Source organism: Centruroides sculpturatus, unplaced genomic scaffold (genome assembly GCF_000671375.1).
Source record: "Centruroides sculpturatus isolate CEXI.00-Female unplaced genomic scaffold, Cexi_2.0 scaffold249, whole genome shotgun sequence".
In the NCBI taxonomy this organism is placed as follows: domain Eukaryota; kingdom Metazoa; phylum Arthropoda; class Arachnida; order Scorpiones; family Buthidae; genus Centruroides; species Centruroides sculpturatus.
Window position 1 is genome coordinate 730,603 of NW_019384482.1, and position 65,154 is coordinate 795,756.

At 29.5% G+C, this 65,154-nt stretch overlaps 6 protein-coding genes across 6 annotated transcripts; 2 read left to right on the forward strand and 4 right to left on the reverse strand.

Annotated features, from left to right (window-relative positions):
* Positions 1–1,585: 1,585 nt before the first annotated feature.
* Positions 1,586–28,109, reverse strand: LOC111621489 (caspase-like). The gene is made up of 8 exons (XM_023363645.1): positions 27,960–28,109; positions 26,263–26,306; positions 22,302–22,410; positions 21,911–22,058; positions 19,643–19,818; positions 14,319–14,448; positions 2,134–2,371; positions 1,586–1,825 (listed from the first exon to the last, which is right to left on the reverse strand). Exons 2-8 carry the CDS (start codon positions 26,304–26,306, stop codon positions 1,783–1,785), a joined length of 888 nt encoding a protein of 295 aa, XP_023219413.1. The 5' UTR covers positions 27,960–28,109; the 3' UTR covers positions 1,586–1,782.
* A 7,393-nt stretch (positions 28,110–35,502) lies between these two features.
* LOC111621501 (caspase-7-like) lies at positions 35,503–38,891 on the forward strand. Its single transcript, XM_023363657.1, has 5 exons — positions 35,503–35,509; positions 36,804–36,914; positions 37,471–37,646; positions 37,992–38,112; positions 38,617–38,891. Exons 1-5 carry the CDS (start codon positions 35,503–35,505, stop codon positions 38,622–38,624), a joined length of 423 nt encoding a protein of 140 aa, XP_023219425.1. The 3' UTR covers positions 38,625–38,891.
* Positions 38,892–39,728: 837 nt separating this feature from the next.
* On the reverse strand, positions 39,729–42,294 carry LOC111621502 (dimethylaniline monooxygenase [N-oxide-forming] 5-like). The gene is made up of 2 exons (XM_023363658.1): positions 41,657–42,294; positions 39,729–40,616 (listed from the first exon to the last, which is right to left on the reverse strand). The coding sequence occupies exons 1-2, from the start codon at positions 42,275–42,277 to the stop codon at positions 39,729–39,731; spliced, it is 1,509 nt and encodes a 502-aa protein (XP_023219426.1). The 5' UTR covers positions 42,278–42,294.
* A 4,249-nt stretch (positions 42,295–46,543) lies between these two features.
* LOC111621490 (cathepsin L1-like) lies at positions 46,544–49,884 on the forward strand. Its single transcript, XM_023363646.1, has 9 exons — positions 46,544–46,950; positions 47,087–47,179; positions 47,266–47,415; positions 47,524–47,673; positions 48,718–48,841; positions 48,952–49,052; positions 49,278–49,435; positions 49,517–49,627; positions 49,714–49,884. Exons 2-9 carry the CDS (start codon positions 47,090–47,092, stop codon positions 49,811–49,813), a joined length of 984 nt encoding a protein of 327 aa, XP_023219414.1. The 5' UTR covers positions 46,544–46,950; positions 47,087–47,089; the 3' UTR covers positions 49,814–49,884.
* A 2,239-nt stretch (positions 49,885–52,123) lies between these two features.
* LOC111621503 (dimethylaniline monooxygenase [N-oxide-forming] 5-like) lies at positions 52,124–59,193 on the reverse strand (the record flags this gene model as incomplete). Its single annotated transcript, XM_023363659.1, has 5 exons — positions 59,101–59,193; positions 58,585–58,648; positions 57,654–57,806; positions 56,344–56,546; positions 52,124–53,029 (listed from the first exon to the last, which is right to left on the reverse strand). Coding segments are annotated over exons 1-5 (1,419 nt in total), but the record flags the coding sequence as incomplete, so codon positions are not given.
* LOC111621491 (dimethylaniline monooxygenase [N-oxide-forming] 5-like) lies at positions 59,076–63,596 on the reverse strand. Its single transcript, XM_023363647.1, has 2 exons — positions 62,763–63,596; positions 59,076–61,111 (listed from the first exon to the last, which is right to left on the reverse strand). Exons 1-2 carry the CDS (start codon positions 63,384–63,386, stop codon positions 60,140–60,142), a joined length of 1,596 nt encoding a protein of 531 aa, XP_023219415.1. The 5' UTR covers positions 63,387–63,596; the 3' UTR covers positions 59,076–60,139.
* Between the last annotated feature and the right edge of the window lie 1,558 nt (positions 63,597–65,154).

Consider the following 65,154-nt stretch of genomic DNA (forward strand, 5'->3'; position numbering starts at 1 on the left):
CAAATAAAGCTTGTTAAACTACAGTAGAATCCTGATTATCTGGATGCTACCTCAGATAACTTTCGAAAACTCAGTTAAAATGGATGACCATGGCCAATCTGATTAAAAATTATAAATACAGTAGAACCTCGAAAACTCGGCTCTCAATAACCCGCACTCCGGATAACTCGACCACACCCTGGCAGGGCAAAAAAATCCTTAGTTAATTAATTTTCATTATAGACAGCTTTATAAAAGTATAAAAGCTCTCATAAAGTATTTTTCTGAGGTCTGTCTTATCAGGTAAATTACTGTACACAGTGTATTCATTAATTTTCATTTTCATGTAGTAAAGGCTCTATGCCTTCATAAAGGACGTACTTTTCCTTTGTTTAAGGGTATTTGGGCAGTTTATTCTCTGTTATATTCTCAAGTAAACAATACATACAAGTACAGTACAGTATTTTCTGAGGAAACACTCGTACTTATTTTTTTTTAACCCCATTCCCGATAACCCGGCATTTTTACAAACTCGGCCACCCTTCGGTCCACATTAGGCCGAGTTTTCGAGGTTCTACTGTATAAGAGACTTATATAGTATATTACTTTTAAGTCTCTTTTTATAGCTTAATGAATTTAATCTTAACAATAATTTTTACATCATTATACAGCTAATATGTACTATTGTTCTAAGTTTAAAAATGTGTATTAGTGTAGTTACATTTTAATGTGAATTTGTCTCATTGAAGTTATACCATAAAATGTAAGAGAAATATATCATCTTATAATATGTAACCATTTTTCACTTTCTTCTATGAATTACAGTATAAGAAAAGTAGTGTAAAGGTGGTAAAAGTAATTCATCTACAGGTTTGTGTTGAATAATGTGGAACCTCAAATACATCAGGTTGTACTATATTTTTATCTCTGATTTAGTTAAAAATCTTTTGCATTCTTTAAAGTTGATGATTTTTTTTTAAATTATCAGACTTATATGTCATTTTTTATTTTAACTGATCCACTGATCACTTTTCACACAACTTTTCTACCACTCAGATCTATGTTTGATACTGAAAAGTCTCAAGTTTACCACCAGTATAGAAATGTGAATAAATTTTGTGCCAAGCCATATTTTTATTGCCATAAATTTGAGTGAAACACTTAGATGATTTAAAAATGTGCTAATTTATAACAATATAATGTGTAAGCCGTAAAAATCTATTAATTAAACTTATTCGAAAAAAAAAATTGCAAAACTGTCAAGTGTGTTATGTTTAATTTGAATACCAGATTGAACATGATTAGTTGTTCATTAAATTATTGATCAAATCTTAAACTTCTCATTTACCTTCTTCCCGGGATTAAAAAATTAATTTTCAACTTGAATGGGGGGGTCATGTATCGCCAGTAAGATCGGACTTAATGATTTTACTCGTAAGCATTTACAATTTTTTATAAAACTCGTCCCTACTCTCAAAATTAAGCTTTTTTACCATTTTATAATTAATTAAAAATTTCAAAATATTTTTAACTAAAATTTAAAATTTTGGTGATGCCATCTTTTATATGTTGCCAGGAAAGTTAAGCAACTCGTTGCTGATTTATAAATTTTATTTTGTCTTGATTTTTTGTATTATCTACAGAAATTTTTCTTCAGCAATTATTATTATAGGTTTCTTAATTTTGTTGTTGCTGTATGTTCTCCAAAGTTCCATTAGAGTTTACATTGGCAAGGTGAGATGTGCTTCAGATTCTGTTAAATTCATATATCCTCTTCATATCAAATATTAACAGACTTATTTGCTACTGCACATCACAGCAGTCTGACCATGATTTATAAGATGTACTGTAATATATTATTGAAGAAATATTACAGCCATGCCAGAGTGCATTACATAAAATCAAACTAAAATTTTTAATTAAAAATTTATTTACATATATCATTAAAATGGAAATAGTGAAAATGTTTCATAGTAGTATGAAAATTTTTTTTATATTATAAAAAAAATATTTTGTAAGTAAATATATGAAAATAATACATTATTTGTATTATGATCTGTCATTAGAATTTTTCATAACAAAGCTGATTAAACTGATAAAAAGTTTGTAAAAATATTTCTTTACAGTTTAGGAAAACTTAAATAAACTATTTACTTAATTTTTTCTGGAAAATAAACTTTCCTAGTGAGCATAGAAGTTATACAAGGCACTTGTTTTTTCTTGTCCATGCTATAATCATTTGGTACACATGACTCAAAATCATAACATACTATCCGGCTTACAATTGTCATCATGCTTAATAAGTCCATCTTTCTTCCATGCTCCTCTAACACTCTGGAGAGAGCCTGTATGAACCATGACCCTTGAGAAGTATTCCTCCAGGAGTAAAATCCTAAAAGAAGAAAATGCATTATTTCATAGAAGTTAATAACCATTCATAAAAACATTGTGCTATAATAAGGCTACTATTTAATAATTAAAAATATCAAGAAATCTGATCTAAAGTTATCAGGTAATTTGATAATGACAAATGCATGAAAGTATTTTAAACTCAGCATCAATACTGTAATTAATAAATCTTGAAATGAAAAGTTGCTTAAAACAGTTCTGCATGCAAAACACTAGCAACTTAGGCTGCATTCACACTGCTGATGACAATGACCACAGATCTGAAATGATGAACAGCAGCTTGTCTTTCATTGTATTCATTCATCGCCAAAGCATTCATAGTACTCATTAATTTTTGAGTTAGAGCTGGGGTTCCCAACTTGTGTTCTGCCAATAAAATTTGGGGTTCCACAATAAAATCTGTTGAGTCTAATGATGTATGAATATGCCAATGCAGATTTGGGATGTGAGGTTGTAATTGTTCTAATCTTAGATTGAGCCACTTATGATGTCTTATACACATGCTGTATAAACAATGGGAAGCAATTTATCAGTAACTGAATGAACCTAAAGATAAGTTTTATCATATTTAAGGTTTTCATTAACTTAAACTTAAAAATATATCCAACTTTAAATAATAATACAATCGCTAAATATGCTTTAATTCGTTAATATCTGCAGCAGAAGCCTATTGAATCTAATGATGGGAGTGGCCAGTCAGATGCCCGATTAGGGTTTCTCATTTCCCGGTCTTTTGCTTGTCCCGGGATTCAGGGATAAAANATTTAAGAGATTCTTCTGGTTTATCTTGATTATTTACATCTAATAGTTTTCCTACCAGTTTTTTTCTATTTCTTTTCAATAAACGATTATTTATTTGATTTGTCTGATTAATATTTTCAATTTCTGTATTTTTCCTAAATTTACTGTCGGTAGCGAAGATTTCTTTAGTTTAGGTTTTGCCAATAAACTTAATACAGTATTTCAACGAGATGTTCGAAACAGTTATAGAAAATTTTAATTTCTTTTCTCATAATCGTTCGAACCTGGAACCAATACAAAAAACGTTCCAGAGAATTCAAAATACTTGACGATGGTCTGTAGATCAGATTGAAAACATCTGTAAAACAATAAATATTGATTCTCAGAGACATAAGGTGTGTGTGTCTCAGTATTTAAAAAATCTGAGTATATATTGAAAGGTATTTAGATTTAAATTACAACTATTAATATCTTATATTAAATGTAACATTTTATTTATATTGAGATTCTCATTTCTAAAAAACAAAAGTACAGGTAACCCCGTATAACACGGTGCTTTTATAGCACGGGTTCACTCTAACACGGTTCGAGAATTGAGTAAAACCCTCGTACAACATAAAATGTAATAAAGGGTGCGTTCTTTTATACCTCCGCGTAACTCCGCGCGAGCATTCTAATTGTTTTCGTGGCTACTTTGAATGCTCTTTCAACAAATAATCCATTTAATGATTAAATTTTACAATTGTGACTCTTCTTTTGCCTCTAAAAGCTCATTTTAGAATTACAGATTCTTCCATCATGATACTATCGATAGTATGGGCGCCGCCATCTTTCTTTCACCGTCGTTCCTAAATGCCTACAAACAGCAGCGCACTCCCGTTGCAGAGCGACCGCTATTAACGAACGCACCCGCAAACTGATGATGCTCATGCTGAAATCATCATATAAAATGAATAATCCTCTGGTAAAATATTTACTTAAATAATAAATACGTATTTTATCTATGAAAAAAATGAATAATATATCCGATTTAAATAAGGATTTAACAACACGTTTTTTTAACTTTTGGAACCTAAACCCCCTTTTCGCACTAGTTCGTTGTTTCGTATAACACGGATTCGCATAACAGGGTAATTTTTTGGACCGTAACTCCCGTGTCATACGGGGGTTGCCTGTACACCCCGTATAACATAGGGATTATACACCTGTATTCCCCGTATAACAAGGGGAAAATAAATTCAAATTATACGGAGAAATTAACCCCGTATAATTAGAATTTGAATTTATTTTGACTTCAGGTTAATTTGGATCGACGAGAAGTGATTTGGATCGACAAATGGGCTCGTCCGTATGTTTATCCATACGGACGAGCCCAGTTGTAACTGTAAACTTGATCATGTCTATATCATCTGTTTGCTGTTATCACTAATAAAATTTTGATCTAAATTATTTTAATACATCGTCTAGGTAGCCCATACGACATTAATATTTCACCGCACTTTTCTACTACCACAATAGNTCGAGGTTCTACTGTATAAGAGACTTATATAGTATATTACTTTTAAGTCTCTTTTTATAGCTTAATGAATTTAATCTTAACAATAATTTTTACATCATTATACAGCTAATATGTACTATTGTTCTAAGTTTAAAAATGTGTATTAGTGTAGTTACATTTTAATGTGAATTTGTCTCATTGAAGTTATACCATAAAATGTAAGAGAAATATATCATCTTATAATATGTAACCATTTTTCACTTTCTTCTATGAATTACAGTATAAGAAAAGTAGTGTAAAGGTGGTAAAAGTAATTCATCTACAGGTTTGTGTTGAATAATGTGGAACCTCAAATACATCAGGTTGTACTATATTTTTATCTCTGATTTAGTTAAAAATCTTTTGCATTCTTTAAAGTTGATGATTTTTTTTTAAATTATCAGACTTATATGTCATTTTTTATTTTAACTGATCCACTGATCACTTTTCACACAACTTTTCTACCACTCAGATCCATGTTTGATACTGAAAAGTCTTTCAAGTTTACCACCAGTATAGAAATGTGAATAAATTTTGTGCCAAGCCATATTTTTATTGCCATAAATTTGAGTGAAACACTTAGATGATTTAAAAATGTGCTAATTTATAACAATATAATGTGTAAGCCGTAAAAATCTATTAATTAAACTTATTCGAAAAAAAAAATTGCAAAACTGTCAAGTGTGTTATGTTTAATTTGAATACCAGATTGAACATGATTAGTTGTTCATTAAATTATTGATCAAATCTTAAACTTCTCATTTACCTTCTTCCCGGGATTAAAAAATTAATTTTCAACTTGAATGGGGGGGTCATGTATCGCCAGTAAGATCGGACTTAATGATTTTACTCGTAAGCATTTACAATTTTTTATAAAACTCGTCCCTACTCTCAAAATTAAGCTTTTTTACCACTTCACAATAGTTAAAAATATAAAAAGTTTTTAATAAAATATCATAACGGATGAAGCCACCAAATGTTGCCGGGAAAATTAAGTAACTCGTTGCTGGATTTTTAAAATTAAATTTAGTCATTTTTAGACACGTTTTTCTCGCATTCTTAAAAACTCTCCTTGTTTAGGCGATGAGTATATGGTCACTTCATATGTGTAACACAATGATGATAATTATATAGCCTATATACCTATCTACACGTAGAAAAGCTACAGGCGGCTACGTATTCTTCGACTCCATTAAAAACTATGGATCTCTGTCGTGATGTTATTGGGTCCATCGTTAAGTCACACATACCTCCTCTATATATAATCAAAGTTCGATAGAGCACCATTGTTCTCCTCTGTGATTGGCACTTAACCGAAAAATCTCAGAGAAAAGAATTACACACAGTAATGAATTCTGAATTCGAATTACGGGTGGCCCTCATTACACAAAATACTAATAACTTTAATACCGCGAATTTCGAAGCGATAATTTGTTTATTTAATGGAAAATTTCGCGAAAGTTTTCCAAGTAATGTATTATAATTTCTCCATTAATTTTTCAAATATTTATTGCATTGTAAATTCTTTCTTTCCACTTTTAGTGGGCGATTGGTTGTAGATAAGGAGGAGCATGGATTAAATAATAGCGTTATGGTTCCTCCAACAAAGNTCTGGAAAATAAACTTTCCTAGTGAGCATAGAAGTTATACAAGGCACTTGTTTTTTCTTGTCCATGCTATAATCATTTGGTACACATGACTCAAAATCATAACATACTATCCGGCTTACAATTGTCATCATGCTTAATAAGTCCATCTTTCTTCCATGCTCCTCTAACACTCTGGAGAGAGCCTGTATGAACCATGACCCTTGAGAAGTATTCCTCCAGGAGTAAAATCCTAAAAGAAGAAAATGCATTATTTCATAGAAGTTAATAACCATTCATAAAAACATTGTGCTATAATAAGGCTACTATTTAATAATTAAAAATATCAAGAAATCTGATCTAAAGTTATCAGGTAATTTGATAATGACAAATGCATGAAAGTATTTTAAACTCAGCATCAATACTGTAATTAATAAATCTTGAAATGAAAAGTTGCTTAAAACAGTTCTGCATGCAAAACACTAGCAACTTAGGCTGCATTCACACTGCTGATGACAATGACCACAGATCTGAAATGATGAACAGCAGCTTGTCTTTCATTGTATTCATTCATCGCCAAAGCATTCATAGTACTCATTAATTTTTGAGTTAGAGCTGGGGTTCCCAACTTGTGTTCTGCCAATAAAATTTGGGGTTCCACAATAAAATCTGTTGAGTCTAATGATGTATGAATATGCCAATGCAGATTTGGGATGTGAGGTTGTAATTGTTCTAATCTTAGATTGAGCCACTTATGATGTCTTATACACATGCTGTATAAACAATGGGAAGCAATTTATCAGTAACTGAATGAACCTAAAGATAAGTTTTATCATATTTAAGGTTTTCATTAACTTAAACTTAAAAATATATCCAACTTTAAATAATAATACAATCGCTAAATATGCTTTAATTCGTTAATATCTGCAGCAGAAGCCTATTGAATCTAATGATGGGAGTGGCCAGTCAGATGCCCGATTAGGGTTTCTCATTTCCCGGTCTTTTGCTTGTCCCGGGATTCAGGGATAAAAGTGAACTGTTTCCCGGGAAATCCTGGGACAGAATTAATTATTTTTAAGATATAATTATTTTTCATTTTTTGAAGCAATTTAATACATTCTGCAACCTCTAAAATCATTAATAATGCTGTATAAGATATATATTAAAAATTACCTTTGAATTATGTAGAAATTTTCACAAATAGAAATAATTTATTAAAGTTTGCTGGAAACTGCATACAACAAAATGCTTTGAATTGAGTTGAAAATTTAAAAAAATGAATCTAGATGAAACTTCTAACTTAAAAGGTAATTTTCGTTTTTTAAGTAAAACATAATACAAAATATTATTGTAAACTTTTATAATAAGATTTTGAAAACCAAAGATGGTCAATACTCCGATCACTCAATCTGGTTATTATTTTAGTAATGAAAAATCCTGCTACCAAGAATGCACTTTCCGATTTAATTGATGTTAGTGGAATCATCTTTAATGCATTTAAGAGAAGATAGATGTTATGTTTTTTTCACTTGTAGCCTGGAAGATTTCAAGTTCGTTTTAGACATTGTAGTACTTCTTTTGCTGTCTAGTATTCTTGATTTGTCTACCTCAGCTGCTTTAATAGCGGCATCAAGCTTATAGCCCGATAATTCGTTTAGCTTTAATAATCAGGTTTATGAAGAAAAACTTCATACTTGCAAACTTCGTACTCGTTTGTATCCTTGTCCAATTTGCACAACCTGGCATTATGCAGTTATCGAATCTACTGGGCATGGTTAAAAATTAAGACAGCATAAGCACAATTGTTCCAGATATTACAGGTTCTGACAAGTAAAGAATTTTCAGTCCTGCCACAAATAAGCTATGTACTGATTGTTGACCACTTGTGACATGCCATAATGAACAAAAATTAAAAAACTAAGTAGATTTAAAATTAATAAATACAAATATATTCTGACAGTTTATGGGTTAATTATGCTTTCTATTTGCAAAATTTCCTCAACTATAACACAAAATAAGAAAAAAAGTGAATTTAAGAAATTTGTGGGATTTTCCAGGATAAGAAGAATTTCCTGGGTTAAAATAACAACCAGGATCTCATTTGAGAAACCCTATGCCTGATGGTACTGTACTGTACAAACTATAATACTAATGACAGGACACTCATGTCAGACAAGCGTGAAATGTCCAAGGGATTAATGTCCCATCATCAGTAGTGTGTTGAAGCACAACTGTATAGTGTACAAGCGGGCATATCAGTCAAACATTATTAGAATTTTGCACTGCAATCGTTGTGTGATATTTTAAATATTTTTTATATAAAAATATAGTGGGAATAGTATAAATTTATAGTGCTTAGTATTGTATATACCTCAAATTAAAAAGTCACAGAACATTGGCTTAGAGAAGAGTTTTGAAGAAAAATGTAACAAGTACTTCAAATGTTAAGTCACAAGGAGACTAAAAGGAGATACAAACAAAAAGGTATAAATTCAGGCATAGCACTGTTTAAAATATTGAAAGAAAAAGTTCAACCCTTTACATTTCAATTAAGTAATAATATTTGTGTGGAGAGCGGAACATCATCTGCCGGCAAGACAAGAGTGAGACGAGGCACGACTTTGCAAGAGAAGAGAGACGAGAGTTAAAAAAAAAAAAAAAAAGAGAGAGAGAGAAAGAAAAGGGTGCAAAAACAATAGAAGATGAGTCCAGATGGGACTTTCTCCCTTTTTTCTGAGACAAAGAATTTCGGAAATGATTCAAGTCTGATATTTAGTGTTATAAGTCGCCATTTGTAATGTCTAGTGTCGTGATTAAACATTAGTATTGTATCAGACTAAGTAGTACGAGTGAAGTTAATTAGGCTTAAGTAGGAGAAGACGAAAAGAGAATTCCTACACTTGTTTTACATTATTAATTTGGTTTTTTTTTTGCATTTTCAGTAAATTGTTTTTGGTGTTTCTATTTGCTGTTTTATCTATAATCATTAAAAACTGTCAGGGTTCCAATATTTCTTAGTGAGGTGAAAAGGATTCTGTGATAAAAATAAGTTGGAAACATGTCTTAGAGCATGTGCAATTTTCATTAGGCTTAGTGTAATTCCATGAATTTCTGTACTTTTAGACTGGACTCTTTCTCTGGTTTAAAAAGGATATGAACAGTAAAATGTTAATTCTTCAATGTTGACAGTGGAATTTATTATTTTTGTTAAGGAAAATATCAAAATGTTGATTGTGAATCATAGCCATCATACTGAGGGAAAAATCAAGGCAATTTTGAATCTTAGATTCAGGAATTAGGATTAACAGATATGAAAATAATTTTTAAAATTCTTTGATATGTCTCCAAATACTCTTGACCATCTATTAGGTTTCATAGAACCTCTTCTTCATTTAAACAATAGATTAGTGGTTCTTCCATCTTGTTCAAAGAATTGTGGGAAGTTTGCATTGATTGGCCAATACTGTTATGACAATGACAAATGTTGAATCTTGGCTAACTTTTGAATGATAAATGACAAGGATGAAAGATCAATGATAACTTATGTGAATGTTTTACAAAGACAAATGATAAAAACATTGGCTTTGTTGTTGTTTTCAGCAGTGTGAATGTGGCCTTACTAGTAAAGGAAATAGTTTTAAAAGGCTCAATATGAAATAAAGAAAAGTTCAAGAAACCTTTACATGATGGTTTTTCATCTCACTTGAGTGAACAAATGAAATGGAAAGCAATAGACCAATTTAGGTAAGATCAGAGGTAGACCAATGATTAAATATTAATAAGAGTGAAGGAAGTTCCTTTGAAACCATTTCAAAATAGCAAAATGTTTTATCTAGAAAATTATTACTTGCTCCTGAATGCACAATAAAAACCTATTTAGCAGTTTCCTTCAGAACTCCCTATATTTGTGAAAAAAGTCTCATGACAGTAACTTGTTGTTGCCAGCAGTGTGAACATGGCCTTTGCAAAATGACCTTTAGTTTCCTTCTAGAAAAGAACACATTTGAATTGGTGTTGCAATTGGACATTGCAATTGGATTGAAAGTCAAAGCATTGTGCTCTTTACAATGAGTCACAATTTAACATTCAAATTGATTATCAATAAATAATGGTATGGAGACAGCCTGAAACACAATATCACCTCATATTTTGGAAATTGGCAGTTTTAGATGTAGCAATATGGGTGGCATATCACACACACGACTTCTCAAAAGCTATTTTAACTCAGATATATATTGCAATAAAATTTTGGAATGTTATTGTTCTCTATTCCTTAGTCTTTGTTCTTGATATCATGTCATATTGATAAGGGTCAATATTCACCTTCATAAATCTCACTTAGTAGACCAATGTCTCAATCATAGTAATATCATAATCCTAATGAATTGGCATCCAGGTCATCAACTTAAATATCATTATAGACAAATTGCCAGTCCCAGTATACAGTACTTTCCTAGACATCAGCCTACTGCTCTAGAGAAAATTGAATCAAATTTAGGAGAGCAACTCCAGTAATTTTTAGGGGGGGTAATGTGTCCCAGATATGTCTTTAGTCCTTTACTAGCTGCCTGTCCCCATTGCAGGCTGTATATGACTAAAAAAAATCCTTTAGTGCTCATAGAATGGAAAGAATAAAAACAAAACAAAAAACTTTCCTTCATTATACAAATCCAATCTGCACTCTTGCAGTAATGTGCAGTTAATCCCTCAAATCCTCATTTAACTTTATTTGCAGCTTGTACTACTGTCTGAACTAATCACAAAATGTATTGAAGTTGTCTTATCATTCAATTTTTGTGCCATTTTTTTGAATATTAATTGCATAATTTGCATCTCATTACATATTCAAATGGAATTTTGTTTCTCATGCATGTAATGATGTTACAATGCACTTAATCTGTATATTATATTAAAATTCATTAAAAAAAATTTTTGAAGCTTCAAAAATAGACCATTTCAAAAATTATGCAGTTCCTGTTTCTTTCATTTTATATCTACAATGAATTAATGATTATAAAATAAGTAAAACAGAACATTTGAGACAGAACTGACTAAAATGCATTAAGTGCCAAATAATTTTTAAAGGACATAAAATAGAAATGAAACAATTATTGTATTTTTGATAAAAGTATTAAAATAGACTAAAATTAAATAGAAAAAGTTTAATGTTGATAATATTTAATGATTCTACTTGGAGAGTAAATCATTTGGCTTGTACTCACTGTAAAGAACAAAGCATATAAGTAGGTTGTTTCAGTTATTATACAGATATGGAAAAAGTTATTAAAAATATATTTTCACAATAAAAAAAATTCAAGTAGGAATATCTAATATCAGAGCATAGATTGATAGAAAAAATGAAGGGAAAAAACTAAAAACTAATGCCTATACAAGTCTCAGTGATTTCAAAAGAATTGTGATGGCAAATGAATATAATTCACAATAAGATTTTTCATTTTTAAAGATATACTCTCTGTAAATTTAGATAAAGGAAAGTTGGATAAGTTTGTAATTGTATATTAAAATTGGCAGATAATTCAGCTATTGCATGTTTAAAATTCAATGTAAAAAGAGTTGATTATTTACAGGAATTTATGGTAATTGTTTAGTTGTATATCAGTGGCGTGCCGTGACATTTGATGATAGGGAAACTGTTTCTGTAAGAAGCCAATTTCCAGGGGCAGTCAGTCAGTGATGGTCTAGGGTACATTCATATTCATTTGTTCGATAAGCCAGTAAAAACCCTAGACTTCTCTAAATGTATTTTTAATTAATAGATTATCTAACGCACTTAATAAATAAGGAAGTTCAATACAATTACCTCTGTTACATTAGATTCAATAGATTCCCTATACCCTCTAAATGCCAATTCTTGTTTCGATAACATCTACTAAATTTAAATATAATATATCTATTAGCGTAACTTCATTATAATTTTCAATATTTATTTTATATTGTTTACTAATGTTAAATTCTATTCTGCTTTGATTTCCAAATTGCTTCAATTTTAAGAAAGAATCGATGCGAGATTTATGATTTTCATGTCTTTTGCCAGCAAAAGACTCAAATTATTTAAATTGTCAAAGCCATTCTTATTCCACACACTAATTTCATTTGAAAATAATAGGCAAGGCTAACAAACAAATTTTTGCATTTTTATGCATCCACAAAGCTATTTTACATCTTCATAAATTTTATCGTGAAAATGTCAAACAAATTTTTTTGTTGACGTATTTATATTTAATTTAGACATTGATCTTTCTCTTTTAATAATGTTTTCTTTTTCATTACCTGGTCTCAAGACAAAACTTTTTAAAAAAATTTTCAATATCAGAATTACATTCTAAATTGCTAGCCATAATATAAGGGTTAAAATTAAAAATAAAATTATAAAAACTTACTTGTTAAAATAAAATGTGTGATGGATATACAATTATACATACCTGGTACAAAATAATCAATTGTATGAATATACTTTTAAAGGAAATTATAATTCAATATAGTTTTGTGAAGAAACGTACATAAAAATAACATAAAATATTCTTTACATTTTAAATATTAAAACAATCCACTTAGTTAAAATGGCTCCCTACCAGTGGCTCATGGATGAAGCCAGAGACTGTCTTGTTAGGTGTGTGGTGTGTGCCAAATTCCGAGGGTGCCAATACCAAGGTTAATGTCAAATGCCTCTTTTGTTGCATCACTAGTATATCTCAAAAGACGTGACAGGGTTGTACATTTTAAACGTTTCTCGCCATAGCTGTAAAAATCTAAATTTGTTAAATTTAATAGTCATTTGTTTTCTAACTAATTCGTTTTAGGACCAGATGTCCATGGAAATTTCCAAAATTTACAACTTTTAGTCACTTTCATTGAACTGGAAAAATTTCTGTCTTTATTACATCTAATATTACGATGAAATCAATTCACACTGTACTCGGTTAAGCTTTTGTTTAAGTAAAATTCTGGCTCTTTCAGCAGGGTTTTATTTGTCCCCAATTCCCTAATCGCTTAATTATTTAACTACTTNGAAATCAATTCACACTGTACTCGGTTAAGCTTTTGTTTAAGTAAAATTCTGGCTCTTTCAGCAGGGTTTTATTTGTCCCCAATTCCCTAATCGCTTAATTATTTAACTACTTCTTAAGTAGAAATAAGTCGAAACCGGTTACTTTGTACTCTAATATTTGTAGTCTCGGGGAAAAAGTGGAAAGACAAATTTTTATGACAAACAAATACATAAATCGTAAATGTAAGGAAAATAAATTCTAGAGTTTTTTCTGTACCTTGTGCATTTCCTTCATTCATTAAATTTAGTTGTAAATGATGCTACCAAAGCAACGGTTAATTTTTTAACATTGTACAAGAATTGTACACATTTTTTTCTATATCCCTTTATAGATGGGACATACAAAATCGTAATATTACTGGTTTAACATTGAAATCCATAAGTAATGCAAGATGGAAGAGCGGAATAAAAATATCAAATATTTTAATGGATTTTTTTTAACTCCTGTCAACTATACAGAACTATTATAAAAACATACCAGTAAATTCTTATCAGTTGGGTTAAATTATAAATCTACTCACGATGCACATAATCGGGCAAGAGTGGCCAAATATCTAGCTGGCAGGCAGCTAACATCCCAGAACTGGTCCTGGATAGAATTGGAAGTGTTATATGTGTAGTATCCACCCGAGGTCCTAGGCTCCCACCAGCTAAACCGGGTGATGTTGATGCTCTGTAAAGCACATGTGCATATCTGGCTGTTTGGAAGCTGACAATACAGCGCTTTCACTCTGCTATTGTATATTCGAATATTAGTAGCAATCTTTTTTTTTCACATGTATAGAAATTTGTAATAAGATACATAATGCGGTTATAATAAAATATTGTGCGATTATTTTCATATAATTAAAGTTAATATGTATTTATTCTTTTAGAAAATACAAGGGAAGCGGTGCTTCCACCACTTCCAATGATGGCACGCCACTGTTGTATATCCTTACATAAGCACATCCTAACATATATAAAAGAATATCATAAATTCATCAAAATTCTTTACCTGGAATTGTTGAATAAGCTATTAGAAAATCTGCATGAGCAGGAATTTTATAAACTTGGCTAATTCCATCAGTTGTATCTAAACTGTCTGCAAGTAAAACTCCATGATCCAATCTATCACCTTGACAAGCCTAAAAGAAAACAGAAAATTATATATCTATTAATTTTTTTAATTTCTGCAGGAAAAATCAATCTTAAAACAATGTTAAAAGTATAAAAAGACTAATTTAAAAATTATGACAANAATTTTTTAAAATATCCTTTTTTCTTGATAAAGTTTTAATACTTATTATTATAATCTAGACATGTTAATTTTTAAATATACTTGTATATTGGGCCACAAGTATATATTATATATACTTGTGGCCCAAAACTCCTTGACTTCTTCCAATGCGGCCCAGAAAAACAAAAAGGTTGGACACTCCTGCTTTAATCCTTAAATGATCCACTTCTAAAGAGAGAAATGTGATATCAATATTTATTTATTAATAATTTATTTATGAAAATGTGTTTGTAAATTATTAACAATCATATATAATCCTATCAGCCATTTTTCCTGATAAGCGATTTTATTATATACTTTTATTATCAAATATTTTATATTTGATTTTTACGATATCCCAAATTACAATCATGAAATACATATTCAGAATATTTGTATTTGTACTATATAATTTATATAGACCTAAATGTTCCTCTACCATAAGAAAATATTTAAAATTGTTTTTAAATATTTCGCCAATAATTTATTTTTTTAATATAAATTTAGTGTTTATTACTGTATTATTCGTCAGAAACTTATTCACTGCGTAATGTAATCGTATTTTACTCAGAGTCTAATTTACACTTGCAGCCCTATGCTTACAACATACAAGAGGCCTCCCCCTTCATCAAATAAAAATGGGAAATACGTATTAACTGTCTTCGAGAACAGAGAGTCCCTTCGTTGCATGAGGCTCTAAGCAGTAATTAAACAAGCTACTGCTTAGGGCCTCTCTCTGTTAGCTTATACGTAAACCCGGCTTTGACTTTACTAAATAAATATTTCTGTTACAATAAAATCAGTTGTCTAATGAATATTTTAATTTGTAATTTACTAATTATATATCGGGAAGTTAAGTTAGTAAAATATAATTTTCCTGGATTAAGCGGTAACTTTAGAAACAAATTCGTTGGAGTGAGTAATTGTACCATTTAGTTGTAACCCTGTTGATTTTAACAGGACATTAAGTCGAAGGAACAATACTAACGCCCTATTAACATTTAAAAAAAAAATCACCATCTAGTAATTTTGTTTTGATATTATTCTTTTAATTGGTTGAAATTGAGAGAATTTGAGATGAGAAAATCTCAATTTTTCTCACCATAATACCATATTTAGATGACAAAAATTGAGGTAAACTTATCTCAAATCAACCAGGAAAAACAAATTCCTGGTTAATTTATTTAAGATAAATATAGAGATTAATATGATGTTTGTACAGAATGCAACTTGATTTAGGTTAGCATGGTATCATTTTTCCAGTTAATTCCAGCAAAGAACTAATGATGTTACTTGTTTCACTAATTGGGCTGAAATTTGAAAAAATTGTAGACCTATAAATTCCTACTGTCATCAGTCTGTCTGATTGTCTTTCCTTAATCTTGAGAATTGAGTTAGTTAGATGAAAGACGAGACCAGATATGGAAACCTTAAGGGCAAGAGGCCCCAATTAACTATATACGAACTTCTGATGCAAACAAGAAGTCGTGGTATTTCCATTCAAAACATTTCCCATGAAAGCAGTTAACCCCTTGGTCATCTAATCTATCTTTTCTGTATTATCAATTTATTTCTCTATGAATTTTATGATTATGAAAATTTAGTATAGCTTCATTTTGAAGAAGATTATTATAACTATTGTTAAGATTTAAATTCTTTAAACTATTAATAAGGAAACCAATCACTTACAAATTCCAACCTATGAACCTTTTCGGCCTTCTTTAAAGGCCAAAAATTAGTGTTGCAATGAATAGTATATTTGGCCAAATATTCGGTATTTGGCCAAACTATTCAGCTTGATTAATGCATGTAAGAAAATTGGTGCACAAACCTCATTATGGCAAAGACCCTGCTCTCTATTGGCCCACTGTCACTACGCTTTGCCAATCGTGTTAATTCTTGACAGTTGTAGTGGACAGACGAGAGTCATGGCAGTATGCGATAAATGATGACATCAAATGTGAATAACAATGAAATGACCTACACATGTAAATAATAGAAAAAGAACAGAGAAGAACTGCAAAGTGAAAATTTGAAAATAAATATGAAATTGAGTTGATAACATAATCAAACAAGTCAAAGCAGCTTATTGGCACAAAATTTGCGGCCGTCAATGCCAAACAATTGTTGTCATAGACTTCAGAAAGCTAAATACTTGTAATGAAAGTCACTTAGCGTGCATGGGTGAAAGCCTGGGACCATTTGGGCTACCAAGCTGTCTCAAATCTGTGAAATCGTAACTGACATATACTGACGTCCTAGCTGTCTCTTTTCTCCGTTATCACCAGGCTATGAGTCACGTAATTATAAAATGGAAAAACTATGACGGAAAAGTGACGAATCAAAAGTATCATGAGCACGTATTATGATGTATGCATAGGCAGGCATACGTGGACTAGAGAGATGGAGGAAAAAGAAAGGAAAGAGCAAAGACGAGCACTTAAAAAGGATAGGCATGGTCAGACCCTCACATGTGTGCGACGATTCTCTAACGAATAGGTGTGTACGTGTGCTGATCTTTATAATTATAAATTGTGAATACATGTGACTAATATTTTTATTTTTTTTATTTTGTGCGTGTTATAAGTTATAAATAAATATAAACAAACAACACTAACCCAACAACATTAAATCTAAATACCAAANGAATAGGTGTGTACGTGTGCTGATCTTTATAATTATAAATTGTGAATACATGTGACTAATATTTTTATTTTTTTTATTTTGTGCGTGTTATAAGTTATAAATAAATATAAACAAACAACACTAACCCAACAACATTAAATATAAATACCAAAATGATTAATTTACTGTGTTTTTGTTAATTCTTAGTCCTGTTTTTAGGTATTCGGTCGAATAGTTATTAAATATTCGGTATTCAGCCGAATACCAAATAGTAACCGAATATTTGTTACATCACTACCAAAAATCTTTAAGTTCAAATAAAAATTGCTGGGATAATGAAGATTTTGAATTTATAAATAATTAAAATATTTTCCCAATTTTGGGTATTTTTGACATTAATATGAAACAAATGTGCATATAACCAATGACATACAACAATTAGGATATAAATTACAAAAACACAATGCATACAAAACATACATTATATTTGCATATAGATTTCCATTATGTTTTTTTGTTTCAATTATTACAACTTACAGCTAAGAAATAAGATCCACTTCCCATTTATTATTTAAACCTAACTGAAATTTCTATCTTATTAGGCCTACATAGTTTCATAACTTTCATGATCATTTCAACAATGACTAAAGATAAGAATATCTTGAATATCTTTAAATGCTCAGAAAGCATTGCACTCTGAAATTTCCACTATATTAAGTGACCAATCAGCATTCTCATATTGTACTAACAAATATGATCCATAAAAATGCCTACCACATACAATTCATTTTTTGGAAGGTCTGGTATGGAAAAATCTATTCCCAAACATGTTACTAGTCTCAAAAAATTTTTAATCCAGGATTTCTGTTGTGCTGATGTAAGAAAAAATTTTTTCCAAGACAAGACAGTTCCTGTTCAATCCTGCCAAGCCAGAAGAGTTGGGAACCCTATTCCTACTATATTAACATTACATATAATTTACTTTTAAAAAATAAAAAAAACTCTTTTACACAAATCATAATTACTTGAGCTAAATAACATGTGTTTATAAACACATTTAAGAAAATATATTAGTGTTTAATAATAACTAGAAGTTTAAGGATAATGAACTAAATTTATTTTTAAAAACAATTTTAGAATAATACAAATGTTACAAAAAGACACTAAAATTCTTCAATTTGATTTTATTATTTTATATAAAATATAAGCATTCAAAAAAGTTAAAAAAAGTAAAATTTTATCAACTTAAGCTTATTTATAACACTACATTTTGAGTCCTGTAGTTAATAATGTTTTAGCCAACAGGCTAACTAACAAAATCAGATTCAATAATTCTAAAAATTATTTTCCAAGTTTTCTAATTGTGAGAATCCTGATAGAGAGGGATTGTTCTAAAGAAATTATTTGTGAAAAATAATGTTTTAATCTCAAATAGAAAAATAATAGTTTAATTCACACAAGGAATGTTGATATTTGTGTTTATGAAAGGAAGTAAACTTCCTTTCCTACGGCCAACTTGGAAGTTGAGTCAGACGCGGCTGCACACAAGACTTGGCCGTCTGTTAGGCTGTCAACTCATATAAAAGGAACATTTTCCCACCACTCCTGGCAGTTTGACAACGATTAAGATGATGCCCGAATTGGCCATATAAAAAGTGTTATTTGAAATTATGCAGATCGTGGGTGATTAAGTTGAATTCGCCATATGAAGTAAACAGTCTTAGAAGATATAGGTGTCTTATAACTTTGAATTTCCTCTCTTGAAGGTAGTATGGATTTATAGATGAACTCTTTCTCTGTGCATAAGTGTTAGATTTTGCACAATTAGGTTAAATTTAGATTTAAGTCAGATAGTTTGATCTCCCTATGGGATAAGTCCCAAATGTAATATTGGTAACTCCACTTAATGTATTTTTATTCAATTGTGTATTTTACTTTGTATTCATTCTTATAATTTAGTTAAATTAAATTTATTGTTATATAAACAATCTTATTCATTATGCACTCCAACTCACTCAACAGTTGACCCCTTAGTTTTTCCCGGACGTTGTCACTCGAATGTCACAGATATTTCTAAATAAAGGTAAATGCCAGTTAGGGCACATATTATAAATTTCCTTAACTGGTGTCAGGAAGTCCTGACTGGAGACAGGATCTTACAATCACCGTCTCTACATCTTTACATCTATTTATATAAGTCCCTCAACACTCATTATTCCTAAGAACAAATTTAAGAAGCCATCCCTTTCTGACAACCAAGGACTGGTTAAACAACTAGTCGCCGAGTAAGTGGTATATGAATCACAACTATAGTCTATACCCCAGCTGACCTCACATAATCATTGTGTATTTTTACTGAAATTTTGTATTTAAAAAATTTTATTTCACTCATAAAATACAATTTTCAGTTAAAAGGAAAGTAATGAAATTTAGTTTACCTGGATGAAAAATAATTTAGGTTTTCCAGCTAATGATGTGCATACATCACCTTTAAAAGGTGCATAAATATTATCTGTTGCAAACCTGCCATCCCTTCCAAACAGTACATTTTGATCTCCATGAGTCAAAATGCAACAAACAAAGCAATCACAGTCTGAATGGTCTTCTTTTCCAGCTGCAATAAAAATATAAATTTCAATTTTTCAATACTTAATAAGATTATTTTCAGAAAATAATCAAACTAACTTTAAGATTTTATAATGTTTATACAAGTACAGTACAATTAAATCAAGATAACAAAATACAGATAGCAATTTTTAATAGACAAGATGTGTTTTATATGAAATTGCTTTTATGCTGTTAATTTTTAATTCAATTGAAGTAATTACAAAAAAAATTAGAAATACTTTTCAGGATTATTATTGTTGCTGTTATGTTTCTCAACTGCCAGATGTATTGCTGATGTTGGCCTTTTTACTCATTGGATTCTTCCTAAGAATCTAAGATGTAGTAATATATTAGCATAAAATATGCATAGAACTGAGCAGCATGTTCTTTTGTAGTTGGCTGATAGAAGACATGAAAATTACAATAGCACTTTGTGATTTTGCCAAGTGTTTTGGAACAGCACCCAGTGTGCTAATGCCCATTGGGTACCACAACTTCTGATTTGTGCCATAACCTTTGACTTCCTATTTTTAGATCTTGGTATTTTACAATCTTTTTTTCTTCTTTAATTCTGGAGTCTCCTGGCATGGTGATGTTGATGATTGCACTTTTTCAACCAGTTTTATCTGATGCATTATGTGCTAGAACTTTTGTTTTCAGAGGTCCCACAGGATCTGCAGTTTTTTATTTTTTATAACTTTTTTGTTATGATCACGCCAGTTTTTTGTAGTCAGTACAAGATAATTTTGGCAGATGTTCCAAAAGGATTATTTTCAACTGTATTTTGGTATTGCTTACAGTCAAGTTGTGTGATTTTTGCACAGCAGCTAAGAATATGATCAACAGTTTGTTCAAATTCTTTGAATAATCTGCACTTTGCATTTGTTGATGTTATTAATTTTTCAATTTTTGCTTTGATTGCAATAATAATAATAGTAATTACATGTTAAATAGCATGATACTTGACTAATCTTGTAAGAGCCACTTAAAATAGAAAATTAATTACCCAAAGAAATGATATCTGACACAATCAACCAAAAAAGTACTGAAATCAATATTTGTTAAAATTAAATTAATAATTGAAAGAACAAACCTTAATTAAAGAATAATATTTGCATTTTCTTTATAAAATTGTATTTTAGAATTTGAGACTAAGTTTAAAACAAGAAATCAAATCAAAATACACAAGACATATTTTTTACAAAATTTAACTAGTAGTTTTTATGCTATTGTTCTTTGTGATAAATTTGAATAATTACATACATGAGAGATTTACATACAAGTTTTGGTTAAAATAAGGGATGATCAAAAAATTTCTATTTGAGGGCTATAGTGCCTAGTAAGTTCATTTAGAAGAAATTGCCACTGGCATTAAGGAAACTGTCCCATTGACAAACCAAGTTAACAATGCCTGTCTGGTAAAAGTTTATTAGCTGCTGCATAAAAAAAAGTCCAATACAACCCCTCTTCACATCATCTGACTGGAATGATCAGTCCTTTTAGAGACTTTTTCAGGGAACTGAAGATGTGAAAAATCAGAGTTTTGAACTTTACAATGGATGCTCCAGGGATGTCCAACTTCTGTTTGATGACAATGTTGACGAGAGAGTGCATTTTATTCTAACCTTCACAGAACTTCACACACACCATTCCACAAAAGTGGCTTTGGACAAGCATGTCTCCATACATCTTCACCGTTCTGCAATGAATGTCCACCAAGTGTATGTTCTTCTGCAGCTAAGAACAAGACAGCACAATCTAAATTAGAGATACTTAGTAGCAATGATGCCATCAACATGGGTACTACACATACTACACAACTCTGAGTGTAACAAATACTTTACTACTTGCACTGCTAGATCACCAACTTCATATTGGCTCACACTGGACACAGTACATATCATACATATCACTGCAGCACCATCAAATGGAAACTTTTTGATCATCCTGTATACAAATGTCTTATTAAACCTATGCAGTAAAAATCATAAATGTTTAATGAGATTTAATAATTAAGACATATCTCATCCAACAAATTTGATATGATTAATTTTTTCAACAAGAATCATAAATAATCTCCAATGATAAAACAAAATTACCATCATCTAAAATTTTTAACATTTCTTTGACAGGAGCATCATGATGAATTGTAACGTCAAAGTCCAATTCTCTGAAACGATGAAATAGTTTTTGGGCATCAATTTCTGTACCTCTTCTTTCGTTCAATTTTGTATGGGCATCAAATTTCTAAAAGAAACAAAAATAACATGCATATATTGCTGCTATTAAAAAAAGAAAAAAATCCTGATTCTATAAAGTCATGAAAAATAAAGCAAATTTTCAAAAATTTGATATTTTCAATAAACCTGTAAAATGATTTATGCAAATGAAGTTTATTCTTGTAAATTAGTAAAAAATCTTAAAATATAAAAATTTTATTTTGATATTTCCTTTAAAATAAATTCAAAAATTATTAAAAACACTGCTTACTTTATTATTAAATATAATACACTTTCCACGCCGTGGATGATTCATGTTATAATCTTCACTTTCTTTAGTTGTTGACATGGCTCCAATATGAGCACCAGGATCAGCATGACTGGAAAAAGATATATTTGGTTTATTAAAGTTTGAAAACAGCAATATATAATTAGAATTATGTTATAAATTACTATAAAGTAAATAATTTGTGAATAATTATAACAAACATTTTATATAATAAAAGATATTAAAATTCTCAAATCAAATGATATGATTGCAATTTATAAAAAGGTATCAGATTACGTAAATTTTAACTTATTTTCATGAATAATTTAATAATAAATGGCAAGTACAGAATGAGTTACTTCACATTTGTTTAGGAAACTAATTATATCATATAAAAGCTTTAATAAAAAGTATAAGCTTGCTAGATACAGAATATAAACACAAAATCACAAAAATAATTTTACCGTAGAATATTTTTGATGTACTTCAATACTTCAAATGCATCTTTATAGGAAACATTTAAATTCAGACAAAAAAAATTTTGATAAGAGATTTTTTTGGTAATATTCAAATAGAATTTGTAATGAAGTAGAATGTTTCATTAAAAATGTATTGAAGTATTAATACTTCAAGATATTTATATACAGTACTCTAAAAATCAAAATTTTTTAAAATAAAATACTATATTTACTATTTAAATTCATATAAATTTTTGTAATTTTACTTCCTGGCTGTTATATATATGAAACAGAGAAAGTATGACAATCAGTCAAAAAAAAAACTCTTCAAGATTTTTACATTTTTGGACTCAGGATCTTGAAACTGAGAAATTCAAAAAAATTTCAGGGTTTTATGTGGGGTGGGCATAATTTTGTTCACCTACTTTGAAGCTTAACTCTTTTTTGTTGAAAATTTTTGAAATTTTTCAAGGGAGGTTTGTGTATTAAGGGGATTGATGCTATTAAGTTTTGGTGGTCAAGGGATGGGGAGATAGAGGGGATCTCATGTCACATCTAAAGTGGGGTCAGACTTAAAGATTTTAATTATCATCATTTACAAATGTTGTATGAAATTTTTCTCTATCTTGAAAATTAAGCTTTTTGCTTGTATATAATAATTAAAAAGTTTTTAATAAAATATCATAACTGATGTTGCCACATGCAATTTTAGATTTTGTTGGGAAAGTTACGCAACTCATTGAAGGAGTTTTAAATTAGTTATAAATCTAAAATAAACCTTCACAGTGTAATGTTGAATTTCTGAGAAGCTACTATTTTCTAATGATATATTAAATTTATTTATCTAACTTTAGTTTCTATAAATTTTATTAAAGATATAAATTTCTTAATTTTTTACAATTAAATAGTCTAATATTTGTGAATTTTTAATAATGAACTTACATTGCTATTTTCTATAAAATTAAAGTAAAATTTTTTTATTATTTCTTCATAATAAAAGTCAAAAGTCAAACTATTACTAACATTTACTTAATAAGTAACATATGTCTTTCCACCTCACTAGACTTTCAGTATCATTCAGCTTTAAAAGATAATCTGAATAAGTCAATTGCATAATATTTTTAAATATCCTTATAAATTATTTTGTTTAAAAAGAAGTTTTAAAAAAAAATCATTATTCAAATCATTTAAAGCATTAAACATATCTAAGTCGTGAATCTATTTGAATAAGAAATAACTTTATTGTTTGCAATGTTAAGTAATCTGCAAGACAAAAAAGTAATTATTTAGAATTACTCATCAATTTTAAATTAGTAGATTGATAAACTTTGCAAACTATAAGTTTGAAAGATAAGAAAAAACTCATTACAAAACGTCATGTAATTTAAATGATGTAGCAGTGCAGGAATAACTGCCTTAAAGTCAAACAATTGAAATATTGAAGGTTTAACATAATACATAAAAATATTTTATACAAGAAAAAACATCACCAAAAGATATATTATATGAATAAAATATATTGAAAAAATGTGATCTATATGATTTTAACATATACTGGTCCACAAAATAAGTATACAACTTTCATATTCTTTTATCAAAAATAAAACATGAAATAACAACTCATTTAGCCTATAATGTTAAAGAACTTAGTACATGTGAAAGTTTAATAAGTGTCAATAAATCTCTACACGTGCTCCCTTGGTTGCTTGCAGGATATTAAAACGAAAGTCCAATTCAATCCAAGTATTTCAAAGAATGTCCAGTGTAACCAAGACAAAGGCTTCACTAATGTGTTTTCCGAGTTCAATAAGTGATGCTATCTTGTTCCTATACATAATATCTTGTATTCTATTTTGGAACTTATGTTGAACTATCATTAATGATTTTGATTCTGTAAACAAAAAACACAGGCTGCTTTTTCTTGTGGCTTAACCATTTTTGTTTCTTTTCACATTCAACAATGTTTTTCCTTCTATGAAACACTCAGTTTTTTTTTAACTTGCATGGTAGATGGTACTAATACTTGATGGATCTTTTGATGAATCTTTTGATAATCAAAATAAGTTTTTACTATATATATTGAAGTTGTATACTTATTTTGTGGATATCCTGTATAATGTATACTTACAGATATTACATTTAATTTTGCATTTATTTAAAATTCATTTACTAAATAAGGATATTTTTAAATGGAAAAAAAAAAGAAAATTAAAAAAATTATGCAAAATCTAGCATTATCACCTAAAATCTATTTTTATAATTTATAATGAATACATTTATTACAAAAATTTGTATTAATTGCTAAAACAATAATTTATGAAGGAATACTGCATTATTTCACTAATAAAAAAATAGGAGGAAAAAAAAGTCATTAGGTATTTTGAATTATGGTATTATTCAGATCAATAGATGACATCATGTGAAAAGAATTTTCTGAATTAAATTATCTTTCTATTACAACAGATATGCAATTATTTTTATTAATCACACACATACACACCAAAATTAATTATACTCAATACATCTTAAAATTTGTCATCTCAATCAAAATTTAAGTCAAGGGGAAACAGTACATACTGTGTATATTATATTATATTTTTTATATATATGAAAGAAGTATGAAAGTATTACATCATTAACACACTATTTCATATTTGCATTAATTTTACAGAATCATTCAAAAAGAGTTCAATATCATAATGACTATATAAATACATATTGAAAAATGTAAATTGGGCTTTTAATTTTTTTTAAATACTTTTTGAACATTGTAGATTTATCATCACAATTTTAAGCCTTGAAAATGTTCCAAAATAAAATTGTTTCAAAAATCATCTATTATTTTTAGAGCATTAGAAAACTTCAACAGTAATAAAAATAAAATTTGAAAAACAAACTTTATAAAGTTAATACTTTTTAAAAGCACAAATTCTTATTTTGAGTGTTAGCTATATAATAATTCAATTTTTTTAAAAATTTATTTTAAAAAATTAATTTAATCAGTTAATATTAAATAAAAAACTTTAAAAGAATTTTATAATTAAGATGATTAAGAATATAATTTAAAAAGAACAAGAATTGCTTTAAAAACTATAAACAAATACATTATAAAACATTTTTCAATTTGAAACTTCAAAAAAGTTTCAAAAACACTAATGGCTTCATTAATTGTTTTTGAAATTTCAAATAATAATCTTTTCTCTTATTTTGAAACTTTCTCATTCTCAACTTGTAAAAAAAAACTAAAAATTGTTAAGAACAATTGGAAACAACAAATTTGACGTTAATTTGTATAATATGTATTATGCATGTGAATAAAATTTTTATTTGTATACATTACACATACATTTTTCTTTTAAATATTATTTCATATATAAATAACAGTTATGTATAAAAACTAACTATTCTGTTAATTTATCCAATTTAATCTTATATTTTAGAATATTATTATAATGCATAATACGATTATAACTAAATGTTATATATGTTTATATAATAATATTTACCCCGGAACAGTTCTAGCATCAGTTGTATCACCGTCTCCAATCATCTGTAAAAATAATAAAATTAATTAACACTTATAATTAATATTTTATTCTATAATTAATATAACATAACTCCCAATATAATTTCTCAAATAAAAATTGAAGTAAATGATTATTTACTAAATTTATTTTAATTTAGCAAATATTATTACTTTATATAAAAATGTTCATTAATTTTTTTTCTTTATTATAAATCAATCTTTACAACTATTAAGTAAAATAAAATACAATTTTTGTGATTACTCAGGATTTATTTCTTCATAATTTGAAGTTTGGACTATTTACAAAAAGTCAAAATTAACTTTTGAGTCCATCTTTATCCTACAGAGAAAGGCTGACACTTGATCTTTTTTAACCATTGGGATTTTTTACCAATTTTTACCTGTGTTTTAAGAAGAGTTCTTCAAAGCAGAAAATTTTTTGTGACTGTTACTTCTATGGTAGTGTAATAAGGATAAAGATGGACTCAAAAGTTAATTTTGACTTTTTGTAAATAGTCCAAACTTCAAATTATAATAAAATAAAATAATTGTGGAATATTTTTTTCTTATATAAAAGAAATAAGAAAAAAATATTCCACAATTATTTTATTTTACTTAATAGTCTTAAAGATTGATTTATAATCTATCATCATTACAAGTACTGTACATTCTAAATAATTGAATGAAGAAAAATGTATTCATAAACACTAGATATTTACTTTAGAATATTGATTAAATGCTATTAATTTAAAGAGACTTTTTGTTTGTTTAAGCTTATTAAAAAGGAAATCATCAATAGAATCACATGAAATTAATGATACATTTTAATTAATTAAATTAATATAGATTTTTATTAGCATCAAAATAATATATTAATATATATCAAATTTTATTCCAGAAAACAGGTTATTTGTAGTTACGCAGAATATTATTTCATAACTTTTGAATCCAGTTTTTACTATATTTCTTTCTCTGTTTTATAACAATAAAAACTTTTTAAAAACAGATTTAATTTGCATATTATATAATGTTTTAACAGTTTAGCTTATCTCAATGATTCACCAATAAAAAAAAAAATTTACTGATAACCAAAATGTATAATATCCTAAAAATAAAATATTTAAAAACAGAGATGTGTATAATTAATTTTTAAAAAAAATAAAAAATTTTGTTTTATATTAAAATATTTTAAATAATTATATAAAAAATATTATAATTAAACTATATTTAACACAAAATGCAATACTTTTACCCTTTTAAAGATGATATACCATGAAAAAGCACAGTTAAACATAGAAAATTGGATATATTAAAGTAGATGATAAACTGCTTTTTTTAGACTTTGAAATATATTATTTATATAAAAGTGTTTAACATTAAACAAAGAAAAGGTAGTTTATTTAACGACAAAATAACATATAATAATTTTTTCGTAAATAATTATAAAAACAAAATTCATAAATTCTCGAATTATTTCTGTAAACTTTACATATTCAAAAGTAAACCTATAAACCTTTATAAATTAATGTTATTATATTATCACTTCAAATACTATAAATTCTTGTATTACTTATTTAAAGTGATACTATAATATCAATTTAAATAAGTAATACGAGAATTTGTTATAATAATAAAATAAAAATGATACTTAAACAATATTATATTAACCATACTCACTCTTATAGATGAATCTATTAATTTAAATAGAACCGAGAACACAACCCACGTCTTTAAAACACCACAGAAGCTTTGTTCCCGTGTCTCACAGTATGAAATATTTAATCTATTTCACAAGCTGATTGGTTCTTGAATGAGTCACGTGCTTGTGTTCAAATTTGAAATCGGAATTACGTATTTCCGGTTGATTCAAAGGATAGGTTGTCATTATTTGGATTATGTTAGCGCGTAATTTGTTGTTGTTTTTATTGTTTTTATTATTTTAATATTTATATAATACGTTGTTAATTAATTTAACATCGCTTAGTTATTCGATCGAACGATTTAATTAATTTAAGGTAAGTAAAAGCAATGGAGTTCAAGCTCTCTAGCATAAGGAAATGGGTTCAAAGTCGAAGGAAGTTAATTAATTATTGAGCTTTTAACGAGAAATTCAATGTCGATTTAGATTAGATATCAATTAAACAATGTAAGGTTAAACTATTTAATCGAAGTTTTGTGGTTACGTTTATCACGTGTAAACACTGTATTTACACTTGTAATCAGACATTTAAATATTAACAATAAGATTACATTACGTTTATTGTTAATCTTTAAAATACAGTTTATATGACAATCTTGTCGTAATATGCTTCATTTGCCTTGTTTATCGGAAGACAATGAAACGTAATGGAGACTGTTAATCTTTGTCCATTATTGTTGCAAAATATTAGCGTTTATTGCTACATTGTACTAAAGTTTAAAAGTGATTACTAATAAAAAATTACCAATTACTAATAAAAATTTGAAATGAATATCAAAGATGAGTAGATCCCAAATTTATGCCTGTATTCTATCTCACCTTACTCAGACTTATTTTTATCTTATACAGTGAAAACTGAGAAAGAAATGTCGATTTAAGACAGAAAAAGTGCCATCGAATTTAAATAAAAATAATGATTTATTGTAATGGAATTAACGGTAATAAATGAAGATGTTAAGCAGATTTTGCACTGAGTAATTCTAGTAATTGTGTACTCAACATATCGACCTTTTAAAGTTCATCTTTCACATAGAAAAATTAAATTTTGGTGCAAAAACAAATACTGTAATAAAGGCCTATATTTTTATTATATTAGAATTAAGTATTCCTGTGATATGTTAAATATAAAGAATTAATACAAGTACAGTACTGTAATTATTTTTGCCTACAGATTAATGAACGTTTACAAAATGTCATTAACTTTATTACATTTAATAATGTATTTAAAACATTTTTGATTATTTTTATTTATTTATATAATCAAAATCGAGGTAAAAAAGTGCTTTACATTAACAAAAAAAATTAATAATACAATAACAGTAATCAAATATTATAATAATCGAGACTCCTCCACGAAATATTGCTAATAATCCATCACAAGGAACTTAGTTCATTAAATTTATTTAAGAAATGAAAAGTAGATCCATGCAATAGTAATTGTATAATCGATCTTTCTATGGAGATTTTTAGGTTTATCTTTATATGATAACACAGATTGAATATTATTGTTCAATTATGACTTATTTAATTTATCCAATTCTCATAAAATTTCTCAAGCATGAGTTTATTCCCTTATTTATAATACTATTTATCAATATTATTACTTTTTAGCGACTGTAATAATAAAATTTTGATAGTAATAAAATGTAAAATGTGCAGTTCAATGACCATAAAACAAATAAAATAAATTAGAATAAAAGTATAAAAATATTAGTTTAAAATATATATATATCTTTATTAAATAAACTAATATTTATGTTATTAAAGTGATAATAAAGATATATTATTTGATTTTCGCCTTTACTTGTCTAGTGTTTCTATTTCTTAAAAACACAATATATATATATATATATATATAATTATATATATATTTATATTTTTATTGAATAAACAATATATTATTTTGATATCAGTGTTTATTTTTATTATTAGTCATTATATATGTATGTTGCGGTTAATAGGGATGTTATTGACTGTGTACTAGGTAATTACCTCTTTCCCTCTCCTCCCGCGGGGAGAGAGGGAAAGGATTAAAGAAAGTTAATATACTTAAATTAGAATAAATTTAAGAAAAATTACTTTAGATTTTTACATTTTTGGACTCGGAAAATTGGGTTTTTTTTTCTGTATGTATAGATTTTAATGTGTGTATGGGAGAGCACGATTTTTTTCACCCTCTTTGAAGCTTAATAACTCCTGCGCTTTTTGTCGAAAATGTTTGAATTTTTGCAGGGAGGTTTGTGTATTAGGGAGATTGGTATTATTAAATTTTAGTGATTAAAGGTTGAGGAGTGGGGAGAAAAAGGAGTTCGTGTGTATCTCCAGTAGAGTCAGACTTAATGACGATTTTACTTGTTTAAAAGGTATTCCATTCGTTTTTATCCTAATTACTACATTGTAATTTTAAGTAGATTTTATGAAAAATTGTTTTTTTTTTTTTTAGTAAACTTTCGCCAGTTATTTTCAGCATTTATTAAATGTTTTTCGTTTTTTTTTGTAATGAAACTTTTACATAATAGCAAAGGTGTAATTGTTTACTTTTTAATTTCACGAATTACACAGTTTTATACCATTATAATAATGTTGAATATTCAAATACATGTATTACATAGAAAAATCTTTGATAATAAAGGCTATTTCTTTGTTATTGAAATACGACTCCAAACGTTCTTTGAACATTTTTTTTTCTTATTACATTGATCTTTGTTTAATAATTATTGGTATTCCGTTTCCTCTTAACTACATGTTTATTATTTTACTTGTTATTGGATTGATTTCGTTATTATTTTGACTAAAATATGTTTTATTTTCTAATATTAGGCCTATATTTATTAAGTATATGCAATTTAATATTAAGATTAATTTTTAATGGTTAGGGTGAAGCAAGCTAAAATTTACCCCATTAAAATTATCTTAAAAATACAAATATTTGTTCAATTTATATACTTCAGACAATGGGAAAAAATCATAATTTTGTCTTTTAAAAGGTTTTGAAAACATTTATGATTTTACTATGTGAAAAATAGATATAAAAATAATTTTATAATGTATTTATGTTATAGAAATTATTCTAATATAACTAATTCCAATAAACATTTTTTTTCCAATAAGAATAATTTAACTTGTTAAATAACTGCGATTTTGTTAAATGTGTCACACCCTTTAATTATATTAACAATAAGATTGAAGTAGAAAGTACAAAAATATTTTACTAAAATGATCAAAAATAAGTTTCAAAAGATTTATTATATTTATTGAGTAATCATTTCAAAGAAATAATTTAAGCAATGTTATTGTTAGTTGAGAGTTTTCAGAAATTTATTTCAGGTGTCGTGTAAAACAAAGGCTATAAAAATTGTCTAGGGAGATCGTTATAAGTTTATACGGGGCCTTGGATAGAGCAGACCTCTTTTGCTATTTTCTTCGAGAAAATAAAATAAATAGAATCTTTGAGAATACTTTTCTATTAATAAAGAAAGATTTTATTTTATGTTAATAAAAATACCAATAATTTATATGGATAGAAGCCATTAAGGACTGCTATTTTCTCCAGGTCCAGAGAAAATACCCGGCTCCTCCTCTTGAACATATAAAAATTAAATACTTTATTCTGTATATTAAACTTTGAAGTATAAAGTTTAGATTTAAAGCAGCCTATTTATATAAGCCCGTATATATTTTAAGTAAATCATATGTAAAATTAAAATATTTTAATTGAATAATGCCCTATTTTCAGCTGAAATTAGGACAGTTTTTTATTATTTTTTAGTCAGTACAATTTGTAGTTAAATTGAGTTTAGTTATAGGAAAGTTTGTATCGTCGTATCGTATGTCGGTCACTATGACAGATAAGATATTTAATTAATATAGAGATAATAAAATTTATTAAGGTGAAAAAAATAAATTATTATCAGTTTTCGGCTGAGATAATTACTGTGATACTGATGAAGTAATTTTGTTATAATAAGAAAAAGTTTATAGGTCTATATGTTGAATTTATTGGAAGAATGTACTCTTTTGCTTTGTTTTATTTACATTTATTATAATCTTCTCGTTATAAGAAAATAAAATGAAATAGTAGAAGTCTGCATGTTGTGATAAATTTATAATAGAATAAGTAGGGTACAGTATGTTATTCTAATTCCTAATGATGCATAAGATATGTTCAACGCTGATTATTCTGCTCGTATCGATATATAAAATGGTACGCTGGAATTTTTATTTATTCTAAAATATTCTATATTAAATAAGAATTTTTATGACGTTTTTAGGTTATAATATATAACATCAATATAAACTATACAGTTCATTTCAGACTACTGTTAATTGATATATTTAATTTTTCCGAATTAAAAAGTACTTTTTTTTAGTCTGAAGAAATTTGATCTGGGGAAAAACCGTGACACGTCATAGACGAAGCTTAGTTACTTTAGCAATTATCATTTGCAATGAATTAAAAGTAAAAGTTGGCCTAAATACTGCGTAAATTTTAAAAAATATATATATAAAAATTCATATTTTATTTTACGTTTAACTGTACTGTACATTAATTTATTAATGACAATGATTTAATTTCTTTTGTGTGTCATTTTATGTTAAAATTTAAACACCGAATGAATTCGTGTCAAACGAATAGGTAATAAATTATAAATTTGCTTTTGTTCTAAATTTTCAAAATGTTGCCGTACTGTATTATTAGACTTGGAATATTTGATTAATATTGAACATTTGTAAATATAGGCCTATACTTGTATCGTGTAACATATGTGAGGTTTTTTTCATCCAAATTAATTGGATGCAAAAATGCTATTGTCGAGTCCGACCAAAGGTTATGTTAGTTGTGTAAGAGAGAGGAAAGAAAAAAAAAAACTGTAGTTGTCAAAACAAAGATGAATGACAGAGTCAGTCCAGGAAAATAGAACAAGCGATATAGGGTAAAAATTCGAAAAGGGGGAAAGATTCGACGATCGTTAAAGTTCCAAAATCACAGAAAGTAAATACAACGGGCTAAATTATAAGCGCAAGACATAGTTCTATCAACAATCTCCGATCAAACTTTTCTCGTAATCCGATCAGGTTTTAGCATTGTCGTGTATCAGCGCTAGTGAAATAGTTTTTGTTTTAAAATGTCGAAGAAAGGGCAACGAAGCCAGCGAGCTACGAGTCGCCAGTTCGAGACGCTCGTTAATTTTATGGAAGACAACCCTAAATTAATGTCAGGAAAGTTATATGCTTTCTTTACCGTAAAAGATGGCCAGAAATTGTGGCAAGAAATAGCCGACCGTCTGAATTCCGATGGAGTCGGCTCACAAAAAGATCCAGAAAGATGGCGAAAAGTAACTGATAGTCAATTTTAACAAGAAAGCAATTCATACAATATTCATAAATAGTTAAGGTAATTATTTTTAAACAATACAACAATATAGTTTATTAACTCTCTCTCTCTAATTGCTCGTGAAGTAAAATCGTTCTTACACCAAAAGACGTCGTGCTGTTTACACTTCTGTTATGTTCCTAATGGCAGTTCGAGAGTGATCGATAACAAAAGCTTAGTTATCGCGCGTGGCTATCGGAACCGAAAACGAAACGTACGGCTCGGAATAGCATTTTCACAGTTGATTAAACGCGAATCACACGGTTCCGATAGAAATTGGTTTTATCGTATTCGTTAGCTTAACGATAATACTCAGAATAAGTCCCCTGGTCTCGTTTTTCACCTAGAGACAAAGGAGAGACTAATCGGGAAGCGAGGAAGAGGATACAGGACCAATCAAAAGGTGAGAAAGGTGAACCAAAGATCGGCTGTCTTACACATATACAGTATTGTATTTGGGCCGCAATTTGAAAAAAATTGTAGACCTATATATTACTACTGTCGTCCGTTCGTCCGTTTTTTCTTAATCTCCAGAACGTAATTGTATACGGCGTGTAATTTAATAGCATACATTGATATATTTTATCAATTTATGCTATTAAAACTTTTTTTTTAAATTTTCTATTAATATTAAACTTTTTGCTATCAAGTTTTTAGGTCTATTTATTAATACTTATGAATAGATAATAAATAAACGTAACTAGCTCCTTTCTTAATATCTTTTCTTAAAAAGATGTGTCAACTAACATATGTTATACACCTATTCTTCAATGTATCCACCTTTAATGATAAGCTTTTATATAAATGAGAAATGTTCAATAGATTTTTGTATCAAGATTCCATTATTTTATATAAATCACAGATTTGTTACAAAATTTCACACTGCACTATTTGATTCGGGAGAGAATAAAGATTTTGTTAACAAGTTCACTCACAATTTAAACATCTTCAATATCATTTTTTTTAAATTTATATTTTAATAAATTTCTTACTTAATTAAAATAGCCATAAGAATCCTTTAATTTACATTAATTTTAAATAGTTTCTAATTGAAAATACTTATATGCAATGTATAGGTTGGCTGTATTGATATAACTAATCTCTAGTTCATTGATCAATTTGTTTCCGGTTGTGTGGATAGTATATAAAAACAACCCTTTCTAATATTTAGACAGTTGTTGGCGGATTTTGGTGTGGATTTTTATTCATTTAGGTATTAGACTTTATATTATTTTTATTTTTATTATATTATCAGATTGATAATTCGAGGATTATTCTCTTGTCCATACTCTTTCTTTATTATATTTTAAAATTATTTAAGCTTTTAATTTTTTTTAATATTCTCCGTTAGATAACGTCGATGTATCTAACGGATTTTCTTATCTGGGAAACGAAAACTTGAGGAACAAAAGCTAAATAATACTATGACATACAACAGCACTATTCTTTTATAATTAATTAATATAACTAACATTGTGTATTTTCTGTCAGTTATATTGTTATGATGATTATTGTAAGTAATACTGTTATTTTATGTAGTTCTGTGTAACAGAACTAAATAGTTAAACAGAATTAAATACTTCGAAGATTTTTATTTTATATAACTTAATATTGTGATTTATTTTAAATATTAAAATTTGTAAAGATTCTAATAAATGCATTTTACAGCATATTAAAATAAATTTTGTCTTTTATTTAATATAGCATTGTATTAAATACAAGCAAATTTAAAAGATATTTTTTTAAAAGATTTCAGAAGAATGACCAATTATGATGAAGATATTTATAAAATGGATTATAAGGAAAAAGGAAAATGCTTGATATTTTATAATCAGGTATTATACTTTTATATCTCTTTGAATACAAAAAAAAAAAAATGTATTTATTCAGCTTTTGATATAGACATTTCTTTTATCTATCAATATTAGTTTACAGAATGATTGCATCTTTCCATCTAGATGCAATAGGCAAAATTGGGGAAACCTCTATTATAATTGTCAAACTTAACCAAGACTGTTATTGGTAAAGTAGGTGTTCTTCTCTCGTTGTAAATTATATCTCTGCTTAGAAGTAAAATTATTCAAAAGAAAAAGTTTCCATGCAGTTAACAACGTTGACTAGATCAATGATCCTCAAAACGTGAGCCGATGTCAGGTTAGCCATTATATTCATTCTCAGCGAGGCATTAATAGCGTTTGTGCAGTGAATAGTTTCGTTAGGGAAAGTGTGGCGATCGATCAAAAATGACCCCTCCCCAAGATTTTTACATTTTTGGACTCAGGACACCTTGAAACGTCGAGAAATGAATAAAAATTCGGGGGTAATTTCTATATATGGATTTTTGTGTGTGTGGGGAGCACGATTTTTTTCACCCTCTTTGAAGCTTAATAACTCCTGCGCTTTTTGTCGAAAATGTTTGAATTTTTGCAGGGAGGTTTGTGTATTAGGGAGATTGGTATTATTAAATTTTAGTGATTAAAGGTTGAGGAGTGGGGAGAAAAAGGAGTTCGTGTGTATCTCCAGTAGAGTCAGACTTAATGACGATTTTACTTGTTTAAAAGGTATTCCATTCGTTTTTATCCTAATTACTACATTGTAATTTTAAGTAGATTTTATGAAAAATTGTTTTTTTTTTTTTTAGTAAACTTTCGCCAGTTATTTTCAGCATTTATTAAATGTTTTTCGTTTTTTTTTGTAATGAAACTTTTACATAATAGCAAAGGTGTAATTGTTTACTTTTTAATTTCACGAATTACACAGTTTTATACCATTATAATAATGTTGAATATTCAAATACATGTATTACATAGAAAAATCTTTGATAATAAAGGCTATTTCTTTGTTATTGAAATACGACTCCAAACGTTCTTTGAACATTTTTTTTTCTTATTACATTGATCTTTGTTTAATAATTATTGGTATTCCGTTTCCTCTTAACTACATGTTTATTATTTTACTTGTTATTGGATTGATTTCGTTATTATTTTGACTAAAATATGTTTTATTTTCTAATATTAGGCCTATATTTATTAAGTATATGCAATTTAATATTAAGATTAATTTTTAATGGTTAGGGTGAAGCAAGCTAAAATTTACCCCATTAAAATTATCTTAAAAATACAAATATTTGTTCAATTTATATACTTCAGACAATGGGAAAAAATCATAATTTTGTCTTTTAAAAGGTTTTGAAAACATTTATGATTTTACTATGTGAAAAATAGATATAAAAATAATTTTATAATGTATTTATGTTATAGAAATTATTCTAATATAACTAATTCCAATAAACATTTTTTTTCCAATAAGAATAATTTAACTTGTTAAATAACTGCGATTTTGTTAAATGTGTCACACCCTTTAATTATATTAACAATAAGATTGAAGTAGAAAGTACAAAAATATTTTACTAAAATGATCAAATAATAAAAATTTNACTCCATCTTAGTTGCAGTTAATGATGAAGAATTGTTGCGCGAATGTTTTACCAAATTAAATTATGATGTTATTCCTTACTACGATTTAAAGGCAAAAGACATCAAGCAAACATTAAAAGAAGGTATTTCGGAAATAATAATACAATAATTATTAATTTTAAACTCTATAAGATTTAATATTTAATTTAAATATTATTTATATTTAAAATTATTAAATTTTACGAAATACGAATATAGAAATTATCAATACTTTCATGATAATTCATGGAAATAATGGTTGTATTTCATTTACTGGAAGTAGGCTAATGCCTAAAAAGTTGAGTGAAAATCTCAAGGATTGTGGAATGTATTATCATTGGAAATTTATTAGTTTTAACTCTATAATCCTTTTATATCAAGTATACAGCAAACAAATATCCAATGGTTTAACTACGTACAGTTTATTATTCAATTTTCTCTTCTACTATATGGCATTGAAGAGGAGTTGAGAATTTACGTCAGTCCGAAATGCGTACGTTGAATAATTAAATGTACGTGGTTAAACCATTGGATATTTGTTTGCAGTATGAAATACTATACCTGATATAAAACGATTATAGAGTTAAACTAATAACAATACAGCTACCCTATAGTTAAGGAAATTATTTTAAAAATACATTTTAAAATTGATTTTTGTAGTGGCTAAAGAAGATCATCAAAATAGATCATCTCTTGTGTGTTGCTTTTCAACTCATGGACGAGATAATACTATCGCTGGGAAAGATAATGTATTTGCAGTAGATAAACTTTACAAGTACTTCAAAGCAGATAATTGTCCTCAATTAGCTGGAAAACCTAAATTATTTTTTATTCAGGTAATTAATTTCATCAAGTCTAAATAAGTAATACATTCTCGTTCCTTTTCGATCCGAATACATCTTTAAATTCGGTTCGGTATGGGGGGTCTACGAAAACCGGAACGACCAAAAAAAAAAAAAAAGGCAATATTTGTCGTGCATATATATCGTAAGCTATAAACGATGATCTAACGATTTAGGTTTTGGTTTACGTCCATATTTAAAATATTGGGTAGTGGGGTGTCTGCGAGAGAGGGGTAGCGGTCGCGCATACATTATGCACGCGTAAATTTAATTTATAAGTTTTAAAATGTTTTAATTTGTTGTTGAAAACAGATAATTTTGTTTAAATTTCATTTTCAGGCATGTCAAGGCAAACGTACAGATGCTGGCACACGTATGGATGCCACTGATAGTAGAAGCTCATTCAAAATCTGTTCTTATTCTGATTTCTTGTTTGCATTTTCTTCAGCACCAATGACAGGTATGTTAAATATTGAATATATTGTTTTCTTTATGTATGGAAATATATTATATAAAATGTAATATATTTTATATATATGCACTATAGATTTTAATTTTAATATTTTCTTATAATTTATTGAGAGAAATGGTCGAAATATATCTTTTTGCTAATTTCTATTTTGTTTGGATATGCCTTATGCACTGTATGATAAGTTTAACATTTAAAAGACCAAATATTAGAAATAGCTGAATGACACATTGCATTAATTAATGAAACAATTCTTTTTTCACGTGATAAAAGAATACAGTTGATTACCGTTAGTAATACTAACTTAAAATTTACTAACTCCTACAATTTAGCTTTGGTAACTTTTTGCTTTTTTTAAGCCCGTAAGCTGTCGTGTAACCATCAGTCACCACATTCCTTCCTCATCATTGTGAATAATGGAATAGTCTTTATTTTACATTAAAGGAAGGTATTAAAATATTTAATAAAAATGATTAATTACAAATTTAATTTCAGATATATAAACAGAATACCCAATTTGAATGATAAAAGGGGAAATCAGAACGATTGTAACTATCCTGTGATACTTTAAAATAGTTCTGTATTAGTAATTAAAAAGAGGAGCACTCAACTTCCAAACTTTAATGATGACTTTATGTTTACTGTATTTCTATTTTTAAATGGTTGTTTAAAATATGCGTTTTCCACATTTTGTTGTGTATATTTACCACAAACAGATTTTCTGCTAATGCATCATGCATATACACCATGCATAATGAACCACAAATACAACTCGCNTCAAAATTTTAAAGCATACAAGTATGCAATATGCATAGTTTGTTACATCATAAATGTCTATTACAAAACGTTGTTTTGAAACAACATCGGATATTCAGTAATTGAAAATATTAAAAGAGATAAATTAAATCGAATTTTTACAAAATAAAACTGGTATAAAATTTTACTATATCATCATATTTTAGAATTTTATTTATTATCTCTGTAAAAGAAAAAATTTCAAAACCAAAAGAAATACTTTTACAGAACAGATAGATAAATTCTGTTATGTTTTTTAATTCGCTGATTTCCTAAAACTGATTTTTCATGTTTATAATTAATATATGACAATGCAGAATAAAAATTGTAAACATTTTGAATTGCTTTCAAAAAGCATTTTTAAAATCAATATAAGATTTGAGTAAAGCGAAATAGCGAAATCAAATTCACATTCCATGAAAAAAAAAATGCAACATATAAATCGGTAGTTAACAACGATATGCAGAAAGTTCGTCTACTATATAATTCAAAAATTTATATCTTACATGTCTAAGAAATCACCAGTTGTGCCATTTACTGTTAAAATCATATAAATAATGATTCCAAATTAAGAATCTTGTAAAAAAAAAATTTAAATAATACTGTAATAGGAAAATAACTATTAGTGACACTATCATGTGCGCTTATAACTGCATGATTTAATTATAGAAATTTGAATTTCCTGACGATTTTCTCAGAAAAAAAAGCAGACTACTGAAAAGTCAGTGTCGTTGCAATAGTTTCGTTCTTATGTAATAAAGACGTCTTCAGAAAAATCGGTAATATATTGATAAAATAAAAGTTATATAAGTTCATTGGATCTTATTTTTCAACGGTGCAGTGGATCTTTCTTTATGCTCTAAAATAACTTTTCGGGCTTGTGGCCAGGAATGGGGTCCTTGTAATCTGTACTGATATGGAAGACTCGGACCCATCAGAAGAGCCCAGAACAACTTGGGATCAGAAAAGAATAATCGCAAAAAATTTGGTTTGACCTTAATTTTAGTTGCTAAATTATCCAAGTATTCGACGTAATCCACCTGAATGCTATGACGTTTTGAATTATAATAACGACGATCGTTATCCGATATCATTTCTGTTATTTCTTTTTCCATTTCTTCTCTATCCGGAAGTAATACATTCTTTTTGAGAACTTCCACAAACCACCTGCATTGCATTTCAGAAATAGGAAATGCACCTCCGTAAGGTTGAAATAAACCAATGAATGCTAAAGTATTGTGCTTTAAATGAGAAGGAAACATTAATTTGTACAGATGTATTCGATTATCTTTCGTATCAATTATGTCTTTATTCAAAAACGGAAACTTGATATCGTATCCTGTTGCCAAAATGACTTCATCAACTTCAGTGATCTCATTGTCACCTTCAAAAACTACCCCATTACTTTCAAAACGTTGAATGTTTCCCTTGATAATAACTGTTCCATTTAAGATTCTACTGGGTAATGCATCATTTGCAGTTGGATGTTGTTGGAAGACTCCATGTTTCGGCTTTAATTGATACATTCCGTGGTCAAATCTTATATTTAAATAGTGTCTCAGCACTATATCTGGTATGTTAAAAGGAACGAAATGTTTCAGAATAGCAAAAATACGTGTTAGAAGAAATTCATCATTCGGTTTTCCGTATAAGCCTACTCTTGGTAAAATCCAGCATCCTCTTCGGGTACTCAAATAAACCTGGCAATTAAAAAAAAAATTAAGATTACAATTAAAATTATGAAATAAATAAAACCGAATTTAATATTTGATTGATTTTTATCATCAGATATCAACGTATAGTAATTCTAAGCTATAATTAACCACTTCGCCCTAGGTGTGCCGGAAGGTTTTTCTATTGGAAACTGGCCTTTATTTAGGTGTTAGACTAGTGAAGAAAACCTGGAAAACTACGCGGCCAGCCCATTAATTAATGAGGCAAGAACTCGCAACCAATGTTCAGTGTTTTTATTCACTTAGCCACTGGTGGGCACCATAATATAGATTATTTCAAATTATAATTAAAAAAAATGAATTATCTTAGTTTAATATTTTTAATATTATATTAGTAAACGAGGAAAGCAATGTCGCCAACTAATTAGTCGATTTTATTGTTTTAAGACTCGTTACTTTAAATATTTATTTGCATTTAATAAATACTAATTAGATACTAATTAAAATTTTATGACAAAATATCAAGTCAGTTTTCCTCGATGAAGTACTGTACATACCACAAACCTTCAAATTTACAGTACACCTTTGAAGGTTTTACCTTATTTAATTAGCTTTAGTGTATTTTAAAGTTAATAAAATACACTAGACTTAATACAATACTTAATACTCCACATAAAATAACTGGAAATATTTGAATACAAAACGAGACACCATCGAAGAAAACAAATGACAAAATCGTTCATTACTTGTATTACTATTATTTAAATTATACGGTATATTAATTAGATAAAGTACAAATTATTAAGCTTAAAATATATATATATAATTCTTTCTTAAAAGCAAAATAAAAGCAAAATTATCAATGTATTAAATGCTTAAAAGTACAGTAGTAACTTTTTAAATTTTTATGAAACTTACAAATTATGACTTAAAATATGGCAATTCTTATCTATTTTATTATAAAACTAAGAATAGTTAATATTTATTAACTAAATTTTCGTATAACATAATGATAATTTAATATTTATCAGTTTTTAAAGTTGTAAAGTATATAAAATTGAACAAACTTTGTCAGCTACATTGCTGGTTTCCACAGCGGCATCCACACCAGAATTACCGACTCCAACTACGACAACCTTCTTATCTTCAAATTCATTTGGTCTTTTATAACTGTGCGTATGAGTTATTCTTCCTTGAAATTTATCTTGGCCTTCAAATTTTGCAATGTTAGGATATGCATGATGTCCCGAACAAATCATAACTGCATCAAATATTTCTATATTTTCTTCTCCATTTTGTAGATTTAATGTAGTCACTGTCCATTTTCCTGTTGTTTCGTAATCATCGAATTGTACGATCTTTTCTACTCTATGATAAAATTTGACATGAGGAATAAGGCTAAATTCTTCGGCATACATTTGTAAATATTTGTATGTTATTTTATTGTGCATATAGTTAGGAAAATCTTTGGGAGGAGGGAAATCGCTGAAAGCAATTAACGATTTGCTTACATTAATAATCGTAGATTTTGCTACTGATGGTATACCCTCTACAGTTTCTTCTCTATATTTCCATATTCCACCAATGTTTTTGTCTTGCTCGTAGCATACCACATCAATAGAACTTTCCTTGCAGGTTTTAATTGCTGCAAGACCCGACACTCCACAACCGACTACGCAAACTTTCATGTTTTTTAGTCTCTCAAAGATATCAAAAATATGAGAAATTACTTCAAACGAATATCTATTTTCTTATACGTTAAAACTATAAACTCAGTAGCATCCAATCAGCAATGATTTTCTGAGATGGGCGTGAACAGGTCGAAAAGAGGAAAAATTTATTGTGGAAATTTCAAAGAGCTATGACGATTTCAAGGAAAAAATCGGGATAAAGTTTTCACAGACATCATTTTTAATATTCCCCCTTACAATTTGGTGAAAAATGACTTGGAAGAACTATAATTAAGGTAAAGGCACTAAAGCTTGATAGCGTACTAATGGTTGACATTTCCAAAACATATTTTCGGAAAATATATGTATATAAACATAAGTTACATTATCACGTATAGAAGTCGAAGGAATTAGTTTTTCCAGGGATATGATTTTAATTAAAATAAATAATTAACCATTTGTTGGAAATGCTAATTTGTTTGGTGGAATTCTTTTTAAAAATCGCACTCGCGTTTATTATATGTTGTTACTCAAATAAATAAGTACTTGTTAATCGACAAAAAAGAAAAAAAAAGTGTTATTAGAGAGGTTGCGGCCGACGTTTTNGGTCCAATCTCAAGGCTTGTATTAAACGTATAGTCTACAAGTTTATTTCTCCATCCGAGGTTTGCAAGGGCATTGACGTCCGTGTTGTCGATAACGTTGAGGTTGTTCGTGACTACATCTCTAAGGCGACTGAGTGTAGTCATGAGTTTCCTCTTCTTTCGGCGTACGTGGAGAAGAATTTTACCACGGCTCATAAGATTATTGCCCAGAACAAGGCATATCGTGATAACCAGATCAAGTTTGCCTATGATAACTGGGAGACCTGGAAGACCGAGCTCGACTGGACCCAGCCTATAAGCAAGATCTGGGTCAGGTATCGGTATCTCATCGGTCTTCATGTCGGCAAGACTCCTACTACCCAGTGGAAACTTGAGACTCTTTTTCTGTCTCATTGTATAAGAGCTGGTCTTGTTCAGGAGGAGCATTTTGAAGTTGACGTCCCTAATCGTATTCGAGCTTTAGAACATGGTATACAGGCGACGTATAGTCAAGCGGAGACGGAAGGCGGTTCGTGTTCATCACAAGAGGCGTTTAAGTCGTCGTTCTTTTAGGAGACGTTGGCCCGTTCGACGTTCAGCTTTATCCGGTGTGCAGAACTATGTCCGGTTTACTGGCAAGCGTTACAAGACGTTTGGCTTGAATTGGCCGATTGCTACTCCCGACGCTGGAACCTATGCTAATACCGTCAAGTGGCAGTACTTTCTCTACCCTGGTTTGTTCTGGCAGGATAATAAGCAGTTTAAAAGGAACCTGTCCGACTATCAATGGATAAAGGTCAATTACTTTGCGGTTAAGATACACGAGTTGTCGTATCTTGGATTTCAGCGAGCCTATCCTACTGCCGGTGCCCCGATCTTTGCTGCGGGAGTTACTAGTCATGTTGGTGACAAGTATCCTATGTATTTCACCTGGGATATTGAGGAAGAGATGACTCTTTCTAAGGCTGATGCTGATCAGACTAGAGCGAATGTTACTCCGGGTACGTTGTCTCAGTATCAGGGTGCTAAGAAGTTGACTCCGTGTTCCAAGCGTCCGGTTTCTTTTGTTTGGAAAGTTCCTGCTCCTTGGCGTCAGTTTTACAAGTGTTCTGAGTTCAATAGTATCGGCTCTAGTGCTCGGTTTTCTCATTTCTTTACTGAACTCTCTGGTATTAAGAATCTTCGTAGTCCCGTGTACTTGTTTGGTACCCATGATAATTGGTGGGGAACCAGCCTGCCCGACGATGGTACGAATGCTAATATAGCTACCCAGATTGGAGTTACATTCTACATGGGTTGTACGTTTCGAGGTAGGAGGACTATGGCTTCGGCTGTACCTTCTCTGTCCGATGGCGATCCTAATGTTCTTCCAGAACCCATTCCTGCTGGTCCCGACGAGGACGTGGTCTCGAATGATTGTGCTGCTGCGTGTTNATTTAAAGTGTTAACAAGTTCACAAATACTTGTGCGTGTATACCACTTAATTCTTCTCTATTACTAGAATTATCAATTGATAAATATATTGAGATTGAAGCGAAAATAAAGAAAAGCACTGTTTTATGACACATTTTAGCTTGTGTTTTTGTATTTATTATAAAAATTTTTTAACGGTATATATCTAAAGTTTTTCTTAACTCTCTTCTAATGTCTTTTAAAATTCCAACCCGTCGAACAAAAAATTATTCTATTTTTTAAACTGGTTCACATAGAAACTGACAAATCGTTCAAATACACGTTGCTGCCGAAGTTCAAACGTTAAACTTGTACGGCAAGCAGAAGTACACGTTTGACGTTTGAACTCCAAGTAAAACACGTCGCGCACTGACTCATGGGATATTGTTGAAAAATGGCGGAAACGTTTAACAACGACTAATGTTACCAGCGAAGGTAAATAGACAAACGAAACTATTCTAAAGTATTTATAGGATGTTTAATAACACTAAATAATTATTTTTAATTAGTGTCGTGTCTCCTACCGTAGATAGAACGACAGGACTACCTTATACTTTTGTTGAGGGAAGTAGTGGCTTATGTAAATCCGGTTAAAGTCCAGATACGTATACCGTCATGGCGGCTCATCTCTGATTCCAGCAAACAGTGGGGACGCACGTTCTAATCTAACCTAACCTATTCTAATAAATTACCATAATTATTACCAACCAAATTATTAGAATAGGTTAGGTTAGATTAGAACGTGCGTCCCCACTGTTTGCTGGAATCAGAGATGAGCCGCCATGACGGTATACGTATCTGGACTTTAACCGGATTTACATAAGCCACTACTTCCCTCAACAAAAGTATAAGGTAGTCCTGTCGTTCTATCTACGGTAGGAGACACGACACTAATTAAAAATAATTATTTAGTGTTATTAAACATCCTATAAATACTTTAGAATAGTTTCGTTTGTCTATTTACCTTCGCTGGTAACATTAGTCGTTGTTAAACGTTTCCGCCATTTTTCAACAATATCCCATGAGTCAGTGCGCGACGTGTTTTACTTGGAGTTCAAACGTCAAACGTGTACTTCTGCTTGCCGTACAAGTTTAACGTTTGAACTTCGGCAGCAACGTGTATTTGAACGATTTGTCAGTTTCTATGTGAACCAGTTTAAAAAATAGAATAATTTTTTGTTCGACGGGTTGGAATTTTAAAAGACATTAGAAGAGAGTTAAGAAAAACTTTAGATATATACCGTTAAAAAATTTTTATAATAAATACAAAAACACAAGCTAAAATGTGTCATAAAACAGTGCTTTTCTTTATTTTCGCTTCAATCTCAATATATTTATCAATTGATAATTCTAGTAATAGAGAAGAATTAAGTGGTATACACGCACAAGTATTTGTGAACTTGTTAACACTTTAAATTCAATTCAAATTATTCTATAAACGTATAAAAGAAAAATTTTTAAATACGTTAAAACTTGCATCAGGAAACAAAAAGATTTTTAAAATGGCTATGGGAGTAAGTGGCAAAGATAATGGCCATTTCTCTTGCATAAAAAGCTTCTCTGCCGAAGAGTATGAAACAAAGGAATGTGAACAAAAAATATGTTTCTGAAAATTTTCGAACAGACTAAATACATTCTAAAATGTACCATAATAGGGCTTTGGAGACTAATTTATTCAATCTTCGTCTTTATCGGAAACTTGTTGAAAAGTATTGTTTGTCTTATGGACAATTTCATCAACTCCATCTTTACGTTGATGTTTACGTTGCTACTCCCGACGTCTTACAGTTTATGACCGGATTCTCTGTTGAGGGTTCAGGCTAGCCACGACGGAGCGCGTTACGGGACTCCGAGCTGGGTTGGTAAACCCGGCGAGGAGTCCCGTAACGCGCGTCGTCGTGGCTAGCCGTTTTCGGTTCCTCTTTCATCCATGGTCTTGTACAACCTTGTGTGTGTGTCTGTGGCTGNTAATAAAAATATGTATTATAAAAATAAATATATAGGCTATATATTTATATATATCTTTATAAAATTAAAGTATTAAGTCAAAATCAAAACATCATTTAAAACTTTACAGTAGACCCTCCCTATAACACTGTAGATAATTTCGTTTTATATGAATTCCATGTTGTACGAGTTACTTAGATTTTACAAATACGTGAGCCGTTTACAGCCCGACACACTTATTTGTAAAATCTAAGTGACTCGTACAACATGGAATTCATATAAAACGGAATAATCAACAGTGTTATATGGGGGGTCGACTGTATTTCTTTCAATTTTTACTCATTCGTCTCCTGTTGCATGACTCCGCAACTTCAAATAAATCTTAGGGATTTGCACGTTTTAAAATCAACACTCTTCCGAGTCTAATAGAGGAAATACAGTATATAATTCTCACTTAATATTAGGTATATGACTGTAATTTATCTATTGTATTTAAAACTTTACAAAAGTTGAAAACATTAATATATATAATAAGAACAAAGTTCGAATAAAAGTAATTAGAAGACAAAATCATTTTCAAAACTAAAAATAAAGTTATTCATCCTCTCACGTGATTAAATCTTCAATATATATTAACTCATTCGTGTCATTGCAAGCAGTTTATAATTTCGATTTGATCGTACTTAATACTGGATAATACGTTTAAAAGTAAGTTTACCTTTTTCATTATTCCTTTCTCTGTTCTTTTTATATTTTATTAATTCTTTATTTAATAATTTTATATTGAATCTATTATACTAAATTTCAAGAATAATATTTAATTTTTAAAATTTCTAAATTTTAGATAATGAATTGGTTTTTAATATTATTTTATTTGTCAACTGCTACTGCTGCTCCTTTTAGAACTGAATTAGACTTTTTCTGGAAAAAATATAAAGTAATGTATAACACCAGTAACTGTAAAAAATTATTTATATAATGTTATTTTTAGTAATAATTAATTATAAAATTTTATTTTTACAGTTGCAATTTAATAAACGTTATAACTGGATGGAAGATGCTGCACGTCGTTTGATTTGGGAGCAAAATTTAGATATGATCAACAGGCACAATTTAGAAGCTGATTTAGGGATGCATTCCTTCTGGCTTCAAATGAATCATCTCTCAGATATGGTAATTTTATTTTATTTTTTTATATTGGTATATGCATACCATTGTTACTTTTTTAAATGTAAATTACATTGAAAATTCTTATTTCAATTAATTGTTCAATTCCTACAGAATCACGTTCGGTTTAACTGCAAATTAAATAAGTCAGCACTTAGCAATTCTGATGATTTCAGTTCAACTTTTATTCCCCCATCCAATATTAAAATTCCGGATGAAATTGATTGGAGAGAGAAAGGTTACGTTACTGAAGTCAAAAATCAAGTAAGTCACAAAATTCTACTTATTGATAAACTTTTCATATTATTTATTGCATATTTTACATAATAACGAAAAGTTTTGTTAATATATGAGCCGTTAAAAGTGAAAATAGGGTGTCCCTTTTTACATAACATTGAGAAGTTTAGACTTAAAGTTAAGTGCTTTTACCAGTGGGTAAGTAACGTAAATATTTCCTGTTTATTTACAACGAATATGTAAATAATGCATTCAGGAATTAAAAGTTAGCAACAACATAGCGTATTGGAAAAACTGACTTACACCACTCTCGCTTTTAACGGTTATACTAATTATTTGATATTCTCACTGCTCTTCTACTATCCTATTATCTAAAGAATTTCAGGCACAGAATTTTATATATCTCACGATATTTTTACTTTTACTAAGATAAGTTAAAGTATCGATGATGTTCGATCTGTTGGTAAATGTGGGAGATGAAGACTATCCTTAGGTCAGTCTATGGAGCTCAGCAGAGCACCTCAGGCCGTGATGACAGATGGTGAGGGCTGCACTATATCACACGGCATCAGTTACAGAGGGATGTGACGAGAACAAATGATTCCGCCAGAACAATATCCTGAAGCTTGACTGCAATTCAGATGCCCATTAATATTCCTGCCTCTGACTCTTGAACATTGTCGGAAGCGTATTGTTTTGGTTATGGTAGAAGAAAAGGAGTGTGGCGTAGACTTCTGGAGCGAACCAATTTCACTATGTACAATTTTGTCAGAGTGGTCCAATTTCCCGGCATTATGGTTTAGGGAGCTATCAGCTACGATACCAGTGCACCATTGGTGATTTTCCAAGGCTCTAATTGTCCGGTACGTTTCGGACGTGTTACAGCCTGTATTGCTTCCTTTATGCAAAAGGCTCCAGGAGTTATTATTTATTAAATCATGTAAGACGTGTAATGGCACAGAATTTATTTCTAGAGAACTTCAGAAATTAATATTAATAAATCTAATTTTAAAAAGTTATTTAAGTTACCATATTAGTAGATTATTATTAAAAATTTTTAATAACATATAGGGAGAATGTGGATCTTGTTGGGCTTTTTCTGCAACTGGTTCCTTGGAAGGGCAGACGAAGAGAAAAACAGGAACTCTGACTTCATTAAGTGAGCAGAATTTAGTAGATTGTTCCAGATCTGAAGGTAAGTTAATAATTAATTATAAAATTAACTAAAAAAATAAAAATTAATAGCATTTTTTAATATTATACAATATATATCAGATTACATAAATTGTATTTCTGTTTATGTAGGAAACGATGGTTGTAATGGAGGTTTAATGACTCTCGCCTTTGTTTACGTTATGAGAAACCATGGCTTAGATACTGAAGAATCATATCCCTACAAAGGAATAGTAAGTAATTACTTTTAAGAAATGAAATAAACTTCTGCTATTTTAATTAACTCTATTATCAAAACATATTAAGTTTATTAAAAGTCTATATTTGTATAAATCTATGTACTCAAGAGGACAGAGGGGACATATGCAACTTCTTAATCAAAACTTTATAATAAATACTTAATGATTTTCTAATAGTTAAATAAAGATAAATAATAATTATTTTTTTTTCTTTTGTAGGATGAACATTGTCGGTTCAAGAATTCAACCATAGGAACAACGTGCAAACATTACGTAAAAATTTCATCTGGTAATGAAGATGATCTGAAGAAAGCTGTAGCAACAGTAGGGCCGATATCAGTAGCGATCCACGCTGATAACAAATTTATGCATTATAAGTTCGTTATAATATAATCACTATTTAAAGTAATAATGAATATTACCTTAAAATATAATTTAATAATTTTTTTTTCTTATAGATCTGGTATATATGATGATCCTCACTGTAAAGCCAGAGATTTCAATCATGGAGTGCTAGTTGTAGGATATGGATCAAAGGATGGAAAGGATTATTGGATTGTTAAAAATAGGTAGGCTTAATAATAATAAATGCTGGTGTTTTTTTAATATGTATTATTTTAAATTTTCATTATTAAAATTAATTATTTTTTTTCAGTTGGGGAAAAGATTGGGGTATGGAAGGATACATTTTAATGGCAAGAAATAAGAACGATCAATGTGGCATCGCGAAATTTGCAAGCTATCCAATCGTATAATTATTAAATATTATGTAATAAAAATAATATTAAAATAGTAATAGTAATGAAGTAATATTTTTAATTATTGACATGATTTTTTTTCTAATAAATTACAGTTTATTACTATTCGTTTTTTTTCAATTTACGCGTATATTATTTTTGTACACATTAAAAATTACTTTTGTTTATTTATAATTATACATTTTAAAATATTTCAATAAAAATTCACTTATATAAACATAAAAAAAGGAATTTTGTAATACAGTAAATAAAGGAATTCACTTTATTGTGTTGTTTATTCGTCGCGAATATCACTATGGTGAATTGTTGTGTAATTGGGTGTAATTCTAGTTCACTCGATAACAATGTTTCCCAAAATGGTTTCTACAGACCCCTGAGGGTTCTTGGAACAGCTGATGGGGTCCGTGGCAAAATTAATTTGGGGGTGCGTGGAAGACGTTAGGGGGGTCCGCGAAAGGTTTAATAAAAAGTAAAATGATTGCGACCCTTAATAAACAAGGTCCAAGTAGTGTTTTCTTGGTGTGTGCTTGTAATAAATATACAGTAGAGTTAATATTAAAGTGTTAATTAAATAGAGAATACTGAACAAAAAATAACTCCTTTCTATTTAAATTTGATTTAAAATTACAAAAGTCGCTAGGTAAGAAAACCAACAATTGACGATACATGAAATTCCTAAATTGATTTGCATAATTTTGCGCCTATTTCATTGTATAACGTTCAATATCACTTTCTAGATGTAAATTATACATAAAATACTATACTTCATGTATTATAATTAAAAGTCCTAAATAAAGATAAATATAAATTTAAAAAATTGAAATTTATATTAAATTCCTAAACTACTTTGCGTATTAATGAATCGTTTAACATCATGTGGATATGTAAATTACTCGTACGTTTCTCCAGAGAAGCGATGCACAACATATCTACATATTTTAATTGTTGTTTTCTTTCTCGAGTGCGTGTGGATTTCACAATTTGGCAATTGCCAAAGGACGAAGAAACTGCAATTCGTTTTTTCCAAGCTAAAGGTGTTTTACATTCCAAAAGTCTTTGTTCAAGAAGTCACAAAATGAATTTATATTTTACTACTTCCGAAGCACAAAAATGGAGATGGAGTATTCGTTCGTGCCGTGAAAAAAAAGGTTTGCGAAGTCAAAACTGGTTCGAAGGATCCCTTATATTCTATAGGAGTTTAATACAAGACAACTACATCTAGGAACAAATCGATTGGAATAATTATATGCGTGAGGTATGTGCCAATTCATTAATTTCTCGACCTGTAGTAAAAATAAGCGGTTGAAAGTCGTAGAGGTGGACGAAAATCTATTTACGCGCAGAAAACAACACGTCGGACGTGTTCTTTCGTAGCAGCGGGATTTGTCTCGAGTCGAGTGTTTCTTAGTCATTGTGCCTGACCGTTCGGTATTAATGTAATAAGGGATAACGTAACAAAAGGTAGTATAGTCTATTCCAACTGTTGGAAAACGTACAAAAAATGACGAGTTAGAAGAGGCCTGATACGAACATTTGCGAGTTAACCATACGCAAAACGTAGAAAGGTTATGGGGGGGGGAGTGCTAATTGGAGAAATAAGAGCGCGACACTTCCCAACATTTAACATTAATTTGCGAAATCTATTAATAGTATAAAAGCTTAATAATCAGAAAATTTGAAAGTGGAAATTGTTTTCCCTCTCCCCTAATTAACATCGAAATTATCATTTTTATTTATCTTAGAGGATTCGAGTTCATAAAGTAATTGTACACAACCCAATTGTCTTATTAAAGAATAAGTTATGGAATTTATGAAGTACAGAAAATTTGCAATTTATGCATCAATAAAACAAATGTATAGAAAAATTTATATTTATTTTTTTAACTTTATTATACTGTATATAGAAATACATGTACTGTACAGTATGTATTGATAACAAAATCATACATAAACAAAAATTATATATGTATATTATGCGCTAATTTATAATAAATGATTTTTATAATCTACAATTATATATCTGGCATTGTCCCTCACCTGTCCTATTGTGGGCTTGTAAAAAGGCCCTATTAATGTCCACTGGGACGAAGATACCAAAAAAAAACTTACGGATCTAATTAAATTTTACTTTGTTATAAAAATAATTTGAGTCGTTTTATAATTTTATAACGAATTTAATTTGCTTTTACTATAAATAAAATTATAAACGAATCGAATCATATTTTGAATATTTTGATTTTTATTCCGAAATTTTAACGTTATTAATACCAAAAACAAAAACATAATGGTAAAAAGAATTATAATTTTCTTTTTACTAAAATTTTTCTTATTATTAACGTTATAACGTGTCCTAAGTGGAACCAAAACACGTTGGTCAAATGATAAAATTGCTTCCCTTGCTCTAGACCAAGCATTAGTTCCTTGTAATCTGTATTGATAAGGAAGACACGGGCCAAATAATAATTTCTTAAAAAGTATAGGATCGGTCCAAAAAAGTTTCATTATATTCGGTTTTACACCAATTAAGTTAGCTATCTCGTCCAAATAATCAATATAAAATACATTAATATTATGTCTTTCCGAAATATAAAATAATTGTTTCTGAATTTGAAACTGTTTTAGTATATCATCCTTCATTTCTTTCGAGGTCGGTAATAATAATTTTTTGTTTAACACGTCAGTAAAATATCTGCATTGTATTTCCCCAATAACAGGATATCCGCCTATAACAGATACACAACCAATTATTCCCAACGTGGGGAATTTCAAATCGGGTGGGAATATATATTTATATAATTCTATATGGTTATTATCAATTTTTATATTTTTTAAAAATGGATAATTGATTTTATAGCCGGTAGCTAATATTATTTCGTTCACTTCAATAAATTCTCCATTTTCAAAAATGACTCCATTCTCTGTAAACTTCTCTATATTTCCTTTAATTTTTATTCTTCCCGACAGAATTCTGCTCGGTAGAAAGTCATTGACCGTTGGAAACTGGTTCATAATTCTATGGGAAGGTGTAAGTTGATACATTTCGTGATTAAACCACTTATTAAAATTTCTCTCCATATACCAACACGAGAGATTTAATGGGACATAACGAAACAACGTAAATAATGATCGATTTATAAAATTAATATCGTATGGAATTCCGTATTCTTCTATTCTTTTCCAAAGCCAAAATCCTCGTCTTGTACTCAGATACGTCTGCAAAATATAAATCAAATCGAAAACCGTTAATTAAAACGAATTTTATGAGCTATATTTTGATAAAAAAATTTCATAGAGAATAATTGTAAAACTTAATTTTAATCCAGATAATGTTTTCAGTCGTGTTTTTTAGGCACGAGTAGCTCGGGATTTTGTTTAGAGCTTTCTGGTATAAGGAAAGTACAGTAAATACAATCATATGCTTGTCAATACCCACTTTTTGTCCAGTACGTAAAGTCCTTGAACAATGTGCAGTAGTATTTCGCTTACTATTATCGTGAGGCCCCGGAAATAGCCCCCCCCCGAAAAATAAACCGTCAAGAAAACAAATTATATAAGTGTCGAATCGGCGACACCGGACTTTGACGTCAGCGCTCATAAAAAGTAGAAGGAAAAACAAAATTTTAGATATAGAAAAAGAAAATTTTTAAAATATTAAAAGTTAAGACGCAGTTTAGAAAGTAAAACGAAAGTAAAAAAATTAAACACGATCAGAGTCTAAAAGATGGTGTTGGATGAACCATCTCCAGCCGACCTTTTCCCGCGAACTTTACGAAGCTCCATTTACACCTGGAGACGGGTGGAAGACCAATTAGAAAGAGATGATGTAAAGTCTGTCCAATTAGCAACAAGTCGATCTCGAAAAACTTATAAAAACACCGATTCCAAGGACAACGGGGCTTCCACTAAAGTCCCCTGTCGATTACACCTGTGGTGTTCGTCGTCCTCTTCTCTTGGTGCTTCCGCTCGCCGCTATCATGTGACTGTTCGACTCCTAACTTTAACACGCCATCGCCCCGGGGCTCCTCTCCAGCTTCACGGAAAAAAACCTTCAGTCATCCGGACCGAAGACATCTTAAATTTTTGAATCGAAGGACCTTTTTCTAAAAATATGTATGCATTTTCTACAAGAATAAACGGTTCCTCTGTGAAACACTTGTCTTTTGCTGCCTCTCAAAATCGCCACCCACGTACGCTTAGACCTTAGAGCTATCCCGACGGTAGGGAATAAAAATCTCCCCCCCCCCCATCGGCGTCCTTACAAACTTGTTCTTTACTAAAGATCGGCTGCATTTCGTCTATTTTTGTCACTGGCATGCGGCTCAGTGCATCAGCATTTGTGTGTTTTGCCAGATTTGTGTATGATCTCAAATTGATATTCTTGGAGCGCTAAGTTCCAAGGACTTAGTTTCGAACTTTCATCTCTAACATTTATGAGCCATCTAAGGGATCTATGATCCGTAATTATTTTAAACTTTTTCCCATATAAATAGGGTCTGAAGTGTTTGATTGACCATATAACAGCTAAACATTCTTTCTCTGTGGTACTATAATTTTTTTTCGGCTGGCTTGAGCAATCTGCTCGCGTAAGCTACTGGAAGTTCTTCACGTTCATCTTTCTGCGATAACACAGCACCTATTGCAGTGTTTGATGCATCGGTTGCCAATATAAAGGGGCTATCGAAGTCTGGTGAGGTTAGTAATTGGGCTGATATTAATGTTTTCTTTAGGGAAACTTGGACAAACTGGGACAAGAGAGAGGGGAGTAAAAATTTATAGGAAAATGCGGACGTAATTTATGGATAGTTTCTAATTACACGTGTTCACCATCTAATCCTCATTTATCCTAATGATATGCTGGCAAGTTAATGCGTTGTACGCTCTTTAATAAAAAAAAATGCCTGCATCCCTACTAACAACGTTTCATTTAATTTAAGGCTGATTATAATCTATTTAGTTATACACGCAATCTCCAGCAGATGTTAAAATATAATGCTTTTTCTAAGGGGAAAATCCTTTACCAGAAATTCTCGAAAACGTAAGCAGATAGAACCAAACATTTTTGCATTGGAATCCTATTTATTTCTTTTATTAAAGTGAGGCCACGATATATATACAAACTGTTTTCTGTATATCATGCGTATGGTTCAGAATTTTGAAAATCGAATTACTTAATAAAAAAGTTTAAAATTAAACTGTGTCGTTTACATCATCAAGTATTAATTATTCCTTTCGAGATTTATTAGCGTTAAAAAACCGCTTAATTTTTATATTTTAAAACACTTAGAATGCTATTAAAGGTCGAGGGGAGGGGAATAAAAGGAATCGCGTGTCATATCTCAAGTAGAGTAGGACTTAATGTCTTTATTCGTTATTAACATATACAATTTTTTTTATAAAACCCATCTCTACCCTCAAGATTTTGCCATTTTATAATAGTTAAAAATATATTAAAATTTTAATAATAAATAAAATATCATAACAGATGGTGCCACACACGCAGTTTTAAATGTTGTCGGGGAAAGTTAAGCAACTCGCTACTGGATTTTTACGTTTATATTGTTATAAAGTATCAAAATAAAAATTTTACAGACCAAAAAGAAATAATTACATGATTTATTTTTAGAAAACAATGAAACATTGATATACAGCTGAAAAATTATTCTTTTTGAAGGATTATTTATCTTAAATACATTTTTTTTCATCAAACAAAAAGAAGTTGAATTATAAATTTTTTTATAAGTGAAATGTATGAACAATTTTTTTTTGATAGAAGAGCAATTGTTTTCTTGTATTCATGTAGGCCTATTTTAATTGATAACATTGCATATTGTACTGTATTATAAGTACTGTATTTGTTACTAATATAACAATGATAACTTTATTTAATAAATGAAATGAAATTATTAATACTCGATTACGATTTTTAAAATATTATAAAATACCTAATCGTTATATACGAGTTCATTAAGTAAATTGATGGTTCAGTTAAAGGTTAAAATATTAATTTCTTTAGCATGAAAAGAAAAATGGAGTCAAGGACTTTTAAATTAAATACAAATTTTTTTTTTTAATACTCGTTCCTCTGTCAAGGTGACATTATTTATTATAGTACTTACATAGTTTTTTATTATAAATTTATTTTTTAATAACTTATGTTAAATCATAATTCAAAACTGAAAACATTCGGGTAAACAGGAAATTTTCACACCTTTATTACCTTGATTTTTTTTTTTTTTTCCTAAATTATCTTTAAATTCTATACATTATAATTTTACTTTTTAAATTATATATATAGTATAGGAAAATTTTATAATAATGAATATTTTATACGATTCCATTTTAAATTAGAATAGCGATAGCATCCAAGCTATATTGAGAATTTTTTCGTGATGTTGAGTGAACATTTTGATCCTTTTTCTAATACTTTTTTAATATAAATTTTTATTTAAAATATTTTAAATTTATTATTTAATATATATAAATTATTATCTAATAATAATAATAATCTTATAGATAAAATTGTTTACCTTTTCGGCAACGTAACTCAAATCGACAGCCGCATCAACCGCAGAATTTCCTGCTCCCACTACTAAAACTTTTTTATTTTCGTATTGTTTCGGATCTTTAAATTGGTGATTATGGATAATACTACCAGAAAATTTCTCTTGATCTTGAAACTCGATTCTGTTCGGATATCCGTGATGACCCACGCAAACCATAACGGCGTTTACTTNATATATATATTATAAACTATTTTTTTCTATATGATAATTGCTCATTGTTAATGAAAAAGTATTAAAAATTTATAAGTTAATTTTTATGGGCCCTCGACACTTGGGGCCAGGGCTTAAGTGTTATTAGTGTCTATGTAGATCCGCTCCTGGTCACAATCTGCTAAGCTATTAACCGAAAAAAGATCTTAACACTGACTTTCCATTAAATAAAAGTAAATTAATTTGTGACGTAGAGGATAATATACAGAACAGAATTCTTTTTATGAATTTCATTATAGAACGTTGATTTCAAACGTATTCGCCATTTTTTATGGAAGGATAACGTTGGAAATACATTATCAATTTGAAATTCTTATAATATTTTCGGCAACGGAAAACATTAGAAATTGCAAATATTTAACATTAAATTAATACGAAGAACATTCCTGGTTTTTAAATCTTTTTATCAAAAATTATATAAAAAGTAAATAGAACCAAAAAAAAAAAAAAAATCGAACATTTTAAAAATAATATATCGAAAAATTTTTATTAGAATTTTCAAATTTATATTAAATTATATTGTAAACGATGCGATTAAACTTCTCTTTACCAAGAAAACATGGCTAGGAAAAGAGCCGTTGGGTCGCTGATTTGCAAGAAATCGGCAATTGGGGCAAATCTTCTCGTGGCAACGAATTCCTATTTGACTNAATCAATACGAAGAATATTCTTGGATTTTAAATATTTTTATCAAAAATTTATATAAAAAGTAAATGGAACAAAAAATCGAACATTTTAAAAATAATATATCGAAAAATTTTTATTAGAATTTTCAAATTTATATTAAATTATATTGTAAACGATGCGATTAAACTACTCTTTACCAAGAAAACATGGCTAGGAAAAGAGCCGTTGGGTCGCTGATTTGCAAGAAATCGGCAATTGGGGCAAATCTTCTCGTGGCAACGAATTCCTATTTGACTACCGGATTTAACAAATCGTCCTTTTTTTCCTCTTAAGTCTGCAACTGCGGGAGCGTTTTGATTTCGTTCCAGTTTTCTTCCTTCTACGATTCTTTTTCTCGCCCTTCATTGGTTTGATACAAATACAAACTCCCTTCTCACTTCTATCTGACTTCATCATCTTGATGTTGGGAAGATCAACGGGCTCTTCTTCACAAAAATCTTCTTGTTTATGGGATTCCTCACTCATTCTGAAGATATTTTCCAATTCGAACTGTCTAACGCTCTGTTCGCTTCTAGTCCTCTGAGATGATTCTTCGATTACGTAATTTAAATTTTAAGATTCAATAATTGTTGATCAATAAAAAAAGTGTAAAACAATGGGATCGGTGAAATTTCTAAAAATAAAAGATTATCTTTAGATAATCTTTTATTTTATATAAGTACTCTTTCTTAAACCGATTTCGAGTAATTTATATCAGCAGACAAATAAGCAACAAAGATACTATACTTCAGCCAACATTATTTCTTTTATTATTTTCGAACTTCTCCAAAAACTCTCTAAATGCATTTGGCCGTTACAGCCTCATCGGTGGATTATCCAACAACAAGAAACTCGTTCCTTTTTATACAAATAAATCTTTCCCAGCATTCATCAACGTTTAGACCGACATTCTGATATAAACAAATTTACATGTTCAACAATGCAAAAATGCTCTACCATTCGTCTTTTAAACCAATTTTTTATTTTATATAATATTTTTACAGAATTTCTATCAATTTTACAATTATAATTACTACAGTGTCGATACCAAGGCGACTCTTGTCTTTTTTTAGACGAATCGCTGCCTCGTGTTCTTTTAGGCGAATCTCGAGCCTCCGTCCACTTTCTCCAACGTATGATTTCGCTTGCAAACGATCACACGATACTTTGTAAACCACTCCTGAGACGTTAAGCTGATTTTTTACTAGTGAATTTGAACAGAATCAGGAAATAAACTATTTTATTAGTTTTTAATTTTATTCGCATAATCTTCAATTTCATAACAATACACGAATCAAATCATAAGGCAGTGATTTTGCTTAACTTTACCTTTCAATAATCCATTGATTAGTTCATCTGTATCCTTTATACTGTGTGCTGATCTATCAATTGTCTGCAAAAAATTTTTTAAATAGCATTCCAAAGTATATAAAACTGTTTTTTTAAAATCAACTAAATCATATTCGTCAGACAAAGCTATTTCATTTTTCTTTTGCTTTAATTCTTCTCTCGTTAATATAACTAATTGATGCGATTTATCTGCTTTAAGTATAGAAAGATTATTATCATCAAAAAATTTTATTAACCTTTTAGTTTTCATAGTTACAGTCGACCCCCCCCCTATAACACTGTTGATTTTTCCGTTTTATATGAATTCCGTGTTGTACGAGTCACTTAGATTTTACAAATACGTCAGCCATTCACAGCCCGGCACACGTATTTGTAAAATATAAGTGACTCGTACAACATGAAATTCATATAAAACGGAAAAATCGGCAGTGTTATAGGGGGAGTCGACTGTATTTTTATTGCTTTTTTTTTTATCGAGTATAAAACCATTTTTACCTTTTTATATTTTTCCAAATCCTTACTTATATTGGACCGTAACATCGCCTTTTCCTCATTATTTCCAGGTAATTTTTGAATAACATTTTCCATGTCGGTCACTATCGGATATGTATTAGCATATATTGGAAATTCATATTATATCCCCCATATTTAAAAAGTTTTCTATACGTGTAGTGGCCAAGCAGGAAAACAAAATGTCGAATATTATTAATATTATAAAACACCAGAGGTCAAAATATAGTAAAAAATCAGCTTGACGTCGCAGGAGTGGTTTACAAAGTATCATGTGATTGTTTGCAAGCGAAATCATACGTTGGAGAAACTGGACGGAGGCTCGAGATTCGCCTAAAAGAACACGAGGCATCGATTTGTTTATTTAATCGCTCGATGTAACTCACCCTTTTACGTTCCGTTTTTGAATATCGCGGATATTATAGTACGGTGGCCACATCTTACAATTTATACCGTATTTTTTTAAAGTAGAGTACATTTTTAATGTTAAAAATTGTAAAATTTCGTGTATTACATACGAAAATACCATTCTTTGGTCACGCTAGCCAGCTTAAGTACGAATTACATCTGGCAATAAGATTGATAATGGCTATTTAATCAAGCTTTCATAAACTGAAATCTAGTTAGAAAATTCTATTTTTATGATCCTAGCTTAATTAATAGCTTAACAAAATATTTCCACTGTTAAATTTAAATACGAAAGCGAGTATAACATAATACAGTTGTCACATACTTCGTATTACTGTATCCAACTATCCAAAATCATGTAAAATTTAGGGGAGGATCTACGTTTTTCGGGGTCTAGGACTTATTAACATCCAATAGGGCACTTTTTTTTTATCAATACAAATAATAATATAATGTAACTTAAATTATCGTATAGTAAAAGTAGTTAATGAAGTATTAAAATTTTATTATAGTAATTCAATTTTTGTGGGCCCTTGACACTTGGGGCTCAGGGGCTTAAGCTTTATTAATCCCTACGTAGATCCGCCCCTGGGTAAAAGACCGAATAATTGGTCTTTTACAACTGTAACATTAACTTTATCAGTATCGAAAACAAAATCACAAGCAAGGAAATAATTATAATTCTACTGCAAAAGTTTTTCTTATTTTCAACTTTGTAACGAGTTCTGAAGGGAGTCAAATAACGCTCTTCCATAGACAAAATTGCTTTTCTGGCACCCGACCACGAATATGATCCGTATAATCTATATTGATACGGAAGACTTGGCCCTAATAGCAACTTTTTAAAAAGGATAGGATCAGTGTAAAGCAGCTTGAACAAATTAGGTTTGATACCAATTAAAGCCGCCAGTTCGTCTAAATATTCAATTAGAGGAGCATCTATTGTATGTCGTATCGATTCATAAAATGTCTTTTTGAGTTCGTTCCTTTTCTTTATTATATCTTCTTTCATTTCTTTAACAGAAGGTAATTCTATCTTATTAGTTAATACTTCGATAAAATACCTGCATTGCATTTCTCCAACAGGACAGAAACCACCTAGAGCATTTATGCATCCGATTATTCCAAGAGTAGGGTACTTCATATCCGGTGGAAATATATATTTGTATAACTCTACTTCATTATTATCAGTTCTTATACTTTTTAAGAATGGGTATTTTATATTATAGCCGGTAGCCATGATTACTTCGTCCACTTCTACAGATTCTCCATTTTCAAAGATGACACCATTTTCCGTGAACCTTTCTATATTGCCTTTTATTATGATTCTTCCCGATAAAATCCTACTTGGTAAAAAGTCGTTGACTGTAGGAAATTGACTCAGCACTCTATGAGAAGGTGTCAGTTGATATATTTCGTGATTAAACCATTTATTAAGTTTTCTTTCTATAAACCAACAAGTAAAATTGAATGGTAGATATTTAATCATGGCAGCAAATGGACGGCTGATAAAATCGAAGTCGTATGGCTTTCCGCATTCCTCCGTTCTTCTTAAAATCCAGAATCCTCGTCTTGTACTTAAATATGTCTGCAGAGAAAATTAAAATATATATATATATTATTAAATGATTGTTCATTAAAGTCTCTATAAATTCTTAAAATTAAAGATAAAAACTTAACATCCATTGTGTTTACGTAAGAGTACAGAGGAATGTAAATTGTAAATGTTTCAGTTGCAATTTATTACATCATCATCATTAAGGTGGTGAATGAATGACTCATCACCTTGACATAATCAACTTATCAATATTTATGATAACACTAATGATGGTTTTTGAATCGTCCTAAAAAATATATTTTAATTATATGATATAAAAGTTATTTTCAGTCTTTATATCATCTTTCAACTATGTAAATGAAGTAAATACAAAATGAGAAAATTCAAAAGTGTTCAATGGTTTTAGGTGGACACATTCACAAACTGAAACTAATGCGAGTATGTCTTTATTCCGTTGTGAGAGTATCGCACGAAAACACCGTAAAAGAGAGAGAGAGATTATACAGCATTGCGTACGCAGTTTTTATACTTGTTCTTATATTACTTGTTTATAGAAGCAGCGCGCTATCGGTATAAACAATAGAACTGCGTACTATTGTTTTGACCGATCGCCATACTTTCCCTCTGTTATGTAATTAGCCGAGAAAGTAAACGTTTATTATAACAGTCTTGTAGTAATAAAGTGCAAAATTGATGCCAAATTAAGGAAAAAGCGTATATGATTCGAAAAACACTTGAATAAGCTTATATATTTGAACAAATAAACAAAATTTTGATCAATTTAACCACGTACAGTACTTGTATAATCTTAAGTCTATTCAGTTTTATATTGAACATCATTTCGATTTTGTTCACCTCCTTTTCTATAATATCTCCACCCTATTTGCACTAAGATATAGCCTAGACAACTACATTAGTTTATCAAGGTTAAATAATGTAGTTGTGGTCAGACATAAACAGAAAGTAAATTAAGTCAAAATTGTTTGAAATTTGCTTCCGGGAAGAGAGTTGGATATAATATTTTTAATTTGAAGACCTTTATATAGGTTATAACCGGATACGATTATAATTAATTACAAGATAAAATATTTTATCTCCAAGGATATCCTCTCTAAGTCTGATTCTTATAGGTCAAATCTATAGACATTTTCAGCTTTATTCAATATATAATACTTGAGTTAATAATTATTTCATTTCAGTGTTTAAAGGGCTATAAATAAAACGTAACTTCAGTTACTCGTTAAGTGACTGTGTTTGTGATTTGGAATTTATATTTTATTATTTATTTATTTCATTGTTCTCGTTATTACTTTATAATTAAACCTAAAATATCGCAGATCTAATTGTATATAAGAAAGGTAAATTCAAAAGAAAATTTAAATCGTGTGTGGGTAACTCTTGGCACTTGTCACGCCAACCCTCTCCTTAAAAAATAAATATCTAACACTTTTTTAATATATTTTTTCGTGTTTCGTAAAGGATTTTTAGAGTTTATAAAGCGTGTACTTATGTGGATTTAATGGGAACTTGCGTTTTAAATATTTAGAAACGTTATAGAAGAATAAAACTTATACAAAATTAACTAAAGTTTTCATTGATATAATAAATGTTTTGATATAAAACAGATATGTTTTCCCTGTTCTATTAAAGCAAAGTTTAAATTAAAAAAAAAAATGCATACCTTTTGAGCAACGTAACTTAAATCGACGGCATCGTCAGCAGCAGAATTTCCCGATCCCACCACTAAAACTTTTTTATTTTCGTACATCGATAAGTCTTTAAATTCGTGACTGTGGATAATATTACCGCAGAATTTGTTTTGATCACGAAATTCAACTCGATTCGGATATCCTTGATGACCCGTGCATACCATAACTGCATTTACCTCGTCGTTGAACCGATTGCCGTTTTCTTCGTTTAATACCCCGACAATCCATTTTCCACTTTCGTCGTAATCGGTGGAGGGTGTAACCTCCAACACGCGATGCCGAAACTTAACGAAGGGAATCAGGTTGAAATATTCTGCGTATAGCTTCAAATACTGTAACAATTCGGTATGATGCATAAAATTGGGAAGAGAACTCGGAGGTGGAAAGTCGCTGTAAGCCATTAATTCCTTGCTGCTATTGATAATCGTAGACTTGGCAACCGAACCCATACCTTCGATTGCCTTCTCTTTGTAACACCATATTCCTCCGACGTCGGTGTTCCATTCGTAGCACACCACTTCTAAATTGTTTTCTAAACAAGTCTTTATAGCTGCTAATCCACTCGCTCCCGCACCGATTACTGCCACCTTTTTCATTTTTTTTTCCACAGGCAAATGATACTTATTTGTAGAGGAAATACAACCAACAATCTATTACAGATTCCGAATGTAAATCCGAACCTCGTCCTTGGTTCTGTGATTACGCAACCAACTAACTGCGCAGGATTTCTAACGTAAGAAAACAAATGGAAACATTTGTAATATTTTCTTTGTTTTCTAATAAAATATAACATTTAAATTCATTAAAAGGAATCGGCAAATATTAGTAACCTATTTAAATATAATTAGTAATACATCTGAACATCGGAAACAAATTTATATCGTAACGATGTGAATGTGACACAGAAACCTCATTTTTTTACTATGGTATTAGTAATGAATAAATAGGATTTGAAAAGTACATCATTAATATTTTCAACCAGTTTAAACAACTGTGTTTTAAAAATGGTTTCATTCATAATAGAAGTATTTATTCCATCCGAAGGAGCGCACATTCGGCAGGAATATAGGAATGAGTTACGCAGGAACTCTTTAAACGGATGCCGTTGGCGCAGAGTTACGCGGAGGAATAAACGAACACACTCGTAGAGTGGTTGTAGCGACGCCGTGTTAAAAGAAACTCGAATACACGTCCGCCATTTTCTTTTTAGTCAAGAGGTCGTTCCATTTGTATTGTGTAAAGGCAATGAGCTAGTATATTGTAACTCGTTGCGTAAAAGTGTGCAAAAAAAAAGGAAGAGTTTTAACCCCTGACTGAGACTGCCCGAATCAAAATGACCCTACTTAATATTTTTTTTTTTTTTAATTTTGAAAGTAAATAACAAGACATTTCTTTCTTTATTAAAACCCTTTATTTGAACGTTTCTATACAAAATAAAATATTCTGTAGAGATAAGTTAAATGCATTTCTAAACATTCCTAATTTTACTTTCCCGGTTGTTATATACAGTATAAATAAAAAGGGAAAGTATTGGAATCGTGCCAAATTTGACCCTCGAGTTTTTTGTAAATCTCCACATTTTAAGACCTCCTGAACCCTAAAAAAAAAAATTCGGTGTATGTGTATCTTAAGGTCTATAAGAAATGAAATTTGGCATGATAGATTGTGTATAAGGAGCATTGATGCTATTAAATTTTGATGGTTAAAGGGGTGGGAAAATAGAAGGGTGTCATGTTTCATATCTCGAGAGAGGTCGGACTTAATGATGATATTCGTTATTAACATTTACAATTTTTTTTAAAAATAAAACTCATCACTACTCTCGAAATTAAGGTTTTTGCCATTCGATAATACATACATACATACATATAAGAAAGATATCGGCCGTACACAGTGTTTAGCCGGCAGAAAGAGGGTAAGGGAAAAGGGAGGAGAGGAGATACAGTAGAGAAAGGTAGGATCCCTCTAAACGGCATACATAGGGCTACAGACCCTCTGTTTGGCTGCAAGGTCATAGTCCCCCGAAGGGTCTAAAAGAAATCCTGAGTGTATAATAATTGACTGCCGCCACGAATAGCTAAGTGTAGAAGTTAGTGACAAGTGGCTGTTAGTAGGAAGACTTATATCTACTTAATACTAATAAAGCTAAACGCTATCGCGACTATTAATACTACTAACAAGTAAGACAGCGCGAAAAGCAAACGAACACAATGACAAACTAGAGGAGACTACGGACCGACAGAGATAAGCGAGCAAGACCCCAAAAATTATTTATTTGAGGTTGAGGCGCACGTATTTAGCCCAAAACGTGTACGGGTAACGGGTGAGCGCCGCCATCTGGCAGTTCTGGACCGTCGATAATGG

Excerpts from the sequence above, each read along its gene's own strand:
- LOC111621490 (XM_023363646.1), top strand. The coding sequence starts at position 47,090 with ATGAATTGGTTTTTAATATTATTTTATTTGTCAACTGCTACTGCTGCT. Across the intron at positions 49,053-49,277 it reads CATATCCCTACAAAGGAATA|GATGAACATTGTCGGTTCAA; the intron begins GTAAGTAATTAC and ends TTTCTTTTGTAG. Across the intron at positions 49,628-49,713 it reads TATTGGATTGTTAAAAATAG|TTGGGGAAAAGATTGGGGTA; the intron begins GTAGGCTTAATA and ends ATTTTTTTTCAG.
- LOC111621501 (XM_023363657.1), top strand. Across the intron at positions 36,915-37,470 it reads CAAGCAAACATTAAAAGAAG|TGGCTAAAGAAGATCATCAA; the intron begins GTATTTCGGAAA and ends TGATTTTTGTAG. Across the intron at positions 37,647-37,991 it reads CTAAATTATTTTTTATTCAG|GCATGTCAAGGCAAACGTAC; the intron begins GTAATTAATTTC and ends TTTCATTTTCAG.
- LOC111621491 (XM_023363647.1), bottom strand. The coding sequence starts at position 63,386 with ATGAAAAAGGTGGCAGTAATCGGTGCGGGAGCGAGTGGATTAGCAGCT. Across the intron at positions 61,112-62,762 it reads TAAGTTACGTTGCTCAAAAG|ACATATTTAAGTACAAGACG; the intron begins GTATGCATTTTT and ends TTTTCTCTGCAG.
- LOC111621489 (XM_023363645.1), bottom strand. The coding sequence starts at position 26,306 with ATGATTGGAGACGGTGATACAACTGATGCTAGAACTGTTCCGGG. Across the intron at positions 19,819-21,910 it reads GTTAAAAATTTTAGATGATG|CTGGAAAAGAAGACCATTCA; the intron begins GTAATTTTGTTT and ends TTTTTATTGCAG. Across the intron at positions 2,372-14,318 it reads AGCTTATTCAACAATTCCAG|GATTTTACTCCTGGAGGAAT; the intron begins GTAAAGAATTTT and ends TTCTTCTTTTAG.
- LOC111621502 (XM_023363658.1), bottom strand. The coding sequence starts at position 42,277 with ATGAAAGTTTGCGTAGTCGGTTGTGGAGTGTCGGGTCTTGCAGCAATT. Across the intron at positions 40,617-41,656 it reads CCAGCAATGTAGCTGACAAA|GTTTATTTGAGTACCCGAAG; the intron begins GTTTGTTCAATT and ends TTTAATTGCCAG.